General features: G+C 47.0%; 2 long non-coding RNA genes across 5 annotated transcripts; one reads left to right on the forward strand and one right to left on the reverse strand.

Annotated features, from left to right (window-relative positions):
- The first annotated feature begins 16,481 nt into the window (after positions 1 to 16,481).
- On the forward strand, positions 16,482 to 21,808 carry LOC120966283 (uncharacterized). 3 transcript variants are annotated; one of them, XR_012187411.1, is made up of 3 exons: positions 16,497 to 17,534; positions 17,718 to 17,791; positions 17,885 to 19,001. It is a non-coding gene; the product is annotated as an uncharacterized lncRNA (long non-coding RNA). The 3 variants fall into 3 exon arrangements; XR_012187409.1 differs by adding an exon at positions 20,431 to 21,808 and having other exon boundaries at positions 16,740 to 17,534; positions 17,718 to 20,327; XR_012187410.1 differs by lacking the exon at positions 17,718 to 17,791 and having other exon boundaries at positions 16,482 to 17,534; positions 17,845 to 19,001.
- LOC120966911 (uncharacterized) lies at positions 19,509 to 30,401 on the reverse strand. 2 transcript variants are annotated; one of them, XR_012187413.1, is made up of 4 exons: positions 23,617 to 30,401; positions 22,905 to 23,525; positions 22,320 to 22,818; positions 19,509 to 22,240 (listed from the first exon to the last, which is right to left on the reverse strand). It is a non-coding gene; the product is annotated as an uncharacterized lncRNA (long non-coding RNA). The 2 variants fall into 2 exon arrangements; XR_012187412.1 differs by having other exon boundaries at positions 22,905 to 30,398.
- Between the last annotated feature and the right edge of the window lie 41,688 nt (positions 30,402 to 72,089).

Consider the following 72,089-nt stretch of genomic DNA (forward strand, 5'->3'; position numbering starts at 1 on the left):
GCCGGGACTCTGTAGGCCGTAGGGCGTCAACCCGTGTATATAAGGGGACGACCCGGCGGCGGCTTAGGACAAGAGACAACAGATCGAGAGCCAGGCTAAGCGTATTCGCTCCCTGGTCATCGAAACCCTAGCAATACCACCTCAACCTGGATTAGGCCTTTACCTTCACCGCAAGGGGCCGAACCAGTATAAACTCCTCGTGTCCTTTGTCCTGATTAACCCCTTTAAGCTAATCTCGTTGTGATGGCTCCACGACTAAGTCCTCACACTAGGACATCTACCGTGACAATTCCATGACATCTGCCAATGTTAAATAGTATTCATGATGAGCGGTGGCATTAACTGAAGTAAAATGATGAACTTAATTAGCACTAACCTCTAAGGGACAACTGAGAAACCGCCTGCCAATGTCGAATCCCTCCGTGCATACACGTCGAGTGGGAGTGTGCCCGTGCACACAACTCAGCTTTTGGTACTTCTCGGTGGCCCAAAACTCGGAGTCGAACTCGTGTTGCGGGAGTCTGGAGTCATGCTCCGGATCCGGCGGCAGATCGCTTTCCTGGGGGGAGGGGGTGTCATTCAGGACGGATTCAGCAAGGAGCTATACTTTGGACATGCTAAAAAGATCGGGATAGATTGGAACCTGACAGGACGATTCGGATCCGTAGTACACCTACCTTCTCATGACCTTAGGCAAGTGCTCGGCGGCGACCGCCGTCATGGCGGCGATACGAGCAGGAGCAGCCGCACCGAAACCATCAGCACCACTCATCCGCATTCCCCCAATGTCAGCGCCACGCGAGGGAATTTGGAGGCTATGTAGGGATTTGGCGGAAATAGGGAAACTGTGGAGATAAGCTAACGGTCGGGAACTACTTATGGCACTATATGTTGTATATGGCATACTGTTTATACATGTCGTTTGTGTTAGGTATTACAACGTCACACACGATTTCCGCACCAAAACGTGTGAGAAGACAACGTAGGTTAGACACGGTTGTTGTTACATAACCGTATGTGATGTACTACCCTGTCCATATAATTGAGCTACAGTGAGATACCGTGTAAACAGCCGCTCTGCGGATATCCGTAAAAAAATCAGCCGCTCTGCATATAGAGATGGCGGCGGCGGCCTAGCTAGGCAGCGGCTACCGGAGAAGAGTTCAATCCTCGGTCGGTGGGCGGTGACGGTGTCATAGGAGGTCAATCCTCGGTCTGCGGCGAGAGATAGGAGGAGGTCAATCCTCGGTCTGCGGCGGGAGATAGGAGGAGCTCAACCATCGAGGTCGGCGGCGGCGTGATTCGAGCACATCCATCGCGGTCGTTGGCGCGATAGTGGAGGTCGAACTTCAGGTGGCAGCCGCACTAAGCTTTGCTCCTCGACCCTGCTGTCTCGGCGTGCCGCCGCATCGCGCTTCTCTGTCTGCTGGCTGGAGGTCGCCGCGTGGCTAATTAATCAAGGTATTCTTTTCGTGAGTGGCTTAATTAAGGTATTCAATTCCTAAGGGTAGTGTTGTACTAGTACTCTGCGTGTAAATTGACTGGCTATTAATTTTTGTCATTGCACGTCTGGATAACAACATGGAGCGCCCTCAGTAATTATGAAAATAAAACCTTGTGATTTATGCACGCATCTTTGGGCAGCAGTTAATCCGTGTATTAATGTTGTTGTTTTGTTTTTAATTAATTACCATTCGTGTGTTGCAGATGGAACGATCTCGATGGATGAAGAATCGGAAAACCGTGGATTTTATTAGTGGCGTGACAGAGTTCATCAATTTGGTTGATAGTACAAAGAGGAGAATTGGTGATGCGGATTACATCCTGTGTCCATGTACTGATTGTGCCAATACAGAGTCACATGAAGTTGCAGATGTCCATATGCATTTAGTCTTTAGGGGATTCATGGATGGATATACACGTTGGACCAGACACGGTGAAGAGGAGGTCATGGATGAAGATACCCAGGGCAGCGAGATGCCAAACCCTGATCAGTATCACATGGATGTTGAACCTAACATCGGGGCAGAGGCGTCAAGCTACCAATGGAACACCGGAAAGCCGAAACGCCCACTGGAAAACCAAGACGTCGACGCAGATGACGATGATCTTGATATGCCAGATTTTGCTGCTATGATTGTAGATTTCAAGGGCCCGAAAAAGGATATGATTGGGTACAAGGATTTCCCAACCATTGATGCATACTCCAAGAAAGAATTGTATCCAGGTTGCAAAAAGAAATATTCCAAGTTGAGTGTCGGCGTTCTGGGAACGGGGGCCCCAGACTTGCCTGCCTGCGGCCAGCGGCGTGGCTCAAGGGGTGGCCCAGTACAGCCCATCTTCATCAACCCAAGCTCAAGACCCTCGCGAGGGGCCAAGCCTCGCGGGGCGGACGACGCAAGGCTTCCTCAGGAACGGCCTCACTAGGCAGGCTCGCGAGGAGGCGGAGAGATCAAGGCAAGGGTACCTCGCGAGGTGCCCATGACGCAAGCCATGACGATCAAGGCCAGGCGGGCGCCGGCCTGCGCAGTGTCCTTGTTTCCTCTTTGGAGCAAAGGGGGCAAGCACAGGCGCGGAGTACCGAGGCATCAAGCAAAGGTTACCATTCCGGTGCAACGAGACCAAGACCAGTAGAGCGACAGGACGGAGGTCACCGTGGAGCCCAAGACGGCGCCATCACGAGTGCTTTTGGCAGCCGAAGACCACCTTTAGTCAGGATAACTTGTACTAGATGTTCCCCTTCAAAATGGCCGTCGTTGGCGCCCTTCCCGCTTAATATTTGGGAAGAGGACCAGGGCCTCTATAAATAGGACTAGCCACCATAGTAGAAGGGAACGGATTCAGATCATCCTCACCCACACAAGTTCACCAAGCACAAGAACACCTCTCGCGAGGCTGTTCTTCCTCTGTACTGTTCATCATCAGCCCCTGAGGCAATCCACCACACCACACACTGGATTAGGGTATTACACCACAACGGTGGCCCGAACCAGTATAAACCTCGTGTCTCTTGTGTTCTTGATCGTGTAGCTTAGATTCTCAGCGAGGCGTTCGGGCGTGGATCGGTAGGGGGAAGATCTCCGCGCGCACCCCAGAGTTCGAACCTTAAGGGTTTTGCCGGAACACCATATCCGACATTTGGCGCGCCAGGTAGGGGTGCGCCGGAATCTTTCTTCCGCCACCCTGCGTTCGATCGCTCGTCGCATCCATGGCTGACGCTCGCCGAGCTCATGCCGAGCGTCGAGCTGCTCTCGCCGCCCGCGTCGCCCAGACGGCCCCCGTCGGTGGGCCTCCCCGTCGTTCTCCGTCGCCTGCCGTCAACGCTGCCACCGGCCCGGCGGGGAACAAGCAGCAGGCATCATCGCTGCATCCCTCGGTGCGGCGGGAAGGCCGCACCGCCACTCCGTCGCTGACTCCAGTCGGTTCGTCATCCCACGCTCGTCGCGCTCCCACGGACGCACACGCCGCGCTGCTCCTGGCACGTGAGCGCCTGCACTACCACCCCGTCGACGACCTCTACGAGGAGTGGATCGCCCGCATCACCGAGCTCGTCAGCGCCGCAGGGGGCTCTCCTGCGTTGTCCCTCTCGCTGCCTCGCCCTCCATCCTACGCGGGTGATGCAGCTCAGGGGGCGCCTCCGCCACCTCCTCCCCAAGAAGGTGCTCTGGCTCCAAGGCGCGGCCCCTGGACGAGACCCACCATGTCTGGTGCCCGCGCGACAAGAAAGGAGCTGCCAAGAAATCCCTCATCCCCAAGAAGGCGCTCAAGTGCTCCCGGCTACAGAGGGTCAAGACCACATCCCTGCGCCAGCACGTCAAGACCCCGCGCTGCCCCCAGCAGCAGCGCGCGGGAACCACCAAGAGCAAGCCCAACTTCAGCAAGGGGCTCCGGCGACCAAGGCAGGTTGCCACGCCTTCACCACCGAGCTGCGTAACATCGCGTGGCCCGGCAAGTTCAAGCCAGACCTGCCTCCCCGCTACGACGGCACGGCCGACCCCGTGGAGTTCCTGCAGGTCTATGAGCTGGGCATCGAAACAGCCAACGGAGACGAGAAGGTCATGGCGAATTGGTTTCCCATGGCGCTCAAAGATGGTGCCCGCACCTGGCTCCTGAACCTTCCTCCTGGCACGATCTCCTCTTGGGACGAGATGCGCACCCGCTTCATCACCAACTTCCAGGGCACTCGCGGCCGTCCTCCGGCCGTGGGTGACCTGTGTCGCATCAAGCAGCAACCAGGAGAGACTCTGCAAAAGTACATCCAGCGCTTCAACAGCGCTCGCCTCAAGATTCCCAAGGTGACTGAGGAGGCCATTATCTCAGCGTTCTCTGATGGCGTCCGCGACGTCAAGATGAAGGAGGAGCTGGCAATCCATGAAGAACTGTGCACATCTCTGGAGCTGTTCAACCTAGCGACCAAGTGCGCAAGGGCTGAGGAGGGGTGCCTCTCCCTTCTCGAGCTCCCAGCTGCTGACCCCGAAAAGAAGAAAGCCAAGGCCAAAGATGTGAAGCGCAAAGGAGCAGCCGTGCTCGCAGCAGAGCCAGACACGAAGCGCGGCAGGGACCGGCCGGAGTCATCCAAGGGTAGCCGGTACTGCGTGTACCACGACCTCCACACCCACAACACCAGCGAATGCCAAGAGCTCAGGGCCGTGCGAGAAGGACGTGTCGGTCGACGCACTGAGCTCAATGATCGGGGCTACGGCCGAGGAGGAGGAAGAGGTGGAGGACGATGGGACGACCGGGGCCCTCGCCAAGGGTGGCGTGACCAACCACGCGAGGACCGCTGGCAGGACTAGCCTCGCGAGGAGGCTTGGAGGGATCGGCCTCGCGAGGATCGCCCGCAGGGCAACGCAGGCTTTCCTCCTCTGCCGCCGCCACCAAGAAGGAATGACGACCACCACCAGGACGAGGGGGCCGGGGGCTTCCAGGAGCCGCGTGCTATCGCTTGCATCCTGGGCGGTGCCCAGGCCCCAGCCTCTCAGCGCATCTTCAAGCAGTTTGCTCGCGAGGTGAACGCAGCCCTCCCTAGGCTCGAGGCCACGCGCCCTCTCAAGTGGTCCGCGTGCGCCATCACGTTCAGCTCGGCGGATCAGCTCAAGTGTGCGGCTACAGCTGGTGTCCTTCCAATGCTTTGTTCCCAGTCATCAGCAATGTGCAAGTTACCAGGACCCTCATCGATGGCGACGCAGGACTCAACGTCCTGTCCGTCGAGACATTCAACGACCTCCAGGTGCCTCATGATCAGCTTCAGCCAACAAAGCCCTTCTCAGGAGTCACCGATGGCTCCACCACTCCGATAGGGCAGATTCGCCTCCCTGTCACTTTCGGACAGCGCAAGAACTACCGCACCGAGCTCATCGACTTCGACGTTGCCCACATCCGCTTGCCATACAATGCTATCCTTGAATACCCGGCCCTGGCCAAGTTCATGGCAGTGACTCACCATGGTTACAATGTCCTCAAGATGCCAGGAAGCGGAGGAGTCATCACGGTCCCCTACGAAGAGAAGGATGCAGTGTGCTCTCTCCAACGTGCCTTCCAAGCTGCCTCAGTCGAGGACCGAGACGATAAGAGAGGGAACCTTCCCGAGGCAGTCCTCAAGAAGAAGAAGACATCACCCAGCTCAAGGCCTCAGGAGGTTGGCACCTCCGGAGGCGCCGCATCAGGATCTGCGCCCGTGCAAGGGGCGCCTCCCTCCATCACATAGGAAGGCGCGTCCGGTGCCCTCCTCGGGCAAGGCTCGGGGGCTCTCTCCTGGAGGGCCTCTGACTTTGCCAAGCTCACGAGGGAGGCGCTCGGACACCACTTGGAGGCGTGCTTCGCGGCACGTTTCCCTCAGGAAGGCATGAGGCAAGGAGGGCCCAATCCTCGGGAATTCATCACCAAGGTCACTCAGGAGCTGCAGGAATCGAGAGTCATGCGCAGCGGTCGCTGCCTACCTTGCGTAGCTCCCCATCCAGGCGAGGATGGCGGGCTGCGCATCTGCATCGACTACCCAGGGCTCAGCCGAGTCGCATCTCAGGAGCGCTTCTGGCCTTCGTGCGTGGGACGTTGCGAGGGTCCGCCTCACAGCTACGTTCGCATGCCCTTCGGCCTGCCGAACGCGGCTGCAGCTCACCAGCGCCTGATGCGGAGCATTCTGGAAGCTCAGGAGGCCAGGCGTCACGCGGTCCTGGCGGAGATGGAGGCGGTCCTCGGGGAACCGCCTAGGCCCCCAGAGCCTCCCGTGGCTCAGGGCTCCGGTGGCTCGTAAGGGTCAGCTTCTTCACCGCACATCGTCAGCTACTCCAACACCCGCTCTGCAGTGACACCAGGTGACATCTTTCGAGTTTCATTTTAGCTGGGAGCGCCCTCAGGGCTGCATTATTCCCAGGTCGCGTGGGTCCGTCCCTGCGGCGTGTATCCGTTTTGCTTATGTCTTTCGTTCACTTTGCTAGGGGCGCCCCTCGGGCTGCATCATCCCCAAGCCGCTCGGGCCTGACCTAGTGGCATGTATCTTTCCTGCACCTATCTAAGTTGGTCTGCCTTCATGCTTAACCCGCCTGTGATAATCGCCTGCTCGATTGACACCTGTCCCTGGAGCCGCTCGCACTGGCACGGCGCTTGCGCATGGGTCCGTCCCTGCAACACCGACAAACCTGAGTGGTCGAGCTCTGGCCGCGGCAGCTCCGCAAAGCGCTGCCTCACCAGGCCCTCAGTGCCCTCATCACCCTCTTGGAGCATCCCATGGCCGGCCGGCAATCGTAATGGCAACCCTTGCTTCTCTCATGTTGGTCTACAGGGTCCACCTAAGGAATGACGTGGGGGCGTCGTGAGCTCTCTCTCTCCCTCACCCGTATGATCCGCTCGCACGTTAAAAGGGGGCTCCTGAGCATCGCGACTCAGGAGCTCTTACTGGCTCTCCAGCCCTCACCCCCTGGCCTTGTCCATGGCATCGCGACCTGGCATACCAGCGGCGGCTGAGCTCGCTCGAGGGCCGGGACCTGAGGACGTAGAGCACGCAGGAGAGTGCGGGGAAGGGAGGAGAGGCTCACGAAGGCCTGACCCGGCGAAATCCCAGCTGCCGACACGCAGGTCCGGCACCTCGCAGAAGAACGGCTCCAAGCTTTCGAGATAAGTCACGCTCCTGGAACAGCTAACTAACACGACACCGAGCTCTCACTTAATGCGACCCTGTGACGGCGACATGGCCTTCCTTTCTCGCCCTGCAACGGCTGCTTGAGCGCTAAGGGGGACCTCCTGAGCATCGCGCCTCAGGGGCTCTTACTGGACCTCGGGCCGCTCACCTCCTGGCCTTGACCACGGCATCGCGGCCTGGCATACCAGCGACGGCTGAAGCCAGCCTGGGGACCGGGACCTGTCAGCGTAGAGCATCAAGCCATCGCGAGGTTAGAAAGGGGGAACCGAGCCGGGGCAGGACATGCATTCACACCGTTTCATAATAAGGACGATATTAACAAAAGACACAACAGACGCTTTACATGCCCCCGCGGGGTACTTCCTTGATTCCTCGCAGGGAACAAAAGACGCAAATCCTAAGGAGCCCTGACTACGTGTTCCGCCATGGCCGACACCATCATCAATAGTGGGCCACCCAGCGCCGGCGCCAACCCCATCCAGATCAGCCGCGTCGGCGTCTTGACGATGCTGCCCTGCTCCGGGTTCGGCGAGAGCTCGGGGGCTCCTAGCTATCGTCGCTCGTCTCCGGAGTCACGAGAAGCTCGGGAGAGTCGCTGGACTCCCCAGCGTCCTCGCTGCTGCCAGAGGAGCCGCTTAGGAAGCGGAGGGCGGGCTCAACCCTTGCCCCACCGACGACTTGGCCGCCTCCTCTGGGGCAGCACTCCAGCCGGCGTCCTTCCGCGTCGAAGACCTTGAAGAGCATCAGGGAGGCACCGTCATATTCAAGATGAATCACGAGGGCGCCTCGTGTTCGGCAGACCCGGGCGATTTCGCCCCAGCCCCAGGTCATGTAGACCTTGCCCGGAGCAACGACCTCGACCTCAGCACCGGTCGCGGGGGTGCTGCAGCCAGAGCTCAAGAGGCCCCCTCGGCGGCATCTCGAAGGCGAAGAAGGAAGGGAAGCGTATCCAGGAGCTTGGAGGCATGGCGGTGTGGAGTACGAGCTCGCGAGAAGAATCCGCGGCGTGGACTCCAGGGCGATGGCGCGCACCACCGCAACTCGACGACATCGTCGACGGCGCGGACGACGTCGTCGACGGCGCGGGCGACGCCGCTCGGCGTCTCCTTCTCCAGGGCCCTTGGCCCAGGCGTACAGAGGAAGCGGAAACCCAGGGGGTGGCCGCTCGTACCAAGGCCTCGACGTCTTCGGCCAAGCGGCCTCGGCACGGCGGCCGGGGACCGGCCGCTTCTTCGATGGGAGCGGGTCGGGCCCTTCTGGGGGAGCCTTGCCCTTCTCCTCGGCAGAAAACTGGCGGATCGGCGCCATTGGCGTCGAGATGGAGGAAGAAGGAGCGGAGCAAGAAGCGATGGACTACGGGGGCTCACGCCCCTCCGTACTTATAGCCCAGAGGAGGCCAACCGTCGGCCTCCACGATCGCAGGTAATCATGACGCTCTTTGCATGCAGGGACTCGTCAAATCGGACAGTTGCCAAGGCGGTGTGGGGAAGCGGAGACGCCCACATCCAATCAACCGCCACGCGGCGACCAAGGCCGCAGGCTGTTGGGGCCCGCGGCGCTCCGCACTTGCCCTTTCGCTTCCCTGTTGAGCCAAGCCCGAGCGCGCCTTGGGCCCGGGGGCTACTGTCGGCGTTCTGGGAACGGGGGTCCCCAGACATGCCTGCCTGCGGCCAGCGGCGTGGCTCAAGGGGTGGCCCAGTACGGCCCATCTTCATCAACCCAAGCTCAAGACCCTCGCGAGGGGCCAAGCCTCGCGGGGCGGACGACGCAAGGCTTCCTCAGGAACGGCCTCACTAGGCAGGCTCGCAAGGAGGCAAAGAGATCAAGGCAAGGGTACCTCGCGAGGTGCCCGTGACGCAAGCCATGACGATCAAGGCTACGCGGGCGCCAGGCGGGCGCCAGGCAGGCGCCGGCCTGCGCAGTGTCCTTGTTTCCTCTTTGGAGCAAAGGGGGCAAGCATAGGCGCGGAGTACCGAGGCATCAAGCAAAGGTTACCATTCCGGTGCAACGAGACCAAGACCAGCAGAGCGACAGGACGGAGGTCACCGTGGAGCCCAAGACGACGTCATCACCAGTGCTTTTGGCAGCCGAAGACCACCTTTAGTCAGGATAACTTGTACTAGATGTTCCCCTTCAAAATGGCCGTTGTTGGCGCCCTTCCCGCTCAATATTTGGGAAGAGGACCAGGGCCTCTATAAATAGGACTAGCCACCACAGTAGGAGGGAACGGATTTAGATCATCCTCACCCACACAAGTTCACCAAGCACAAGAACACCTCTCGCGAGGCTGTTCTTCTGCTATACTGTTCATCATCAGCCCCTGAAGCAATCCACCACACCACACACTGGATTAGGGTATTACACCACAACGGTGGCCCGAACCAGTATAAACCTCGTGTCTCTTGTGTTCTTGACCGTGTAGCTTAGATTCTCAGCGAGGCGTTCGGGCATGGATCGGTAGGGGGAAGATCTTTGCGCGCACCCCAGAGTTCGAACCTTAAGGGTTTTGTCGGAACCCCATATCCGACATTGAGTGCCACCCTGGTGCTTCTCAGATTTAAAGCAGCAAACGGTCTATCAAACAAGGGCTTCACAGAGATGTTAGGTCTTTCAAAGAAAATCTTCCGGAAGATAATGTGCTCCCTAGAAGCACAAATGAAGCGAAGAAAATTGTTTGCCCATTGGAACTTTAAGTACAGAAGATACACGCTTGTGTGAATGATTGTATATTGTATCGTGGTGAGTACAAAGATTTGCGTGCATGTCCCACATGCAAGCATGCACGATACAAGCGCAGGAGAGCAAAGGACAAGTACAAATTGGACGACAAGATCAATACAGGAATCCCGTTCAAGGTTGTTTGGTACCTGCCTTTAATTCCAAGGTTGAGGCGTTTGTTTGCAAACCCTAGAGAGGCAAAGAGGTTGCAGTGGCATCATGATGAGCGAATTGCGGATAAGTTTATGAGGCACCCGAAAGATGGGGCTCAGTGGGAATTAATCGACAACAAGTTTGAAAATTTTGCCAAGGATCCTAGAAGTATAAGGCTCGGGGAGTGTACTGACAAGCACCAAACACAGCACATGGCCGGTGCTTCTGTGCATATATAACCTAGCTCCTTGGTTGTGTATGGAGAAAAAATACATTATGATGTCAATGATTATCCAAGGCCTGAAGCAACCTGGAAATGACATTGACATTTACTTTCAGCTACTGGTAGAAGAACTGCTGACAGTGTGGATAGATGCGCCGACTGTAAAATGTTATGATCTTTACAAAAAGGAGACTTTCGATCTACATGTGATGCTGGTGCACACCATTCAAGATATGTCGGCATTAGGCAACACATCGGGGCAGAAAACAAAGGGAGATGTAGAGTGTGTCACATGCATGGATAGGACAGCTAGCAGAAGACTTCCCTACTCGCACAAAACCGTGTATTTGCGTCATCGTAGGTTCTTACGGAAAAATCGCCCATACCGAAAGATGAAAGCTAAATTTGATGGTACGGCAGAGGCAAGTGTGGGCCCAAGACCCTATGAAAGGGAGGTTGTCCACAACATCGCTAAAAAAATTAATGTTGTGCTTGGCAAGAACCACCCTTTGACGGTGAAACAAAAACCCAAGGGTCAAGTGTTCAAGAAGAAAACGGTGTTCTGGAAATTACCTTACTGGGAGATTCTACGTGCACGTCATTGCATCGATGTCATGCACGTAGAGAAGAACGTATGTGAAAGCATCCTCGGTACTCTACTCAAGATTAAAGGTAAAAGAAAGGATGGTGACGGTTCACGGCTCGATATGCTTGCTGATCAATCAAAACGCAAGAGTGAAGCGGAAGATGATGACAAATTCATCAAAGCTCGCCAGAGTTACAATTTCAGTACAAAAGAAGCAACACAGTTCTTCACCTATTTGTTGTTAGTTAATACACCCTCTTCCTACTGCGCAAACATCAGAAGTCTCGTGGATGTGAGCTCGAGTAAAATGAAGTTGGGACACATGAAGTCACATGATTGCCACGTAATGTTGACACAAATCCTCCCGGTGGCCATCAGGAATCTGATGGACAAAGATATAAGAAACACACTCATTGACCTCTGTGATTTCTTCAACCAAGTATAGCAGAAAGTTGTAGATCCTGAAGAGTTGGATCATATGCAAGATGATATTGCAAGAATATTGTCCAACCTAGAGATGTTTTTCCCACCGTCATTCTTTGATGTCATGGCCCATCTCACTGTGCACCTTGTCGACGAGATAAAGTATTGTGGTCCTGTGTTTCTTCGCAACATGTATCCCTTCGAGCGGTTCATGGGAATACTGAAGCGCTTTTGTCGGAACCGAAACCATCCAGAGGCAAGCATCCTACAAGGTTATACCGCGGAGGAGGTGGTTGAGTTTTGCACCAAATACATGAAACAAAGACCTATAGGTTTGCCCCTCTCTCGCCACGAGGGAAGGCTGAAAGGTAAGCCGGTCCTTGCTGGCACGCAAATGGCTGCACCCAGAGAATTGGCAGAGAAAGCCCATTTGACGGTACTGCTTAACAGCCCAGTTCTCAGCGCTTATGTCGAAGAACACTTGGCGGAGATATGCCAAAGCTTCTTACCAATGGTGCCTTCATCAGATGTGGAGATGAAGGAGCACACTAAGAACTACGCTGAATGGCTGAAGAATTGTTTGGCACGAAGATCCATCGATGACATTGCTACGTGGTTGACACAAAAGCCATCACCTACGGTGTTGACGTACCAAGCATATGACATAAATGAATACACGTTCTACACTAAGGAACGTGATCAGAAGACCTCATATCAGAACAGCTGTGTTCGAATAGAATGCATGACTGTAAATGAAGCTGATAAAAGGGGTATACTATGGAACCATCAAAGAGATTTGGGAGCTTGACTATGTGAAAGTTAAGGTGGCATTATTCAGGTGCTCATGGATCCCTCTTGGTCAGGTAAGGATTGATGAGTACAGGAAGACCTGTGTTAACAGGACAACGATGGCATATCACGCGGACCCATTCATTCTTGCCAGCGATGCTACCCAGATTTTCTTTGTGGATGACCCCTTGCATAAGAATTGACATTTAGTGATGCATGTGAAGAGAAGGGTACTGGGTGTCGATGATGTTGACGATGAGGACAAGTACGATGAATTTGATGAGTTGCCAGTCAAGGGATCATACATCCGTGTAACAGAGAAGAGTAAAATCATCAGAAAACCCAAGTTCATTCGGGGTCAACGTAATGAGCCCAGTTCCCCCATGTACATGGGAATTAAGCCGTAAGACTAGTCTATATGCCTACCCTACAACTTAATTTGTTTAATTTAGAACTGTCGCGTGTACTGAATTTGTGAGTTGTGCCCGGTTTTCTGTTGATGTAAGAACCGTTAATATGTTGACCTTGATATGTTGTCAGCCCAGGCAATGAATATGAACTGTTTATGTTATTATTATTATTATATCATAGAGGTAGCACACTCAATTTATCTCACTACAGTATGTGTGAACAAAAATATGTAATCTGGTTTGCGAGTAGCACACGGTTTGTTGATGAAAGCCGTGTGCCGACCAAACCCTGCCACCCCGCCCACGATCTGAGTCGTGCTTTCTGATTGGCCAGAACCCAAACCCCACGGATCGTACGTCTGCACCGTTGGATGCTCCCAGATCGAACGGCGATCCTCATCCCTTTCGACAGCACATGCAGTTCCGGTTGTAATTTTATTTTTATGCACAAAATGCACATTAATCTCAAAAAATGTCTTAAATATAGCTAACGATGCCTGAAATGCCCCAGAAAATCAAACCCGTGATATAATGGTGATTGCGTACCGTGAAAAATTTTATGAGGCCAAACGATGAAGTCACCGGCCACAGGAGTTTGAATTGACACATCTTCTTTTGGAAACCATGATCCTTCATGTGAGATGCTCCGATTTGGAAGGAGCGGTCATCAAAACTTGTGCCAAACTTTACCAAAAAAATTCCACGGGGTCGTGAGAGCACGCCACGGGCACACATCGATTTTGATGATGTCCGAACTCCATCTGAATTTCCTATAATTAAAATACCAACTAGGCCTACGCCAGTGGCCGCACCTCGTGGCCGAAATGTTTGAAACTTCTCCCCGCTTCTCAAACAAACGGATGAAACTCACAAAGCGACGCAAAAATGATCTATACACCTTCTTTGCTAGGCTGATAGTAAGGGGGTATCATATCTAGTATCATGCATGCCAACTAGGCAATTTTGATGAGCTGTCATAGAATTAAATGAAGAAATAGAGGGTTAAGTATCATATCATGAAACCGTCTCATAATAAATGCTATGTTACTATGTGTCATGCATGACAATATAAATAAAGTACTACATATGATACTAGTTACTCTATGATACTATGCATTGGACTAGCCACAGTGGGAGTAACTTCAGCAGTAACATCGAGTCCAAGTCAACAAATTTGCTTATGTGACAATGAGTTAATGAGGAGAGAGGTAGTTTGAGTACTTAGCTAGTTACTGTAATTAACATCACATGTCCCAATGCAATATGAGTCTATATATAGCCTAATAAATGAGGCTTTGCATGTTACCATACTTATGTTACTACCCATTATGAAAGTTAGTAATATAGTCTAGGGATATGTGTATGTTACTCTCCATTGTGGCTAGTCTTAGAGCAAGTACAATAGAGTGATTTAAGCAGGCTATAAGGAACAAAATAATATATATGTGCTTAATTATTAGTTGGAGGAAAGAGAACAGGAGAGAGAACAGAAGCGGGCTCTTGGTTAGTAGAGCCACCTGCAACACGAGACCCAAGACACTTTGTGAGGATGTAAGCTGGGCCAACTATTGATAAACTAGTACGCATTTAAAACTTATTATTGTACATGCCCACTAAGAGGTTGTCTATATATGACATGGCAACTTCTTATAGCCGACCGTTGGCTGTATTTAACCATGCTCTTAGTGAGCTAGCTAGTATCATACTTCCTCCTTTCCGGTTTAGGCTGGTTGTAATGGTAGTATCATAAGCGGTATCATGCATGCCAACTAGACTTTCTGGATGATGTGGCACACAATTAAATGAGGAAAGAGAGGTTGTGGTATCATATCATGATACCGTATGATATTAAATGTTGTACTACTTTGTGTGATGCATGACAATTAATAAGGCAACCTAAGATACTAACTTAGAGCATCTCTAACAGCCGCGCCAAACAAGCGTCGCGCCGCAAAATTGCCCATTTTATCTCGCGCGCAACCGGTATAGTGGCTCCAGCGGGCGCGCAAAAACCGCGCGCGCGGCATATCTAGTTTAGCGCGTGGGCCGAAACTCCATCGCGTGCCGCTTATCTGTTGCACCCGCTCCCGCGCGCTCGCTCGCAACTCGACCCCCCTCCAGCCACGGCGCCGCCGCCGCCCGCGCCACCCGGCGACCGTTCCGGCACTTCCCCGGCCTATCCCCGCGCCGCGGCGGCTTCCTCCGCCCCCTCTAGTCACCGCCGCCCCTCGCGCGCATCCGTCCTCCGACGAACAGCGCCCGCAAGGTTTTCGACAAAACGCATACAAGGTATGTATTGCTCAAACTTCATGAATTTGGTGCATGTTGATTGTAGTTTTTATAGCATAGTATTGAACATTGTAGATGAGTTCGTCGTATGATTCTTCCGAAGAAGAATTTGATATGGAAGAGGAGGAGGATCTTGCAATGATCCTAGCTATGCACATCAATAAAAAACCGAAGCACGGTGGTTCGGTTATGGGTCGGCAGAAAATTTGGAGGGATAGGATCGATGCCCACAACAGATTGATCAGGCATTATTTTGCGGAGAATCCCACATACCCCGAGTCGTATTTTCGTCGCCGGTTTAGGATGAGCACCGAGTTGTTCAGACGCATTGCAGAGAAACTAGCGAGCCATGACTGATTTTTTCAACAAAGGAGGAATGTCGCCGGAGAGCTCAGGCATAGCACCTTTCAGAAGGTGACAGCCGCTTTGCGTATGTTGGCATACGGTATCCCAGCTGATTTAGTTGACGATCACTTGGCTATGGGTGAGAGCCAAGCCATCATGTGTGCCAAGCGCTTCGTAGTCGGAATTGTGCAAGTGTTTGGCCAGGAGTATTTGAGATCTCCCAATGCTGAAGACGCCGCAAGGCTATTGGAGATGAACAAAGCTCGCGGCTTTCCTGGTATGCTTGGCTCAATAGATTGCATGCATTGGAGTTGGAAGAATTGTCCAAAGGCATGGCATGGGCAATTCCACGGCCAAAAAAAGGGTTCCACTATAATCCTTGAAGCGGTGGCCGATCAAGAGACTTGGATTTGGCATGCATCCTTTGGAATGCCTAGATCTTTGAATGACATCAATGTTGTCAACCGGTCACCACTGATGAATAAGATTGCAAATGGTGATTTGCCACCGATGCAGTTTGTAGCAAATGGTCGTACATACAACTATGGCTATTATCTAGCGGATGGCATCTATCCAAAGTGGCAAACCTTTGTGAAGCTGTTGAAAAAGCCGAAAGGTAAGAAAAAATCTTGATTTCCACAATGCTCAGGCAGCGGCTAGAAAAGATGTGGAGAGAGCTTTTGGGATTTTGCAAGCCCAATTTGCTATTGTGAGAGGACCGGCTAGATTTGGGATCAAAAAATGCTTTGGTACATCATGCACGCTTGTGTGATTATGCACAACATGATCATCGAGAATAAGCGTGGCCAAAATGTAGACTACTCTCAGTATGAGCTCTTGGGACATCCCGTGCGAGTGCGATGGAGGGCTGAAAGGGTGGCCCATTTTGTTGCCTCCTATCATGCCATTCGACGTCCCGCAGCGCATGATGATCTTCAGAAGGATCTCATTGAGGAGTGGTGGGCATGGAATGGACGACAAAGAGCATCATGATTTGTGCGTTCGATATTATATTGTTGAACTGTTTGTTGTGTTTATTGCACGATTTGTTGTATTGAACGATAAATTGTTTGTTTGAGTTGTAATAATAACGAAATTGAACTATTTATTGTTGATTATTTTGTTTATGTTTGATCTTTTTGCTTCTGTTTTGGAATGCATATGTTATTTGTGCGAGAGTCGCGCGCGCTGCATTTTAGCGCGGCTGCTGCAGCCAGCACTGCCCGCCGCGCCAAACCAGGCAATGGGCGCACGGCAAACTAGTTTTTAGCGTGCGGCGCATTCGGCGGTTGTTGGAGATGCTCTTATGATACTATCATTACGGAAGTAGTATATATATATCATATACTAGTATACTAAGAATACTAGGCCCGTAAGGTTCCATTTTTCTGGGTTTTTTGGAATTTTTTACCTACACTGTTTGAGCGACACGTTACCTCCGTGGGCAGTACATCCTACAGCAACCTTCCTTTGTTTTCTCTTTAATATTTGTTTGACTGCGCGTCGCATGCATGTCTTGGTCCAGTTCACGTGAGCTTTTCTGATGGCCTTCTAGATTTCCTGCGATTGCTGCATGGGCCATGCATGCCGCCACGTCTGCCTCACACGTTGTTGACTGGCAGTTTACTGGTGGACACGTTGCCTTCTAGGCTTTTACCTTCTCTGTTGGGGCGACGCGTGTGCGTGAAAGTTTTCTGGGATGTGTTCGATTCCATTCTTCCTTTGCTTGGACTGGTCAAGCACATTTTGTTTATCGCTACTTCCTCCGTTCGGATTTACTCGGACGTTCTAGATACATCCATTTCTGCGACAAGTAATTCCGAACGGAGGAAGTACATAGGTGTGGTGGGCTCTCCTGAAAGGTTCTTCCTTAAAAATGCCAAAATATTAGGTTGACCGTGCGTGGCTCTTCTAGAGATGTATGGGCTGGTTTTGTTTTTAGTACCGCTGCATGGCTCATGCATGCATGTGGCCACATTGGCCTGTTGTATAGTTGTCTCTCTGTGTTATGGATGGACACGTTGTGTTCTTGGTCTTTCTGGTGGGTTCTTTTTTCATCTCCTTTTGCTTGTCTATAAGTAGCTCCTTGATATGTTGGTCCTTCATTCAGTTTCCACGTCCTTCCCTAGATTGGTCTTCTCAATTCAGTTTCCGCCTCACTGCCGCATCCATTCTCTCCAGGCTCTAGCACCATCTTGCCTCCGGCAGTTGGAGACAAAGCATCTGGTCATGGAAAGCCGCATCAGGTTGTTCGGTGCGGTGGTCATGGCGCACCATGCTGGGTCTACTTCACCATCGTCGTGCTCCGCCGCCGCCTACAGCCGACGCACCCGGTGAGGTCCGCGCATGGAGCACAGTAGCAAGCACAAGTTTGAGGCGAGGTATATCGCATCGGTCTCCTGCTGCTCACAGGCGAGGCCTCGGACGAGCGGCCAAATCCACGTGAGGTGGATGTTGCAGGCACGGCCATCTCCCCTTCCTTCATTCTTTTTCCCTCCAACTACCATGTTATCTTTACCATGTCTTCTTTCCTTGTAATATTGTTTTTTCACCCATGGAGATAGAGATGTTACCTCAGTTCGGCAACGAAGCCAGTGATTCGTATCCAATAATTTTCGTTAATACGGTAACAACTTATTTCAGTCCACCTGACGGAACGAGTTTGCATCTGATGATGTCAGAACTTACGGAAAGTTTCTAAAAGAAATTATGACATGGTATTTTTCTTCACTCTTGATTTGTTCCATTCGTATTATCTGCTCTGCCCTAGGTTCGTCCCCAATTATAAAATTTGGAGCCTCCCGCTGAAGGTCAAGGAGGTGGAAGCATGAACAATGCCCTCATCAAATCAACTTAATTGGATTCGAATCGAAGGATGACTTTCGAGAAAAGGTAGTACGCAACTTCATTTATATTATGCACTTGGCAGGGATATTCTCAAGGAATTGCAAGATGATGGGCTATACACTTCACATAGCCTGAGACCATGGTGAGTACATGGTCTTTTGACTTACTTTCTTTGTAGTTGTTTTACAAATTGAGGAGGGGTAGCAGATGGATGGCATTGCCATGCAGAACTACGGACTCTTCACTGGAATAAAAATAGGTGCGTGAGATGATAGATCGGGACAGACATGCATGCTCCAAGTTGTGAGCAGTTTTGTTTTGCAGAGAGATATTTATCCTGGAATGGAAATTTTTCTTATGAATATTTCTTAATGTGCCAGTTATGTGGTGTTTGGTCGGACGTGCGCATTTGCAGCACCATGGGGTACTCTTTGGCTGAAGTACATATTTTGTATCTTCTTTGGACCTAAATCAGACTGTTCAAGTGGTGTTTGCTCAGAACATGCAGGTGGAGCACCATGGGATGCTCTTTGGCTGAGGTACACATTTTATATCTTCTTTGGTTTGCCCGAAAGCAAGATGTTGGAAGAAAAGAAATATGCATCTTATGAACTAACCGAACAAGGCCTTAGAATTTTAATATCTTAGATATAATATTTGGGAAGGCGGTGTTTTTATTTTATGAAAAGAGTCTCATTACTTCAGGAGACAAATGATAGAATCGGCACTGTCATATATTATGGTGTGCTTTTACTCTACCTGGACTGTTTTTTAAGTGTAACTATGTATAATTTATGGCTAAATCACATCGGCAGGGAAGAACTATCTAGGACCGTTTAGACACTACCTAGAAGAGTGTTCTGTCTACAAAGGTACAGAGTTCAGACACTAGCTAGAAGAGTGTTCTGTCTACAAAGGTATAGAAAGACTAATAGTTCCATTTCTCATGTTGACAGTCAGCTACAAGAGTGTTTTGTCTCATTTCTCATTTGACATAATGAACTGTGAGTTTGCCAGCCAAATGTCATACACAAAGACATACAGTGTTAGTAGTAGCTGACAAAAATATGGATTTCCTTCCTCTGTCATGATGTGTGGTATAGTTTATTGCCGCCTGGTGGTGATAGTCAATTCCCCCTTGACACTATCTTATGTTAACCCTTATTTTCACCATATTTCCTTATGCAGAGCAAAAGAAGGAACAAATAATCAACACAAGCAAAAGAAACAAAATTAGGATTTGAAGGACTTATGAATGATCTGAATTGATGATCATTTTCTTTAAATAAAAAACACTACCAACAATTGAAGGGTTGCTTTAATCAAAATACCCTTATACGGTTAATTTAGTTCTTTCCAACAAATTGTGTTCATAATTACCATACAATTTCTATTGACTTTAAAATATGTGAGTGATTTATGAAGGCATGTTATATTCAACCTTAATATTAGTACTTAAATCTAATTTCTTTTCTTTAGACATTCATTGAAGCTATTATTTCCTTTCCCTTTGGATAAGCCAAGGACGCTTGCTACAACTAGAAGAAAGTTCAATGGATAAAAAATTATTCCCTCGGTAAAGAAATGTAAGAGTGTTTAATCATTAAAGTAGTTACCTAAATGCTCTTATATTTGTTTACGGAGGGAATATATATTGCCCAAGAAAACACATAAAACTCATCACCAGATCAACTTGCATCAGGCACGCACTACTGCCCAGAGTCAAAACTTCCCAAAACTTAGCCTGCACTGAATAGGAATTGAGCTAAGGCAAAAGCTACTCACCGATGCACCTCCTGCGGTCAGGGACAAAGAGCAAAACGAGTCTACAACTCCATGAGGAAGATGTTCAGCCGCCGTGCATCTAGCTACGCAGCAGGAAAGTCGCTGACGCTAGGCACACAGGATCAGACAGTGTCCTCGCACAGTCCACGGCGCTCCATCCCCCATCCACCTCCAGCTCCAAAATCACCTGCTCCCCCACAAGTCCTGCCGCGTCGACTACCACGCGTGGGCACCAGATCCGGCAGAGGTCGCCCTCGTGGGCTTCGGAAATCCCACCACCTCCGCATCAGCTGCGGAGCGGGCGGGCCAGCGCGGGCTCCGTTGCTGCAGCGACGGCCATGGCTGACCGCCTCCTTCCGTACGAGCCAGGATCTCCTCGAGATTGCACGCGAGGCACGCGGTCTTGGCTTCGGTCTCTGGGAGAGCTCAGTCTTTGGCGGTCAAGAGCACGAACGAGAAGCAGGGTGCCGGCCACCGGCGTGACCCGTGACTTCGGCAGATCGGGTCACGGGCGAGTGCAATTTGACAATTTTGACCTCGGGACGAAATCATTTCATAGAATGAACTGGGTGCGAAACTATTTCACTCGACTGACCCTTTTATGTAGCGCCCGCCACGCCGGCGCCACACCCTACAGTGCAGCGCCTAGCGCGGCGGCGTTGCACTCCTGTCCATCGTGGCAGCCCCTGGGCCCGCACCCAGCAGTGCAGCGCCTCCGGGCTAGGCGCCACACATGTAATGTGCAGCGTCTAGCCGCTAGGCGCTACACTGTGACTTATCCAGCCACTTGGCAGGGTCCCCCTCCCCCACCCCGCCCCCCCACACCACACACTCTCTACCCGATCTTTGCCCCCTCTCCCACTCTCTCCCCCTCTCAAATCCTCTCCCAAATCTTGCAAATTTGAAGAATTTGTCTGTGGATTTCGAAGTCAAACCCTCCCTCAAGGTAATAATCTCCGATCCCCTTGTTTTGATCCAAGTAAAGTTCTCCCATTGCTCATTTATTGCTAGTTTGGGGTAACCCTAGTTTTGTTTGGATCTAGAGATTTGCATGGAGATGTGAGATGTTTGTTTGTCAATTTCTATGATTAGGCTTTGTTAGTATGCTAGGGTTATTCTTATGGGTGTTCTTATGTTGGTGCTAGGGTTAGGTTTAGGGCTAGGGTTATGGTTAGGGTTATGGTTAGGGTTAGGGTTGTTGTTCCATATATATATTAGGGTTTGTATTCCGTGTTAATCCATGGATTAGTACTCATGGAAGCAATGTTACCTTTTGTTCTTTGAATGCTTATAGGGATGGAAAGAACATGTGTGTTTATTCATCATGGGGACAAAGACGCCTTTTTGAAAGGCAATAAAGAACCGGACCCGGATGAGCTTGACAAATTCCACTCTAAGTTCAACATTATAAAAAAATGACGATGACTAGTGCTTTTCACGCTTGCTGGCTCCTCCCCCCTCTTGACGCTTATCTTCTTCACCTTCTTAGGAAGAGGAACCCGCTCCGGCTCCGGCTCCGGCTCCGGTTCGTCCACGTCATCTACATAGTCATCCAAATAGTCATCCAAAGCCGCCATCCGCGAGGTGCCGACCGTCCTTTTGCCTCTTTGGGTGAAGTCTTCAGGTGTGTACTTGTTGATTCCCGTCCTAGGCTTCAACTCGTATACAGACCGAGTCTGGTACCTCCCCACGGTCATATCATCAGCAACCTATGCATCAACAGAAGATATGGAAAGACCGTGTGTGAGGATATAGTTAGCAATGCATCAACAAATGGATATATATCGTCGTGACATACCTCTTGGGTGACCACACCCACGTCCTCATCCTCGAAAGGTTCACCATGGCCCTGCCCCGAAGCGGGATCTGATGGTGTCGCCGACCTAGACCGTTCTGGTGATACATACTCGGGGTCACGACAACCGAAAAGGTTTGATAGCCGCCTTAACTTTTGGCCCTGGCGCTGCAACATGTACAATTGAATGAGACATGGAACGTAGCAACAAATGTTAAGTGCTAGTTTGAAGGAGATGTGAACCTTAATGAGTGCTCGAAGTGCACCTTCCCCATCGCTTTTGCCAGCCGGGGTTGTTTTCAGAATAGTCTCGGTCTCATCAGCTGCTTTCTTGATCTGGGCACGCTATGAACAGAAACGGTATCAAAGTGTTAGGCAAGTGAAGATGTGAATAGTGCGAATGGAAAAGCAAAAAGGGCTAGCCACAAAGTTCATCATTGGAGCTGAAGGGATCACTGAGTTGCCTTTCCTGACTAATGCGTTGTACTGGTGCTGGGCTACCTCATCAAAAACGGTGGGTTCTTCCAGAATCTCCTCAGCATACGCCGGCTGGCATACCTCCACGCGGGTACTTGCAAGAAACCATGTGAGATAGTTGTTGAACGCGATCGGGCAGTGCTGACGAAGCTGGGCTCGTTTTCCAGCCCTTGCTTGCTCCACACTAAGAGCGAACTGCACGACATACTTCCTGTGATGCTTGGCCCAATCCTTGATCTTCCGCTGCTTTTTCCTATCCAACCTGCAAGTTAGAAACAGAATATTAGCATCATCGAAACCGTCGAGAAGCTGTTAAGTGCTCAAGGTTAATTATATCTTACGCGTGTAGCAACTTGTCCGTGTCCTCCCACTCCGGCGGGTGTGGCTGGAACAAACCAAACTGGCGGAACACCCGATGTGGCAGGTGAAGCTCAACCGCCCAGTTGCATATCAGTGGGCACCGCATATGCCAGAGATCCCTATCCCTAGTGCACATCGGATTCAGCCTGAAATCTATAGGGTTATCAAAACTCTCTCCTTTTCCATACGGCTCCCATTCCACCTGCAAAATGGGATTGAATGCAAAATTGATATCGAGTTATGATACAAGCATGATAATCACTTATGCAATGTCGGTTCACCGGGATCATCCGTCGTCTCATTTAACACATCCCACTTGTAAGCCCAAGTGGGGAGCCGTAGTGGGTCGTCTTTATCGTCCCAATCCTCGTACTTCACGGTCTTCGGTCGTCCAATTGGCAAACGCTCCCAGCTCCATATGGAAAGTGCGAGCAGACAACCACCAATACCTCCAGTGTGCCTACAACAGGCTTCGTCCAACTGCACATAAAAGAAAACATGGTTAAATTTGCCGCAAGAGCGCATTGATAATGTATCAATGAAGTGAAAAGGAAACAACTTCATACCTGTCGATACAAGTAAGCCAGTGTCGCCGAACCCTAACTCCATTTACTATCGAAGACGGTCAACGCCTTCAGCCACATCCATGGAGCATTCTTGCCTGTGCCATCAGCAAACATTGTCCTGGATATCACGTACCACATGTAGACACGAGCATATGTCTTCACCATGTCCTCATTAGCATCCTCAGGGCAATGACTGAAGTTCGATGATATCCACGTGAAAGTAGCGCCCGCTGCGACTCTTTCCTTCTTCTTATCTTCTGCTTCTGGTTCCCGAGGCTCCGGAGGAACCATACCGATAAGGGCATGCATCTGCGCGCGCCACCCATCAGAATCGGTGTTCATACATAAAGGATTGCCATCGATAGGAAGACCGGTGATCATAGCAATATCCTGCAGCGTCACGGTCATCTTCCCGGTCCGAAGATGGAAAGTGTGTGTCTCCGGCCTTCAATGATCAATAAGCGCGGTGAGTGCTGCAGCATTGTTGGGTGGCGTCGACCGGCGGACCAACTGAATAAAAGGGAGAAGTCATGCCTCCCTTACATACGGTGTGTACCGCTCATCATAGCACATCCATCCAAGGCTGATCCCGTGAGACCGAAGCTTCAGAGGTGCAAGCTCCTACAAACAAACAAATCATAACATTACATATGGGGCATTTGTGTTTGAAAAAAAATACGAAATTCATAACACCGGCCACTTTCAGTATTACCCGCTGCTCCACCGACATAGCGTACGACCGGTGTTGTTTGTCCCAATGATCATTGAGAAGCCAAACCATCCTAACAATTTCAACAAAGCATTCTTGTCAACACGATTATCTTTTCAATTCAAAAAAACTAAAGTAGGCCTACTACATGCAAGATTCAAAGCATATGTATCCAAAGCATTTTTCTCAATACGAGTATAATTTCAGTACAAATAAACTAAATTAGGCCTACTTCATACAAATAACTTTTCCATAGAAATAACATGTCAATCTATGTATCCAAACTATATAAATAACATGTCAACCACATTCTAATCTAACAAGGTTCCCCAAATCTAATATATGCAAGATTCAAACAAAAGTTCCCCAAATCTAATACATGCAAGATTCAAACAAGGGTTCCCCAAATCTTCAAAATATCATATTTTCTATGGATAGAAAGAAGGGGATCGGAGGTTCTACGATGGATTGGTGAAGAAATGCACGGACCAAATCGTCGGATCGGAAGGATTTGGGAGAGGGGATTGAGAGGGGGAGTGGAGAGGGCCGCCGCCCTGTTCTGTTCTGTAACTGGCAATGGGGTGGGTGGGGGAGGAGAGGGCTGGCGCGGTTGCATCTAAGTCAATGTGCAACGCCCGAGGGCTAGGCGCTGCACATTACAGTGTGGCGCCTAGCTCAGAGGCGCTGCACTGCGGGATGCGGGGTCCAGGGCTGTCACGGTGGACAGATGTGCAACACCCCAGAGCTAGGCGCTGCGCCGTAGGGTGTGGCGCCGGCGTGGCGGGCGCTACACAAAAGGGTCGGGGGTGTGAAATAGTTTTACGGGCAGTTCAGTCTGTGAATTGATTTTGTCAAGAGGTCAAAATTGTCAAATTTGCCCGGGCGAGCGGATGCAGCGGCGAGCACTAGCACGCAAGAGAGAGGACAGGGGAGTCGTGACCGGTCAATTCACTAGAGGAAATGATTTGGGGAAGATGTTCTGGATCCATCTCGTCCCCCCTCTCGCTCTCTCTCTCTCTCTTATATTGCGATGCGCTCAGCCTCAGAGTACAGCGGGCGCAACTAGCATACGATCATCACTTCGGGTGCAATCGTGCGTTCCAACTATGTGGACCCTTGGAGGAGAAATGATCTGTCCATATTTAGCAGCTTGGCTTAGATATGTTCTCTCAAAGGAATTTGCGTACATGACATCCAGTGAAATATTGTTTAATTTACATGTGTTCGTCAATGTAGCAACTCTTATTTCTGATGAATCTGATCTAGCAAAGGTTTTTCTTTGTACATTTCTGCTTCAGGATTTGCAGCATAATCCGTTTTAACTACCATAATGTGAAATCACTATCGAGAACACGATAAATACACACATATGCAAAACGTACAACAATTCTGAAGAAGTCCATAAAAGCAAATTTCAAACAAATCAATGGAGCGCGGCGGCACGCCGCGCACTACTCGCTAGTATATCATATGCATGATACTTGTATATGATGCTTCCCATTACAACCAGCCTTATAGGGCTCAATTCAAAAATCACCAACTAAGGTAGATGGTGAGTGGTGGAATACTTTTTGTAGTTTGCAAAAACACCCAATTAATGCTTTTATTTTTCTCAAAAAATGTTTTCCAATATATTAATTGCAATATATGCATGCATATATAAAGTACATGCATTTATCAACTTTCTCTTAATACTTGCATGCAATGATTTAATGCACCTTGGAATCGGAACATGTGATGAGGAACAACCAAATTGAGGCTTATAAAATGGAAAAACTAAAATTTTGAGATAAGCCTATAAACCGGAAAGGAGGGAGTATATATGCATGATACTAGTATATGATCGGTAATACCTCCGTAATGCACGCATGCATAGTATTATAAGTTAGTATCTTAGGTTGCCTTATTAATTCTCATGCATGACACAAAGTAGTAGAATATTTAATATGATACGGTATCATGATATAATACCACACCCTCTCTTTCCTCATTTAACTGTGTGCCACATCATCCAAAAAGTCTAGTTGGCATGCATGATACTTATGATACTACCATTACAACCAGCCTAAACCGGAAAGGAGGGAGTATGATACTAGCTAGTCTATGATATACTAGCTACCTCACTAAGAGCATAGTTAATAATACAGCCAAGGGGGCGCCGGACATCGCCCGGGTTGGACCAACACTCAAAGGAGCACTGGACCGGGTTGTTGATTAAGAGTCCTCGGGTGCTAGCCGGTCCCTATGCAAGTTTTAGTTGTTATTAGGCAAATGGTAAAACCAAAGTTGGGCCTTGCTCGAAGAGTTTTATTCAAAGCGAACTGTCAAGGGGGGCCCATAAACCCCGACCGTGTTAGGAACGCAAAATCAAGGAACATAACACCGCTATGACGGAAACTATGGCGGCAAAAGTGGAACAAAACACCAGGCAAAAGGCCGAGCCTTTCACCCTTTATCAAGTATATATATGTGCACTAATTAAATAAGAGATATTGTGATATCCCATGATATCCATGTTCCAACATGGAACAACCTGCAACTTCACCTGCAACTAACAACGCTATAAGAGGGGCTGAGCAAAGCGGTAACATAGCCAAACAACGGTTTGCTGGGATGGTGAAAAGGTTAGAGGCTGTTTCACGGCATATTGGGAGGCTTGATAAACAAGTGGTGGGTAGCGCGACATAGCGATAGCATCGAGACAACTAGCAAAGCAAAGATAGTAGTGGTATTTAGGATAACGGTCATCTTGCCTGAAATCCCGATAGGAAGAAGACCGAATCCATGAAGTAGACGAACCAACGTAGTCGAACAGATCCTCACAAACGCGGCATTACCGACAACTATCAAGAAGAGGAACAACCGGAAAGAAGCAAACAACATAGTGAACAACCATCACATAAACATGGCATGATGCACAATCAAGTATGATGCATGTCCGGTTTAATGAGGCATGGCATGGCAAAGTGCAACAAAGGATATTACAAATTAAGTGAAGCTCGAGTTGCATATTGGCGAAACACCACATTCAAGTATTTAGTTCGCTCTCATTTATGCTACTCATCAATATTAAATGTTGGTTAACATGGCAAGAAGGTGAGACATAAATAAACTACCTATCTAGGCAAGCTTAAATGAGGCTGGAAACAAGAAACAACAATTCCGGTAATCCCCACATGTCATTTAGCAATTTAATGCAAACACAATTTTAAAATTTTTAAATGTTGTTATTATGATGCGGATGACATATACAAGTTTTATGCAATTTTATGAAAATGTTGACATGAGCATGTTATGAAGCATTTGGTCACCATGGCGGAACGAAAGGGTGCCACAGCGACGAATCCGAAAATGATGCCATGGCAACATATCCGTTCCGGCAGCTCATGGAGATACCGGTGCAAAAGGACGGGAGCATGTCATGCAAGGATGGTAGGGTGATCCCGAATACCGGGTTCCCACGTGACAATGTCAAGGGAGACGAGGGATGCGCAAGCGACAATTCGGACACGATGCAAACACGGGCAACTCATACAACTCATGCATTCACTCACGGGCGTCGTCTCAGGGTTATACCTTCGAAGCGTGCATTTACGAAACGGATCAAGTTTGTGGTGGTACACGTCTCGAAGAGGGACTTAGACGCATCCAAGGTTTTCGGGGGCGACGGGAGTGGAACTTGGCGAATCCGAGTTCTTCGGAGGTCGTCAAGGTCGTCATCGAACTTGGTCAAATACATGGCGTGGGTAGTCGTTCACTCGACGGCCTTTGGCAACGGTTGTCGCACACGTTTCATAGACGTTCGAGTCATCTGTAAAAGAACTTGGCGGTACATGTAGTCGAACTTGGCGCATCCGAAGGGTGCTTGGTGAATCCCCGTAGTCGTAGACGGGTCGTAGGGGAACTTGGTGTCCCGGGTCAAGGGTAGTGGTTCCCTTGGCGCTGTAGTCGTACATGGTGATGAACGTCGGGGTACTTGATGGTCTCGGTCTCCAAAGTGGTACAGGGAGAGATGCACGGCCGTGGTCATCTTCGGACCTGGGGCTCCATGATGGCGCCGTGGTGGTCTTGCAGCAACAGCAGCAGCAAGGGCGTCGGGCCGGGGATGGTCGCGGCAGAGGACGAAGCAGAGGAGCAGCAGCGTGAGGTCGGGCTTGCGGGAGGGCGGAGCGACGGGAACAGCGGCGGACGAGCTCCTCTTGGTCGCGGTGGTCCCCACGTCCGGCGGTCGGAAGCGGCGAGTCGCGAGGATGAGGTGGAGGCGCTCGGTCCTCGGGCACGAGCGGGAGACGGGTAGCTGCGGATGAAGACAGCTGCTGGAAGTCAAGGTCGTCGGCGGACTGGGTCGCCAGACGCGGGGACGCGGGGAGGAGGTTCGGCGACGACCAGTGCTGGGGCTCCGGCGAGCTCCGGCCAAAACGAAGGGGACGAGCAGTGCGGGGCTTCTGCTGGACGCGGAGGACGACGGTTGCGGGCGCAGGTGCTCGAGGAGCTCCTCTCCTCGGGCGCTCGGGCGACGGGGATTTGGCAAGGAGGGCGGTCGCGGCCTGGTGCTGCAGAGGGAGGCGCGCGGGTGGCTGAAAGGGGGTCGGGCGCGAGGTAGCGGCGCTGCGGGATCAAGAGGGAGAGAGTGAGAAGATGCTTGGATCCAAGGGACTTATTTTAGTCTGACTAAAAATAGTCTCTTTAAGAGGCTAAAGTTTCAAGCACCCCTGACTAAAGAGGGGCTAAACCTAGTCTTGAGACTAAATTTTTTTAGTCAGGGGTACCCCTACTAAAATGTGGATTAGTCCTCTCTTTCATCATTTAACTCCTCTCCTTTAACACATGCGAGTTATGGATTGGATGGTTTGGAGGATAATAAATGCTCATTAACTTGATTTTAGTTTCTTTAGTATTTGGATCCAAGCATGGGTGAGGCTAGCAAGTTTTAGTCCCACTACTTTTAGTCATGAGAGTAAAACGTATCCAAGCACCCTCTGAGATGGGGATCGGGACAAGCGAGGGAGATGGCGGCGCTGGAGGAAGGGGTCGAGGGAAAGAGAGGTGGGTCGATCGGCCTAGGGTTAAGGGCACCGACTGGGCCTTGGCCAAATTGGTCTGGTCGTGACTGTTGGGCCTCCTTCCTTCTCTTCTTTTGTTCCCCAAAACAGAAAATATCAAAGAAGAAAAGGAGAAGAAAGGAAGTGTTAGGGGTAGTGTTTGGGTACGGGGTTAATTTTCCCGGACTCATAAAAATGAGCTGGACCCAAGAAAGAATAGAAGTGAGCATGACTGAAAGGTTGCATTCAAACTCAATTGACTTAAATTCAAATGGTTTGAATAGGAAGTGGTTGTTTGGAAAGGTCCAAAAATGTTGAGAAATTAGGAAAAGCCTCGATAAATGGGAAAAGATTTGTTCGCAAAGTTTGGAGGTGAAACTGAAGCAAAAAAGGTACGGAATTATTTTGCAAGTGTGTATATGGGTGATTCCAAAAAGTGGAATATTTATTAGCTCCCTAAATATCGAGAGGATATGTTATAAAGAGAAATCTCCATGTGAATTCCCTCGATTTAAATGGATCAAGGATCCATGCAATTTATTTGAGTTGCAAAGAGTTAGTGACATGATGCAATGCAAAATGATGCCATGATGAATGCGGCAAACAAATAAAAACACTCGACGATAAGGAAAATTATTGAGGGCGTCTCGAGCGTCGGTCCCGGGCTGTTACAGGAACCATCCCAGAATCGTGTTATTCTGGGTTTTTTTCTTCTACTCGTTTTAGGGGTTTTTCCGAGTGATTTCTGTTCTTTGTTTATTTTATCATTTTTCTTCTTAACCTTTATTTTTCTTTTTAAGCTTATTCAAAATTTTCAAATATTTATTCGGAATTTCAAAAAAATATCTTGTTTTCGAACATTGTCCACATTATTCAAACAATGTTCATAGTATCAAAATTTTGTTCACATATTCAACAATATACTTGATTTAAACTTTCCTTCACAATTCAAAAAGAATTGGTATTCCAATACTTGTTGAAATTTTCAAAATCTGTTGCAATTTCCAAAACTGTTCAGAATTTCAAAATTTGTGCATGTTTTCAAAAAATGTTTGGAGTTTCCCAATTTTTGTTCAAGTTTTCAAAAAGTGTTTGCAATTTCACAAAACCGTTCGGAATAAGAAAAATAGTTGGTGTTTTTCAAAAAAAGTTTAGAGCTTCAAATTTTTTCGGGTTTCTAAAAATTGTTCATTTTTGCGAAAAATGGAATTTCTAAATATGTTTGTGTTCTCAAAAGTTATTCAAATTCGTGATTCTCGAAAATGTTCAAAATTTTAAAAGATGTTCCCATTTGCAATATTTATGCACAAATTGTTCATAAATTCAAAAATGTTCCTTTTTTGAAAAAAAATTCACATTCAAAACTTGTTCGTGTTTGTAAAAAATTATTCCCATTTTTCAAAAAAAAATCAGAAATTCAAAAACGAATGTTTATGTTTTGTTTTTCTTTCACAAATTCAAAAATTGTTTACATTTTTTAAAAACGTATTCATCTTTATCAAAATTGGTCTGGAGTTTATAATATGTTCATGCTTTTCAAAATTTGTCCACAACTTCAAAATATATTCCTATTTTTAAAATTTGGTTACAAAACCAAAAATTTCTTCACATTTTTTGAAAACTCGTGTGTGTGTTTTCAAATATGTTCGGAGTGTTTTTGAAAAATATTCAGAATTTTCAAAAATGATTAAAAAGAAAAAATAATCCAATCTGCCGAAGTGGCTGGTTCTAAGGAATTTGCTTGTCTTTCCACAACGAACATGAATCACGTGCAGTGGTTAGCTTCCTTTGTCTACCAGAGCGCGATCGCGAGCTCGGATCCTAGCTGACGCGTTGTGTTTTTCTCAGATTTGTTACACCTCACGGCATGCATGGGCCGGCCCAGTCGGGGGAGTGCCCTGTGCGAAGCCTCGACATTCTGTCGCAGAATGCGGCAGATAGGAGGTCCCCATCGATTCTTCTTCCGCGGCACATAGGAGGTCCCCCTCGATTCTTCTTTTATTTTCAGGAGATCACTTTGTTGGGGATTCCTATACGGCGCGTTGGTTACCCCCAAGCGTCCTGACAACCTAGAATTTTTCCTTTTATCGTAGATCCGTTTATTCAAAATAGTTTATCTTTTAAACCGTGCGTCTAAATCTCAAACCGTTTGAAGGAAATATGCCCTAGAGGCAATAATAAAGTTGTTCTTTATATTTCCTTATATCATGATAGATATCTATTATTCATGCTAGAATTGTATTAACCGGAAACTTGATACATGTGTGGATACAATGATACATAGACAATACACAGTGTCCCTAGTAAGCCTCCACTAGACTAGCTCGTTAATCAAAGATGGTTAAGTTTCCTAACCATAGACATGTGTTGTCATTTGATGGACAGGATCACATCATTCTCCTTAGGAGAATGATGTGATCGACAAGACCCATTCGTTAGCTTAGCATAATGATCATTAAGTATTGCTACTGTTTTCTTCATGACTTATACATATTCCTTTGACTATGAGATTATGCAACTCTCGGATACTGGAGGAATACCTTGTGTGCTATCAAACGTCACAACGTAACTGGGTGATTATAAAGATGCTCTAAAGGTATCTCCGAAGGTGTTTTGTTGGGTTGGCATAGATCGAGATTAGGATTTGTCACTCCGAGTATCGGAGAGGTATCTCTGGGCCCTCTCGGTAATGCACATCATAATAAGCCTTGCAAGCAGTGTGACTAATGAGTTAGTTGCGGATGATGCATTATGAAACGAGTAAAGAGACTTGCCGGTAATAGATTGAACTAGGTATGAAGATACCGACGATCGAATCTTGGGCAAGTAACATACCGATGACAAAGGGAATAACGTATGTTGTCATAACGGTTCGACCGATAAAGATCTTCGTAGAATATGTGGGAACCAATATGAGCATCCAGGTTCCGCTATTGGTTATTGACCGGAGAGGTGTCTCGGTCATGTCTACATAGTTCTCGAACCCGTAGGGTCCGCACGCTTAACGTTCGATGACGATTTGTATTATGAGTTATGTGATTTGGTGACCGAATGTTGTTCGGAGTACCGGATGAGATCACGGACATGACGAGGAGTCTCGAAATGGTCGAGAGGTAAAGATTGATATATTGGATGATAGTATTCGGAGACCAGAATGTTCTGGAATGTATCGGGTACATATCAAAGTACCGGGAAGGTTACCGGAACACCTCGGGGGAAGATATGGGCCATATGGGCCATAGGAGGGAGGCAAACCAGCCCACATAGGGGTAGCGCCCCCTCCCCCCCCCCCTCCCGTCCCAAGGGAGGAGTCCGAATTGGACCAGGGGAGGGGCGGCGCCCCCCTTTCCTTCTCCCTCTCCCTCTCCTTCCCCCTTTCCCTCTACGACGAAAGGAAGGGGGAGTCGAATCCTACTAGGAGCCCAAGTGGGACTCCTCCCACTTGGGGCGCGCCTAGGGCCGGCCTCCTCCCCTCTCCCTCCTTTATATACGGGGGTGAGGGCGCCTCTAAGACACACAATTGTTCCAAGACGTGTGCGGCGCCCCTCTCCACAGTTTACGCCTCTATTCATATTCACATAGTGCTGAGGTGAAGCCCTGCGCGAATAACTTCACCATCACCGTCACCACGCCGTTGTGCTGACGGTACTCTCCCTCGACACTTTGCTGGATCAAGAGTTCGAGGGACATCATTGAGCTGAACGTGTGCAGAACTCGGAGGTGCCGTACGTTCGGTGCTTCATCGGTTGGATCGAGAAGACATTCGACTACATCAACCGCATTAAGCTAACGCTTCCGCTTTCGGTCTACGAGGGTACGTGGACACACTCTCCCCTTCTCGTTGCTATGCATCTCCTAGATAGATCTTGCGTGAGCGTAGGATTTTTTTTGAAATTGCATGATTCGTTCCTTAACAGTGGCGTCCAAGCTAGGTCTATGCGTAGATGATATGCACGAGTAGAACACAAAGAGTTATGGGCGGTGATAGTCATACTGCTTACCACCAATGTCTTATTTTGATTCGGCGGTATTGTTGGATGAAGCGGCCCGGACCAACCTTACATGACCACGTTCATGAGACCGGTTCCACCGACAGACATGCAACTAATTTTGCATAAAGGTGGCTGGCGGGTGTCTGTTTCTCCAACTTTAGTTGAATCGAATTTGACTACGGCCGATCCTTGTTGAAGGTTAAAACAACAAACTTGACGAAACACCGTTGTGGTTTTGATGCGTAGGTAAGAACGGTTCTTACTAGAAGCCCGTAGCAGCTGAAGGAAATATGCCGTAGAGGCAATAATAAAGTTGTTATTTATATTTCCTTGTATCATGATAAATGTTTATTATTCATGCTAGAATTGTCTTAACCGGAAACTTAGTACATGTGTGAATACATAGACAAAACAGAGTGTCCCTAGTATGCCTCTACTTGACTAGCTTGTTTATCAAAGATGGTCATGTTTCCTGACCACAGACATGTGTTGTCATTTGATGAACGGGATCACATCATTAGAAGAATGATGTGATGGACAAGACCCATCCGTTAGCTTGGCATAATGATCGTTTAGTTTTATTGGTATTGCTTTCTTCATGACTTATACATGTTCCTCTGACTATGAGATTATGCAACTCCCGAATACCGGAGGAACACCTTGTGTGCTATCAAACATCACAACGTAACTGGATGATTATAAAGATGCTCTACAGGTGTCACCGAAGGTGTTTGTTGGGTTGGCATAGATCAAGATTAGGATTTGTCACTCCGTGTATCAGAGAGGTATCTCTGGGCCCTCTCGGTAATGCACATCACTATAAGCCTTGCAAGCAATGTGACTAATGAGTTAGTTGCGGGATGATGCATTACGGAACGAGTAAAGAGACTTGTCGGTAACGAGATTGAACTACGTATTGAGATACCGACGATCGAATCTCGGGCAAGTAACATACCGATGACAAAGGGAACAACGTATGTTGTTATGCGGTTTGACTGATAAAGATCTTCGTAGAATATGTGGGAGCCAATATGAGCATCCAGGTTCCGTTATTGGTTATTTACCGGAGATGAGTCTCGGTCATGTCTACATAGTTCTCGAACCCGTAGGGTCCGCACGCTTAACGTTCGATGACGATCGGTATTATGAGTTTATGTGTTTTGATGTACCGAAGGTTGTTCGGAGTCCCGGATGTGATCACTGACATGACGAGGAGTCTCGAAATGGTCGAGACATAAAGATTGATATATTGGACGATGTTATTCGGACACCGGATGAGTTCCGGGGGTCACCGGATAAATATCGAAGTGCCGCAAGGTTGCCGAAAACCCCGGGGGAACTAATGGGCCAACATGGGCCTTGTGAGAGAGAGGAGGGGGCCCTAGGGCTGGCCGTGCCCCCCTGAGGAGTCCGAATTGGACTAGGAGGGGGCGGCACCCCCTCTTTCCCTCTCCCTCTCTCCCTCTCCTTCCTTCCCCCTCTCTTCCCTTGTTGGAAACCTACTAGGAATAGGATTCCTAGTAGGAATCCGACTTGGGGCGCGCCCTATGAGGGCCGGCCGGCCTCCCCCTTGCTCCTTTATATACGGGGGCAGGGGACACCCTAGGACACACAAGTCAACAGTTGTTTTAGCCGTGTGCGGTGCCCCCCTCCACAGATTTCCACCTCGGTCATATCGTTGTAGTGTTAAGCGAAGCCCTGCGTCGGTAACTTCATCATCACCGTCATCACGCCGTCGTGCTAACGAAACTCTCCCTCGGCCTCAGCTGGATCAAGAGTTCGTGGGACGTCACCGAGCTGAACGTGTGCAGATCGCGGAGGTGTCATGCGTTCGGTACTTGATCGGTTGGATTGTGAAGACGTTCAACTACATAAACTGCGTTACTTAATGCTTCCGCTTCCGCTCTACGAGGGTACGTGGACACACTCTCCCCGCTCGTTGCTATGCATCTCCTAGATAGATCTTGCGTGATCGTAGGAAATTTTTTGAAATATTGTGTTCCCCAACAGTGGCATCCGAGCCAGGTCTATGCGTAGATGTTATATGCATGAGTAGAACACAAAGAGTTGTGGGCGATAATAGTCATACTGCTTACCAGCATGTCATACTTTGATTCGGCGGTATTGTTGGATGAAGCAGCTCAGACCGACATTACGCGTACGCTTACGCGAGACTGGTTATACCGACATGCTTCGCACATGGGTGGCTAGTGGGTGTGTGTTTCTCCAACTTTAGTTGAATCGAGTGTGACTACGCCCGGTCCTTGTTGAAGGTTAAAACAACACACTTGACGAAAAATCGTTGTGGTTTGATGCGTATGTAAGAGCGGTTCCTTCTAAGCCCGTAGCAGCCACGTAAAACTTGCAACAACAAAGTAGAGGACGTCTAACTTGTTTTTGCAGGGCATGTTGTGATGTGATATGGTCAAGACGTGATGATATAAATTGTTGTATGATATGATCATGTTTTAAAATAGAGTTATCGGCAACTGGCAGGAGCCATATGGTTGTCGCTTTATTGTATGCAATGCAATCGCCATGTAATTGCTTTACTTTATCACTAAGCGGTAGCGATAGTCATGATAGCAATAGTTGACGAGACGACAATGATGCTTCGATGGAGATCAAGGTGTCAAGCCGGTGACGATGGTGATCATGACGGTGCTTTGGAGATGGAGATCAAAGGCACAAGATGATGATGGCCATATCATATCACTTATATTGATTGTATGTGATGTTTATCCTTGATGCATCTTATTTTGCTTAGTTCGGCGGTAGCATTATAAGATGATCTCTCACTAAATTTCAAGGTATAAGTGTTCTCCCTGAGTATGCACCGTTGCGACAGTTCGTTATGCCGAGACACCACGTGATGATCGGATGTGATAAGCTCTACGTTCACATAAAACGGGTGCAAGCCAGTTTTGCACACGCAGAATACTCGGGTTAAACTTGACGAGGCTAGCATATGCAGATATGGCCTCGGAACACTGAGACCGAAAGGTCGAGCGTGAATCATATAGTAGATATGATCAACATAGTGATGTTCACCATTGAAAACTACTCCATCTCACGTGATGATCGGACATGGTTTAGTTGATTTGGATCACGTAATCACTTAGATGATTAGAGGCATGTCTATCTAAGTGGGAGTTCTTAAGTAATATGATTAATTGAACTTTAATTTATCATGAACTTAGTCCTGATAGTATTTGCATAACTATGTTGTAATAGCTCGCGATGTAGCTCCCAGTTTATTTTTGATATGTTCCTAGAGAAAAATAAGTTGAAAGATGATAGTAGCAATGATGCAGATTTGGTCCGTGATCTGAGGATTATCCTCATTGCTGCATGATACGTCCATTTTGCATCATGCTTTTATATCGATATTTATTGCATTATGGTCTGTTATTACACATTATGTCACAGTACTTATGCCTATTCTCTCTTATTTTACAAGGTTTACACGAAGAGGGAGAATGCCGGCAGCTGGAATTCTGGGCTGGAAAAGGAGCAAATATTAGAGACCTATTCTGCACAACTTCAGAAGTCCTGAAACTCCAAGAAAGTCAGTTTTGGAATATATTAAAAATATTGGGCGAAGAAAGCACCAGAGGGGGGCCACACCTTGTCCACGAGGGTGGGGGGCGCGCCCCCTGCCTCGTGGGCCCCCTGGCAGGCCTCCGGTGCCCATCTTTTGCTATATGAAGTCTTTTGCCCTGGAAAAAATCAGAAGGAAGCTTTCGGGATGAAGCGACGCCGTCTCGAGGCGGAACCTGGCGAAACCAATCTAGGGCTCCGGCGGAGCTGTTCTGCCAGGGAAACATCCCTCCGGGAGGGGGAAATCATCACCACCATCATCACCATCGATCCTCTCATTGGGAGGGGGTCAATCTCCATCAACATCTTCACCAGCACCATCTCCTCTCAAACCCTAGTTCATCTCTTGTATCCAATATTTGTCCCAAAACCTCAGATTGGTACCTGTGGGTTGCTAGTAGTGTTGATTACTCCTTATAGTTGATGCTAGTTGGTTTATTTGGTGGAAGATCATATGTTCAGATCCTTTATGCATATTAATACCCCTCTAATTATGAACGTGAATATGATTTGTGAGTAGTTACGTTTGTTCCTGAGGACATGGGAGAAGTCTTGCTATAAGTAGTTTTGTGAGTAGTAACGAACACGAATCATATGAGCGTGATGAAAACTAGCATGACGATAATTCCCATGTGTCCTCGGGAGCGCTTTTCTCTATATAAGAGTTCGTCCAGGCTTGTCCTTTGCTATAAAAAGGATTGGGCCACCTTGCCGCACCTTGTTTACTTTTGTTACTTGTTACCCGTTGCAAATTACCTTATCACAAAACTAGCTGTTACCGATAATTTCAGTGCTTGCAGAGAATACCTTACTGAAAACCGCTTGTCATTTCCTTTTGCTCCTCGTTGGGTTCGACACTCTTACTTATCGAAAGGACTACGATAGATCCCCTATACTTGTGGGTCATCACTGCACAGAAGAATTATGTCCTTGATGCACCACTAGGTGACAGACCTATTGCAGGAGCAGATGCAGACATTATGAACGTTTGACAAAGCTCGGTATGATGACTACTTGATAGTTTAGTGCACCATGCTTTACGGCTTAGAACCGGGACTTCAAAAATGTTTTAAACGACATGGAGCATATAAGATGTTCCAAGAGTTGAAATTGGTATTTCAGACTCATTGATACGTCTTCGTCGTATCTATAATTTTTGATTGTTCCATGCCAATATTATTCAACTTTCATATACTTTTGGCAATTTTTTATACTATTTTTTGGGACTAACATATTGATCCAGTGCCCAGTGCCAGTTACTGTTTGTTGCATGTTTTATGTTTCGCAGAAACCCAATATCAAACGGAGTCCAAACGGGATAAAAATGGACGGAGAATTATTTTGGAATATTTGTGATTTTTGGGAAGTAAAATCAACGCGAGACGATGCCCGAGGGTGCCACAAGGCAGGGGGCGCGCCCCAGGGAGGCAGGCGCTCCCTGGACCCTCGTGGGCAGCCCGTAAGGCGGTTGACGCTCTTCTTTTGCCGCAAGAAAGCTAATTTTATGAGAAAAATGTGGGCGAAAGATTCACCCCAATCGGAGTTACGGATCTCCGGATATAAAAGAAACGGTGAAGGGGCAGAATCTGAGAACGCAGAAACAAAGAGAGACAGATCCAATCTCGGAGGGTCTCTCGCCCCTCCCACGCCATGGGAGCCAAGGACCAGAGGGGAAACCCTTCTCCCATCTAGGGAGAAGGTCAAGGAAGAAGAAGAAGAAGGGGGGCTCTCTCCCCCTTGCTTCCGGTGGCGCAGGAACGCCGCTGGAGGCCATCATCATCACCGCGATCTACACCAACACCACCGCCATCTTCACCAACATCTCCATCACCTTCCCCCCTCTATCTACAGCGGTCCACTCTCCCGCAACCCGCTGTACCCTCTACTTGAACATGGTGCTTTATGCTTCATATTATTATCCAATGATGTGTTGCCATCCTATGATGTCTGAGTAGATTTTCATTGTCCTATTGGTGGTTGATGAATTGGTATGATTGATTTAATTTGCTTTTGGTTATGTTGTTGTCCTTTGGTGCCCATCATATGAGCACGCGCGTGGATCACACCATAGGGTTAGTTGTATGTTGATAGGACTATGTATTGGAGGGCAAGAGTGACAGAAGCTTCTACCTAGCATAGAAATTGATGCATACGGGATTGAAGGGGGACCAATATATATTAATGCTATGGTTGGGTTTTACCTTAATGAATGTTAGTATTTGCGGATGCTTGCTAATAGTTCCAATCATAAGTGCATAGAATTCCAAGTCAGGGATGACATGCTAGCAGTGGCCTCCCCCACATAAAACTTGCTATCGGTCTAGTAAAGTAGTCAATTGCTTAGGGACAATTCCACAACTCCTACCACCACTTTTCCACACTCGCTAGATTTAATTTATTGCTTCTTTATCTAAACAGCCCCTAGTTTATATTTACGCATTCTTTATTATCTTGCAAACCTATCCAACAACACCTACAAAGTACTTCTAGTTTCATACTTGTTCTAGGTAAAGCGAACACTAAGCGTGCGTAGAGTCGTATCAATGGCAGATAGGACTTGAGAGAATATTTGTTCTACCTTTAGCTCCTCATTGGGTTCGACACTCTTACTTATCGAAAGAGGCTACAATTGATCCCGTATACTTGCGGGTTATCAAGACCTTTTTCTGGCGCCGTTGCCGGGGAGTCATAGCGTGGGGTGAATATTCTCGTGTGTGCTTGTTTGCTTTATCACTAAGTAATTTTTATTTGCTAATCTAAGTTGTTTTCTATCTTTAGTTATGGATATGGAACACGAAATATCAAAAAAAATTAGTGGTACTTGCTACTCATGGAGATGGGGAACCTCCTAAAACCCTCGATGCTTATTATGTGAAAGATGTTATGTACTACTATGATAATCCTGAGAAAACCCCATTCAACTTTATAATGGGAGACACATTGGATCAACGTGAATACTTTAGGGATTATCGCTTGACACAAAAAGGGAAACTATTATGGGATCAAATTAATATGTTGCGTTGGTATGCTCGGGATCTATGCTTGAGATATGATTATAATTGTTGCTCTAGGATGAAGGCTCCACACCTTCCCTTTTCATGCAAATTTAATGATAATGAAACCTTAGCTTCTTATGCTAATAGTATATATGATTACTATGATGTTGAACGAATTGAAGAATTTGTTGCTTTTAAGGCTGCTTATGAAATTGAATCTTTGTTTGAAAAGTACGAAGCTTTTGATGATGATGTTTATAGGCCTGAAAATTTTGCTATATTGAAATATTGCTATGACAATTATGAATACAATTCCGATATTGATGCATTTATTGAGAAAGTCTCCGCTGTACAAGAAGAGACTAATATTTTGCAGGAAGCTATGGAAGAAGAAATTGATGAAACTTTGAGCTCATTAGATGAAAAAGATGATGAGGAGAGCGAAGAACAAAAGGAGGAAGAGCGGATTAGCTACCGTGCCCACCTTCTAATGAGAGTAACTCTTCAACTCATACATTGTTTAATTCCCTTTCGTGCTTACTGAAGGATGATTGCTATGATGATTGTTATGATCCCGTTGATTCTCTTGAAATATCCCTTTTTGATGATGTTTGTGGCCAAGATGCCAATATGAGTTATGCTTATGGAGATTAACTTGCTATAGTTCCTTATGTTAAACATGAAATTGTTGCTATTGCACCCACGCATGATAGTCCTATTATCTTTTTGAATTCTCCAAACTACACTATATCGGAGAAGTTTGTGCTTATTAAGGATTATATTGATGGGTTGCCTTTTACTACTACACATGATGATTTTGATATATATAATATGCATGTGCTTGCTGCTCCTACTTGCAATTATTATGAGAGAGGAACTATATCTCCACCTCTCTATGTTTCCAACACGATAGAATTGCAAGAAACTGCCTATACTATGCATTGGCCTTTACTTGGTGTGCATGAATTGTTCTTTTATGACATGCCGATGCATAGGAAGAGAGTTAGACTTCGTTGTTGCATGATATATGTTACTTTGTGCTCACTACTAAATTACAAATCATTGTTAATTAAAATTGGCTTTGATATACCTTGGGATCCGGGTGGATCCATTACTTGAGCACTATATGCCTAGCTTAATGGCTTTAAAGAAAGCGCTGCCAGGGAGACAACCCGGAAGTTTTAGAGAGTCATTTATTTCTGTTGTGCGCTTTTATAAAGTTTAAAAATAAAAATAATGTGCTAAGGTTTGCCTTTAGGATGTTTACAATGCTTGTTGGTTTGTACGGTGCAGGACAGAAACTTTGGCCGTAGTGCGCGATTTTTAATTTTTACCGGAACGTCAAATGGTTCTGATTCTTTTTTCACTGTATTTATTTACAAATTTTTTATTTTTCCTAATTTTGGTAGAATTTTTGGGGTACCATAAGTATGTGAATGTTCAGATTGCTACAGACTGTTCTGTTTTTGACAGATCCTGTTTTTGATGCATAGTTTGCTTGTTTTGATGAAACTATCAATTTATATTAGTGGATTAAGCCATGGAAAAGCTATATTAAAGTAGACACAATGCAAAAACAAAATATGAATTGGTTTGCAACAGTACTTAGAGTAGTTATTTGCTTTATTATACTAACGGATCTTACCGAGTTTTCTGTTGAAGTTTTGTGTGGATGAAGTGTTTGATCTAGGAGGTCTCGATATGAGAAGAAGGAAGAGAGGCAAAAGCCCAAGCTTGGGGATGCCCAAGGCACCCCAAGTAAATATTCAAGGAGACTCAAGCGTCTAAGCTTGGGGATGCCCTGGAAGGCATCCCCTTTTTCTTCATCAAGTATCAGTATGTTTTCGGATTCGTTTCGTTCATGCGATATGTGCAATCTTGGAGCGTCTTTTGCACTTACTTTTCATTTTTATTTTATGCATCATGCTGGTATGAGATAGTCCTTGGTTGATTTATAGAATGCCCATTGCACTTCACTTAAATCTTTTGAGTATGGCTTTATATAATGCTTCATGTGCTTCACTTATATCATTTGAAGTTTGGATTGCCTGTTTCTCTTCACATAGAAAACCTCCATTTGTAGAATGCTCTTTTGCTTCACTTATAATTGTTAGAGCATGGACATATCTTTTGTAGAAAGAATTAAACTCTCTTGCTTCACTTATATCTATTTAGAGAGATGACAGGAATTGGTCATTCACATGGTTAGTCATAAAATCCTACATAAACTTGTAGATTGCTGAATATGATATGTTTGATTCCTTGCAATAGTAGTTGTGGATTGTAGAAACACTTGTGTTGAGGTTTGCAAGTCCCGTAGCATGCACGTATGGTAACCGTTGTGTGACAAATTTGAAGCATGGGATGTTTCTTTGATTGTCTTCCTTATGAGTGGCGGTCGGGAACGAGCGATGGTCTTTTCCTACCAATCTATCCCCCTAGGAGCATGCGTGTAGTACTTTGTTTCGATGACTAACAGATTTTTGCAATAAGTATGTGAGTTCTTTATGACTAATGTTGAGTCCATGGATTATACGCACTCTCACCCTTCCATCATTGCTAGCCTCTTCGGTACGGTGCATTGCCCTTTCTCACCTCGAGAGTTGGTGCAAACTTCGCCGGTGCATCCAAACCCCGTGATACGATACGCTCTATCACACGTAAGCCTCCTTATATCTTCCTCAAAACAGCCACCATACCTACCTATCATGGAATTTCCATAGCCATTCCGAGATATATTGCCATGCAACTTTCATCATCATCATATACATGACTTGAGCATTCATTGTCATATTGCTTTGCATGATCGTAAGATAGCTAGCATGATGTTTTCATGGCTTGTCCGTTTTTTGATGTCATTGCTATGCTAGATCATTGCACATCCCGGTACACCGCCGGAGGCATTCATATAGAGTCATATCTTTGTTCTAGTATCGAGTTGTAATATTGAGTTGTAAGTAAATAGAAGTGTGATGATCATCATTAATAGAGCATTGTCCCAAAAAAAAGAGGCCAAAGAAGCCTAAATAAAAAAGGGGCCAAAGAAGCCCGCAGAAAAATATAAAAATAAAATAATAAAATATAAAAAGGGACAATGCTACTATCCTTTTACCACACTTGTGCTTCAAAGTAGCACCATGTTCTACATAGAGAGAGTCTCCTATGCTATCACTTTCATATACTAGTGAGAATTTTCATTATAGAACTTGGCTTGTATATTCCGATGATGGGCTTCCTCAAATGCCCTTGGTCTTCATGAGCAAGCAAGTTGGATGCACACCCACTTAGTTTCAGTTTGAGCTTTCATACACTTATAGCTCTTAGTGCATCCGTTGCATGGCAATCCCTACTCCTCGCATTGACATCAATTGATGGGCATCTCCATAGCCCGTTGATTAGCCGCGTCGACGTGAGACTTTCTCCTTTTTTGTCTTCTCCACATAAACCCCATCATCATATTCTATTCCACCTATAGTGCTATGTCCATGTCTCACGCTCATGTATTGCGTGAAATTTGAAAAAGTTTGAGAACGTCAAAAGTATGAAACAATTGCTTGGCTTGTCATCGGGGTTGTGCATTATGGGAGCATTTTGCGTGACGAAAATGAAGCATGGCCAAACTATATGATTTTGTAGGGATAAGCTTGCTTTGGCCATGTTGTTTTGAAAAGACATGATTGCTTTATTGGTACGCTCAAAGTATTATTGTTCTTATGTCAAATGATAGACTATTGTTTTGAATCACTCGTGTCTTAATATTCATGCCATGATTAGATACATGATCAAGATTATGCTAGGTAGCATTCCACATCAAAAGTTATCTTTTTTATCATTTACCTACTCGAGGACGAGCAGGAATTAAGCTTGGTGACGCCGATACGTCTCCGTCGTATCTATAAGTTTTGATTGTTCCATGCCAATATTATTCAACTTTCATATACTTTTGGCAACTTTTTATACTATTTTTTGGGACTAACATATTGATCCAGTGCCCAGTGCCAGTTCCTGTTTGTTGCATGTTTTATGTTTCGCAGAAACCCAATATCAAACGGAGTCCAAACGGGGTAAAAATGGACGGAGAATTATTTTGGAATATTTGTGATTTTTGGGAAGTAAAATCAACGCGAGACGGTGCCCGAGGGGGGCATGAGGCAGGAGGGCGCGCCCTGGACCCTCGTGGGCACCCCGTAAAGCGGTTGACGCTCTTCTTTTGCCGCAAGAAAGCTAATTTTATGAGAAAAATCTGGGCGAAAGATTCACCCCAATCGGAGTTACGGATCTCCGGATATAAAAGAAACGGTGAAGGGGCAGAATCTGAGAACGCAGAAACAAAGAGAGACAGATCCAATCTCGGAGGGGCTCTCGCCCCTCCCACGCCATGGGAGCCAAGGACCAGAGGGGAAACCCTTCTCCCATCTAGGGAGAAGGTCAAGGAAGAAGAAGAAGAAGGGGGCTCTCTCCCCCTTGCTTCCGGTGGCGCAGGAACGCCGCCGGAGGCCATCATCATCACCGCGATCTACACCAACACCTCCGCCATCTTCACCAACATATCCATCACCTTCCCCCCTCTATCTACAGCGGTCCACTCTCCCGCAACCCGCTGTACCCTCTACTTGAACATGGTGCTTTATGCTTCATATTATTATCCAATGATGTGTTGCCATCCTATGATGTCTGAGTAGATTTTCGTTGTCCTATTGGTGGTTGATGAATTGGTATGATTGATTTAATTTGCTTGTGGTTATGTTGCTGTCCTTTGGTGCCCATCATATGAGTGCGCGCGTGGATCACACCATAGGGTTAGTTTTATGTTGATAGGACTATGTATTGGAGGGCAAGAGTGACAGAAGCTTCTACCTAGCATAGAAATTGATGCATACGGGATTGAAGGGGGACCAATATATATTAATGCTATGGTTGGGTTTTACCTTAATGAATGTTAGTATTTGCGGATGCTTGCTAATAGTTCCAATCATAAGTGCATAGAATTCCAAGTCAGGGATGACATGCTAGCAGTGGCCTCTCCCACATAAAACTTGCTATCGGTCTAGTAAAGTAGTCAATTGCTTAGGGACAATTCCACAACTCCTACCACCACTTTTCCACACTCGCTAGATTTACTTTATTGCTTCTTTATCTAAACAGCCCCTAGTTTATATTTACGCATTCTTTATTATCTTGCAAACCTATCCAACAACATCTACAAAGTACTTCTAGTTTCATACTTGTTCTAGGTAAAGCGAACACTAAGCGTGCATAGAGTCGTATCAATGGCAGATAGGACTTGAGAGAATATTTGTTCTACCTTTAGCTCCTCGTTGGGTTCGACACTCTTACTTATCAAAAGAGGCTACAATTGATCCCGTATACTTGCGGGTTATCACTCATGCCCATGTTAAGAGGTATGAGACCTCTGACAAAGTACTTTGCCTACAAGATGGAGGAGAATAGCTCAGCTAGTGAGCATATGCTCAGAGTGTCTGAGTATTACAATCGCTTGAAACAAGTGGGAGTTAATCTTCCAGATAAGATAGTGATTGACAGATTTCTCTAGTCACTATCACCAAGTTACTAGAACTTCGTGATGAACTAAAATATGCAAGGGATGACGAAAATAATTCCCAAGCTCTTCGCGATGCTGAAATCGGCGAAGGTAGAAATCAAGAAAGAGCATCAAGTGTTGATGGTTAACAAGATCACTAGTTTCAAGAAAAGGGCAAAGGGATAGAAAGGGAACTTCGAGAAGAATGACAAGCAAGATGTCACTACCATGAAGAAGCCCAAAGCTAGACCTAAACCTAAAACTGAGTGCTTCTACTGCAAAGGAATGGTCACTGGAAACGGAACTACCCCAAACATATGGCGGATAAGAAGGATGGCAAAGTGAACAAAGGTATATTTGATATACATGTTATTGATGTGTACTTTACTAGTGTTTATAGCAACCCCTCGGTATTTGATACTGGTTCAGCTTCTAAAGAGTAGTAACTCGAAACGGGAGTTGCAAAGTGAACAGAGACTAGTTGAGGGCGAAGTGACGTTGTGTGTTGGAAGTGATTCCAAGGTTGATAAGATCACCATCGCACACTCCCTCTACCTTCGGGATTAGTGTTGGACCTAAATAAATGTTATTTGTGTTGGAAGTGATTCCAAGGTTGATACGGTTATTCATTTAAGTCAAAGAATAATTGTTGTTCTGTTTACATGAATAAAACCTTCTATGGTCATACATCCAATGTAAATGGTTTATTGAATCTCGATCGTAATGATACACATATTCATAATATTGATGCCAAAAGATGCAAAGTTGATAATGATAGTGCAACATATTTGTGGCACTGCAGTTTAGGTCATAAAGCGCTTGAAGAAACTCCATGTAGATGGACTTTTGGAATCACTTGATTATGAATCATTTGATACTTGCGAATCATGCCTCATGGGCAAGATGACTAAAACTCTGTTCTTCGGAACAATGGAATGAGTTACAGACTTATTGAAAATAATACATACCGATGTATGCGGTCCGATGAGTGTTGAGGCTCACGGCAGTTATTATTATTTTCTAACCTTCAAAGATGATTTGAGCGGATATGGGTATATCTACTTAATGAAACACAAGTCTGAAACATTTTGAAAAGTTCAAAAATATTCAGAGTGAAGTGAAGAATCATCGTAACAAGAAAATAAAGTTTCTACGATCTGATCGCAGAGAAAAATATTTGAGTTATGAGTTTGGCCTTCATTTAAAACAATGTGAAATAGTTTCAAAACTCATGCCACCTGGAACACCACAGCGTAATGGTGTGTCCGAACGTCATAACGGTACTTTATTAGATATAGTGCGATTTATGATGTCTCTTACCGATTTACCACTATCATTTTGGGGATATGCATTAGAGACAACTGCTTTCGCGTTAAATAGGGCACCATCTAAATCCGTTGAGACGACACCTTATGAACTGTGGTTTGGCAAGAAACCCAAGTTGTCATTTCTTAAAATTTGGGGTTGCGATGCTTATGTGAAAAAGCTTCAACCTGATAAGCTCGAACCCAAATCGGAGAAATGTGTCTTCATAGGATACCCAAAAGAGACTCTTGGTTACACCTTCTATCACAGATCTGAAGGCAAGATATTCGTTGCTAAGAATGGATCCTTTCCAGAGAAGGAGTTTCTCTCGAAGGAAGTGAGTGGGAGGAAAGTAGAACTTGATGAGGTAACTGTACCTGCTCCCTTATTGGAAAGTAGTTCATCACAAAAATCAGTTCCTGTGATTCCTACACCAATTAGTGAAGAAGCTAATGATGATGATCATGTAACTTCAGATCAAGTTACTACCGAACCTCGTTGGTCAACCAGAGTAAGATCTGCACCAGACTGGTACGGTAATCCTCTTCTGGAGGTCATGTTACTTGACCATGACGAACCTACGAACTATGAGGAAGCGATGATGAGCCCAGATTCCGCAAAATGGCTTGAGGCCATGAAATCTGAGATGGGATCCATGTATGAGAACAAAGTGTGGACTTTGGTTGACTTGCGCGATGATCGGCAAGCCATAGAGAATAAATGGATCTTCAAGAAGAAGACTGACGCTGCCGGTAATATTACTGTCTACAAAGCTCGACTTGTTGCGAAAGGTTTTCGACAAGTTCAAGGTGTTGACTACGATGAGATTTTCTCACTCGTATCGATGCTTAAGTTTGTCTGAATCATGTTAGCAATTGCCGCATTTTATGAAATCCGGCAAATGGATATCAAAACTACATTCCTTAATGGATTTATTAAAGAAGAGTTGTATATGATGCAACCAGAAGGTTTTGTTAATCCTAAAGGTGCTAACGAAATGTGCAAGCTCCAGCAATCCATCTATGGACTAGTGCAAGCATCTCGGAGTTGGAATATACGCTTTGATGAGTTGATCAAAGTATATTGTTTTATACAAACTTGCGGTGAAGCCTGTATTTACAAAAAAGTGAGTGGGAGCACTACAGCCTTTCTGAAAAGTACATGTGAATGACATATTGTTGATCGGAAATGATGTAGAATTTTTTGGAAAGCATAAAGGAGTGTTTGAAAGGAGTTTTTCAAAGAAAGACCTCGGTGAAGCTGCTTACATATTGGGAATCAAGATCTATAGAGATAGATCAAGACGCTTGATAAGATTTTTCAATGAGTACATACCTTGACAAGATTTTGAAGTAGTTCAAAATGGAACAGTCAAAGAAGGAGTTCTTGTCTGTATTGCAAGGTGTAAAGTTGAGTAAGACTCAAAACCCGACCACAGCAGAAAATAGAAAGAGAATGAAAGTCTTTCACTATGCCTCAACCATAGGTTCTATAAATTATGCCATGCTGTATACCAGACCTATTGTATACCCTGCCCTAAGTTTGGCAAGGGAGTACAATAGTGATCTAGGAGTAGATCACTGGACATTGGTCAAAATTATCCTTAGAGGACTAAGGAAATATTTTTCGGTTATGGAGGTGATAAAGAGTTTGTCGTAAAGAGTTACGTCGATGCAAGCTTTGATACCGATCTGGATGACTCTGAGTCTCGATCTGGATACATATTGAAAGTGGGAGCGTTTATCTAGAGTAGCTCCGTGCAGAGCATTGTAGACATACAAATTTGCAAAATACATACGGATCTGAATGTGGCAAACCCATTGACTAAACCTCTCTCACAAGCAAAACATGATCACACCTTAGTACTCTTTGGGTGTTAATCACATGGCGATGTGAACTAGATTATTGACTCTAGTAAACACTTTGGGTATTGGTCACATGGCGATGTGAACTATAGAGTGTTAAATCACATGACGATGTGAACTATTGGTGTTAAATCACATGGCGATGTGAACTAGATTACTGACTCTAGTGCAAGTGGGAGACTGAAGGAAATATGCCCTAGAGGCAATAATAAAGTTGTTATTTATATTTCCTTATATCATGATAAATGTTTATTATTCATGCTAGAATTGTATTAACCGGAAACTTAGTACATGTGTGAATACATAGACAAAATAGAGTGTCCCTAGTATGCCTCTACTTGACTAGTTTGTTTATCAAAGATGGTCATGTTTCCTAACCATAGACATGTGTTGTCATTTGATGAACGTGATCACATCATTAGAAGAATGATGTGATGGACAAGACCCATTCGTTAGCTTGGCATAATGATCGTTTAGTTTTATTGCTATTGCTTTCTTCATGACTTATACATGTTCCTCTGACTATGAGATTATGCAACTCCCGAATACCGGACGAACACCTTGTGTGCTATCAAACGTCACAACGTAACTGGGTGATTATAAAGATGCTCTGCAGGTGTCTCCGAAGGTGTTTGTTGGGTTGGCATAGATCAAGATTAGGATTTGTCACTCTGTGTATCGGAGAGGTATATCTGGGCCCTCTTGGTAATGATCATCACTATAAGCCTTGCAAGCAATGTGACTAATGAGTTAGTTGCGGGATGATGCATTACGGAACGACTAAAGAGACTTTCCGGTAACGAGATTGAACTAGGTATTGAGATACCGACGATCGAATCTCGGGCAAGTAACATACCGATGACAAAGGGAACAACGTATGTTGTTATGCGGTTTGACCGATAAAGATCTTCATAGAATATGTCGAAGAAAATATGAGCATCCAGGTTCCGCTATTGGTTATTGACCAGAGATGAGTCTCGGTCATGTCTACATAGTTCTCGAACCCGTAGGGTCCGCACGCTTAACGTTCGATGACGATCGGTATTATGAGTTTATGTGTTTTGATGTGCCGAAGGTTGTTCAGAGTCCCGGATGTGATCACGGACATGACTAGGAGTCTCGAAATGGTCGAGACATAAAGATTGATATATTGGGCGATGTTATTCGGACACCGGATGAGTTCCGGGGGTCACCGGATAAATATCAGAGTGCCGGAAGGTTATCGGAAACCCTGGGGGAACTAATGGGCCAACATGGGCCTTGTGAGAGAGAGGAGGGGCCCCTAGGGCTGGCCGCCCCTTGAGGAGTCCGAATTAGACTAGGAGGGGCGGCGCCCCCCTCTTTCCCTCTCCCTCTCTCCCTCTCCTTCCTTCCCCCTCTCTTCCCTTGTTGAAAACCTACTGAGGGAGTCCTGGACTAAGGGGTCCACGGGCGTCCGGCCTGTTAGCCATGAGCCGGACTGATGGGCTGTGAATATGTGAAGACCGAATACCGCACAAGTGTCCGGACAGGACTCTCCTTGGCGTGGAAGGCAAGCTTGGTGAACAATCGTGTAGATTCCTTTGTATGTAACCGACTCCATGTAACCCTAGATCTCTCCGGTGTCTATATAAACCGGAGGGCGTAGTCCGGATGGGGGGAGACTCATTATTATAGTCAGACAGGCTAGGCCTCTAGGGTTTAGCCATTACGATCTCGTGGTAGATCAACTCTTGTAACACTCATATTCATCAAGATCAATCAAGCAGAAAGTAGGATATTACCTCCATAGAGAGGGCCCGAACCTGGGTAAACATCGTGTCCCCTGTCTCCTGTTACCATCGACCTTAGACGCACAGTTCAGGACCCCCTACCCGAGATCCGCCGGTTTTGACACCGACACCTACTAGGAATAGGATTCCTAGTAGGAATCCTACTTGGGGCGCGCCCTATGAGGGTCGGCTAGCCCCCCCCCCCTTGCTCCTTTATATACGGGGGCAGGGGGCACCCTAGGACACACAAGTCAACAGTTGTTTTAGCCGTGTGCGGTGCCCCCCTCCATAGATTTCCACCTCGGTCATATCATTGTAGTGCTTAGGCGAAGCCCTGCGTCGGTAACTTCATCATCACCGTCATCATGCCATCGTGCTGACGAAACTCTCCCTCGGCCTCAGTTGAATCAAGAGTTCGAGGGACGTCACCGAGCTGAACATGTGCAGATCACGGAGATGTCGTGCCTTCGGTACTTGATCGGTTGGATCGCGAAGATGTTCGACTACATCAACCGCGTTACTTAGCGCTTCCGCTTTCGGTCTACGAGGGTACGTGGACACACTCTCCCCGCTCGTTGCTATGCATCTCCTAGATAGATCTTGCATGATCGTAGGATTTTTTTGAAATACTGTGTTCCCCAACAGCAGCCACGTAAAACTTGCAACAACAAAGTAGAGGACGTCTAACTTGTTTTTGCATGGCATGTTGTGATGGGATATGGTCAAGACATGATGTGATATACGTTGTTGTATGAGATGATCATGTTTTGTAAAAGTTGTCGGCAACTGGCAAGAGCCTTATGGTTGTCGCTTTATTGTATGAGATGAACACGCCATGTAATTGCTTGACTTTATCACAATGCGTTAGCGATAGTTGTAGAAGCAATAGTTGGCGAGACGACCATGACGCTACGATGGAGATCAAGGTGTCAAGCCGGTGACGATGGAGATCATGAAGGTGCTTTGGAGATGGAGATCAAAAGCACAAGATGATGATGGCCATATCATGTCACATATTTTGATTGCATGCGATGTTTATCTTTTATGCATCTTATTTTGCTTAGTACGGCGGTAGCATTATAAGATGATTCCTTACTAAAATTTCAAGGTATAATGTTCTCCCTGAGTATGCACCATTGCGACAGTTCGTCGTGCCGAGACACCACGTGATGATCGGGTGTGATAAGCTCTACGTTCACATACAACGGGTGCAAGACAGTTTTGCTCGTGCGGAATACTCGGGTTAAACTTGACGAGCCTAGCATGTACAGACATGGCCTTGGAACACTGGAGAACGAAAGGTCGAGCGTGAATCATATAGTAGATATGATCAACATAGAGATGTTCACCATTGAAAACTACTCCATCCCACGTGATGATCGGACATGGTTTAGTTGATTTGGATCGCGTGATCATTTAGATGACTCGAGGGATGTCTATCTAAGTGGGAGTTCTTAAGTAATATGATTAATTGAACTTAATTTATCATGAACTTAGTCCCGATAGTTTTTGCATATCTATGTTGTAGATCAATGGCCAGTGCTACCGTTCCCTTGAATTTTCATGCGTTCCTAGAGAAACCTAAGTTGAAAGATGATGGCAGCAACTACACGGACAAGGTCTGTAACTTGAGGATTATCCTCATTGCTGCACAGAAGAATGATGTCCTTGATGCACCGCTAGGTGAAAGGCCTGCTACAGGAGCAGATGCTGATGTTATGAACGTTTGGCAAGCTTGACCTGATGACTACTCGATAGTTCAGTGTGCCATGCTCTACGGCTTAGAATTGGGACTTCAAAGACGTTTTGAACGTCATGGGGCATGTGAGATGTTCCAGGAGTTGAAGTTAATATTTCAAGCAAATGCCCGAGTTGAGAGATATGAAGTCTCCAACAAGTTCTATAGCTGCAAAATAGAGGAGAACAGTTCTGTCAGTGAACACATACTCAGAATGTCTGGGTATCATAACCACTTGACTCAGCTGGGAGTTAATCTTCCAGATGATAGTGTTATTGACAGAGTTCTTCAATCACTGCCTCCAAGCTATAAAGGCTTCGTGATGAACTATAATATGCAAGGGATGGAGAAGACTATTCCCGAGCTCTTCGGAATGCTCAAAGCTGCGGAGGTAGAAATCAAGAAGGAGCATCAAGTGTTGATGGTTAACAAGACCACTAGTTTCAAGAAAAAGGGCAAAGGAAAGAAGGGGAACTTCAAGAAGAATGTCAAGCAATTTGCCACTCCCGGGAAGAAGCCCAAGTCTGGACCTAAGCCTGAAACTGAGTGCTTCTACTTCAAAGGGATTGGTCATTGGAAGCGGAACTGCCCCAAGTATTTGGCGGATAAGAAGGATGGCAAAGTGAACAAAGGTATATTTGATATACATGTTATTGATGTGTACCTTACTAATGCTCATAGTAGTGCCTGGGTATTTGATACCGGTTCGGTTGCTCATATTTGTAACTCGAAAGAGGGACTACAGATTAAACGAAGATTGGCTAAGGACGAGGTGACGATGCGCGTCGGGAATGGTTCCAAGGTCGATGTGACCGCCGTCGGCACGCTACTGCTACCTCTTGAGCACTGCGTTGGTTTTTCCCTTGAAGAGGAAAGGGTGATGCAGCAAAGTAGCGTAAGTATTTCCCTCAGTTTTGAGAACCAAGGTATCAATCCAGTAGGAGACCACGCTCAAGTCCCTCGTACCTACACAAACAAATAAGAACCTTGCAACAAACCCGATAAAGGGGTTGTCAATCCCTTCACGGCCACTTGCAAAAGTGAGATCTGATAGAGATGATAAGATAATATTTTTGGTATTTTTATGATAAAGACTAAAAGTAAAGAAAGCAAAATAAACGGTAATAGAAATAACTAGTTGACGGGAGATTAACACGAAGGACCTCCTTTTCCGATCATATATGTAACGCATCACATCGGAATAAGTCGTATAGATACCAGGGGCTATGTCGTAGCCCCAACTATAAAACTCCTATGGCTAAGTGAAAGTGTTAACGCCCTATAGTCTGATTGCCTGGTTCGCCGCATTGTCACCTCCTTTATGGATCAAGACGTTGGATCAAGAGTGATTACATGCTTTTCCCGAACACCCCCATACTTCCTACGAGGGGGCTGAAGTCGACGACTGGAAAACTTTTAGATTATATTAAAACGGCCGCACAGGAGGAGCACAAGCTTTTGAGCAAAATATGAAAATAAATTAATTATAAAGTTGTCTTTTACAACTCTAATACACCTCACTTGAACATTACGTTCTTCGAGCATTGACCCTCTATCAGGCGGGCGGCCTCCAGGACGTCTTCAAAATAATGCTCCGGCTCATCAAGGTCCTTGCCCTTGGGCGGACACTTTGCCGCAACATCGATGGCCTTCATCTTCCCCCAGAATGTCTTGACTCGGGCAAAAGCCATCCATGCACCTTCAATGCATGCCGACCGCTTCACAACGTCGATACGCGGCACCGCGTCAACAAGACGCTGCACCAAGCCAAAGTAACTCTTCGGAATAGGCTCGTTTGGCCACAACCGGATTATGACGTTCTTCATGGCGTCGCCGGATATCCTGTGAAGTTCGGCCCATTGGGACATCTGTTCATTCAGCAACAGAGGGCGCTTTGATGCGCCAAATTGTGACCAGAAAAGCTTCTCCGTTGCATACCCCTCTTGTGCTTGGTAAAACTGCGCCGCATCGGAAGAACTCTTCGGCAAGTCCAAAAACTCAGCTGGAGAACTCCAGACTTGGTTCAGCTCAGCATAGTCCAGATTGCCAAACCTAGTCTGAAGCAAAAAGGGCTTACCGGCTGCTATCTCCTTAGCCTGCCGAATCTCTTCACGATTTGCCCTAGATTTAGACCGAGCTTCACTCGCCTCTTGTAAGGCCTTATCAAGTTCAGCCGTTTTGGCTTTACTCTCCTTCTCAAGATACTCACAGTGGCTGGCAGAATTCTTCAATTCAAGCGCCAGTGCGGATATTTTCCCCTCATTTTGGCGCCGAGTTGCTTGTTCGGCTCTAAGATCAGCCTATGCCTTTTCGGCAGCCGCATTACTACACCGGGCCTGCTCCTTGGCCCGGGCTAGCTCCGCCCGAAGAGCATCAACGGCGGCAGCACCATCTGCATTCATGCACAGTTCATATAAAACTCTCTTCCGCGTCAGGCCTCAATTACAACCACATTGGTGTAAGGAATGCTCGAAATATATACCTTGCGAGTCGTCAAGATGCCTGTTGATCAATGCAATGTCATCCCCCGCAATATCCAGCTTTCGCTGCAGTTCGGCCACTTCGGTATGTCGAGTAGCTGCCTGGGGGGAGGCAGCCTGTATTCAAAATTAAAACCAAGGTTAGTACCTGAGCATATCTTTTTGATCCTCCGATCGCCTCCTTCGGTAGGCAATCCGAGTCTCAGGGGCTACTGCATATACAACAGGTGCATTCTGTCAATAAAGTTCAATTGGCAAAATTACATCACAAACCTCAAAACCTCTTAGAAGGCTCGTGAAGGCCTCGTTCAATCCGCTCTTCACGGATAGAACCTTTTCGACCACCGTAACCATCAAGGCACGGTGCTCCTTTGAAACAGACGCTTGTCGCAGCATGTCCGTCAGCATTTCCGGCGCTCCGGGGTCTTCGGAAACCGCCGCCGGAGTACGGCATTCCTTTGAAGGAATCCGCTTACTCGCCTCCAGAATTGTTTCCGGCTGTAAACCGGATAGTTCAGGGCCGTCACTTTTGACCTCTGAACCCTGAGTAACAGAGGCACCGCCTTCGGGTAACGCCTTCTTCATTCCCTGCACTGCTTGTCGATCGGAAGGAGCCCTCCGGGACGATACCTCAGAATCATCCGCCTTGTTGGGCGAGGAAGCCGGAGAAGGCGTACCACTCTCCATCATCTCCAGAAGAAGGTCTCCCGAGGAGGAGGACGGTTGAGAAACACCGGGCGTTAACCTGCGAGGATGTACATATATCAGATGATCACTTCACTAATAGGAAAAGAATGAGGTATGTTTAAAGTGCCCTGCTTCACTTACAGTTTGGCCAAAGGTTTGTCCTCATCATAAAACTCTACGGCAACATCGCTTGCCCGGCCCGAGCCGCCCGACGATGGCATTTTTCCTCTCTTGGAAGGTTTCCCCTCCTGATCTTCGGAAGCGGCCCTCTTCTTGCCATGGAGGGCTTCCTCTGCACCTTCGCCCTTAGGTAAAAGGGTTTCGGTTTCCCCGAACACAGCGTCTAATTTATCCTCAGGGCCGAGATCACCTCTGGTCTCCCTGTTCTCGCCCTCCTCTGCAGACACCTGGTATGTGTCAGAGTCAGCATTCTCATCAGCAGTGCGGTCGCAGAGTCTTCGGGAAGGGGTGCCGGACACCAGATTAATACCAGCTTCTTTATCCAGTCCTGTATAGGAACGGGTTGTTCAATATCTTGTCAAGAGATGCTTGAATGGAAAGTGTGCGGAGAGTGAATACTTACCGCAGTGTCCGGATGATTGCAGTCAAGGCCAACATCTTCGGTTGTGTCCGGCCATTGCTCTCGTTCCCCGAAATATACTTTCCACATTCCTTCGTGCGTGGTGCCAAAGAAGTGCTGAAGAGTCTGCCGCCCTTCTAGATTAAACTCCCACATACGGAGAGGCCGCCGCTGGCATGGCAAGGTCCGGCGGACTAGCATTACTTGAACGACGTTCACAAGATCGATGCCCTTCTCGGTAAGGCTTCAGATGTGATTCTGTAGAGTCTGCACTTCATTGACGGATCCCCAGTCCAATCCCTTATTGATCCATGAAGCAAGCTGGATTGGAGGGCCGGGTCGGAACGCGGGCGTAGCCGCCCACCTGGAGCCACGTGGCTTGGTGATATAAAACCGCCCCTGCTGCCATAGGTCGGAAGACTCGGCGAAAGATCCTTCAAACCAAACCGCGCTGGCAAGCTTGCCTATTATGGCGCTGCCGCATTCTGCCTGCTCCTCCTCTGTCACCTGCGACCTCACGTCAAAGGTCTTGAGCCACAAACCAAAGTGCGGAGGAGTCCGGAGGAAGGCTTCACACGTAACGATAAATGTCGAGATGAGAAGAATAGAGTCCGGGGCCAGATCGTGAAAATCTAGCCCATAGTAAAACATGAGCCCCCGGACGAAGGGGTTAAGCGCAAACCCTAGCCCGTGGAGGAAGTGGGCCACAAATACCACCCTACTGCGGGGAGCCGATGAAGGATTTCTGAGGTCAGATACCTCGTCGCGCGAAGCTTCGCAATATCCTCCTCTGTGACAGAAGAAGCCACCCACCGGCCTGGGCGGCTGGACATGATTGGGGATGGTGATGATTGGAACCCGAGGGATAGAACTCGAGGTGGCTGGGGTTGAGGAAGAAGCAAGCGCAAAGGAAAAAGACGAGTTTGGGTCCCTATATAAAGACCCCGAATACTGAGCGTCTCCTCCTGGGTCTCGAGACTTACCTATCTCCAAAGAGTTGTACCCAGCGGACGGTTGGGTTACCCACGCTCGCATGGATGAAAATCCCGTGAATAAGGGGACACGATCTCTGCTTTGACAAGACATGCCAGTAAAACCGCGTCCCGAGACGTGGGACGGCGGGCTAGCAAACGGTTCAGAATAATAACCGGGCGGGCGTGACGTAATGTCACAAACCATTGTCAGCGGATTGGGATCGTGAAATATTGTATTCTCTGCAATTGCATACACAGGTCCGGATATACTTACTACATCCGAAGACTATTCTGGAGTTCGGAAGAAGGGAACCCGCCTTGCAATGCCGAAGACAAATCTGCGCACCGGACTCCTTGTCATTGAAGCCAGGTTCAGGGGCTACTGAGGGAGTCCTGGACTAAGGGGTCCTCGGGCATCCGGCCTGTTAGCCATGGGCCGGACTGATGGGCCGTGAAGATGTGAAGACCGAAGACCGCACTCGTGTCTCGACAGGACTCTCCTTGGCGTGGAAGGAAAGCTTGGCGAACAATCGTGTAGATTCCTTTGTATGTAACCGACTCCATGTAACCCTAGATCTCTCCGATGTCTATATAAACCGGAGGGCGTAGTCCGGATGGGGGGAGACTCATTATTATAGTCATACAGGCTAGGCCTCTAGGGTTTAGCCATTACGATCTTGTGGTAGATCAACTCTTGTAACACTCATATTCATCAAGATCAATCAAGCAGGAAGTAGGGTATTACCTCCATAGAGAGGGCCCGAACCTGGGTAAACATCGTGTCCCCTGTCTCCTGTTACCATCGACCTTAGACACATAGTTCGGGACCCCCTACCCGAGATCCGCCGGTTTTGACACCGACACCTACTAGGAATAGGATTCCTAGTAGGAATCCTACTTGGGGCGCGCCCTATGAGGGTCGGCCGGCCTCCCCCTTGCTCCTTTATATACGGGGGCAGGGGGCACCCTAGGACACACAAGTCAAAAGTTGTTTTAGCCGTGTGCGGTGCCCCCCTCCATAGATTTCCACCTCAGTCATATCATTGTAGTACTTAGGCGAAGCCCTGCATCAGTAACTTCATCATCACCATCATCATGCCGTCGTGCTGACGAAACTCTCCCTCGGCGTCAGCTGGATCAAGAGTTCGAGGGACGTCACCGAGCTGACCGTGTGCAGATCACGGAGGTGTCGTGCCTTCGGTACTTGATCAGTTGGATCACGAAGATGTTCGACTACATCAACCGCGTTACTTAATGCTTCCGCTTTCGGTCTACGAGGGTACGTGGACACACTCTCCCTGCTCGTTGCTATGCATCTCCTAGATAGATCTTGCATGATCGTAGGAATTTTTTTGAAATACTGCGTTCCCCAACAGCAGCCACGTAAAACATGCAACAACAAAGTAGAGGACATCTAACTTGTTTTTGCATGGCATGTTGTGATGTGATATGGTCAAGACATGATGTGATATACGTTGTTGTATGAGATGATCATGTTTTGTAAAAGTTATCGGCAAATGGCAGGAGCCTTATGGTTGTCGCTTTACTGTATCAGATGCACACGCCATGTAATTGCTTGACTTTATCACTATGCGTTAGCGATAGTTGTAGAAGCAATAGTTGGCGAGACGACCACGACGCTACGATGGAGATCAAGGTGTCAAGCCGGTGACGATGGAGATCATGACGGTGCTTTGGAGATGGAGATCAAAAGCACAAGATGATGATAGCCATATCATGTCACATATTTTGATTGCATGCGATGTTTATCTTTTATGCATCTTATTTTGCTTAGTACGGCGGTAGCATTATAAGATGATCCCTTACTAAAATTTCAAGGTATAAGTGTTCTCCCTGAGTATGCACCGTTGCGACAGTTCGTCGTGCCGAGACACCACGTGATGATCGGGTGTGATAAGCTCTACGTTCACATACAATGGGTGCAAGGCAGTTTTGCTCGTGCGGAATGCTCGGGTTAAACTTGACGAGCCTAGCATGTACAGACATGGCCTTGGAACACTGGAGAACGAAAGGTCGAGCGTGAATCATATAGTAGATATGATCAACATAGAGATGTTCACCATTGAAAACTACTCCATCCCACGTGATGATCGGACATGGTTTAGTTGATTTGGATCACGTGATCATTTAGATGACTCGAGGGATGTCTATCTAAGTGGGAGTTCTTAAGTAATATGATTAATTGAACTTAATTTATCATGAACTTAGTCCCGATAGTTTTTGCATATCTATGTTGTAGATCAATGGCCAGTGCTACCGTTCCCTTGAATTTTCATGCGTTCCTAGAGAAACCTAAGTTGAAAGATGATGGCAGCAACTACACGGACAAGGTCTGTAACTTGAGGATTATCCTCATTGCTGCACAGAAGAATGATGTCCTTGATGCACCGCTAGGTGAAAGGCCTGCTACAGGAGCAGATGCTGATGTTATGAACGTTTGGCAAGCTTGACCTGATGACTACTCGATAGTTCAGTGTGCCATGCTCTACGGCTTAGAATTTGGACTTCAAAGACGTTTTGAATGTCATGGGGCATATGAGATGTTCCAGGAGTTGAAGTTAATATTTCTAGCAAATGCCCGAGTTGAGAGATATGAAGTCTCCAACAAGTTCTATAGCTGCAAAATAGAGGAGAACAGTTCTGTCAGTGAACACATACTCAGAATTTCTGGGTATCATAACCACTTGACTCAGCTGGGAGTTAATCTTCCAGATGATAGTGTTATTGACAGAGTTCTTCAATCACTGCCACCAAGCTATAAAGGCTTCGTGATGAACTATAATATGCAAGGGATGGAGAAAACTATTCCCGAGCTCTTTGGAATGCTCAAAGCTGCGGAGGTAGAAATCAAGAAGGAGCATCAAGTGTTGATGGTTAACAAGACCAATAGTTTCAAGAAAAAGGGCAAAGGAAAGAGGGGGAACTTCAAGAAGAATGGCAAGGAAGTTGCCACTCCCGGGAACAAGCCCAAGTCTGGACCTAAGCCTGAAACTAAGTGCTTCTACTGCAAAGGGATTGGTCACTGGAAGCGGAACTGCCCCAAGTATTTGGCGGATAAGAAGGATGGCAAAGTGAACAAAGGTATATTTGATATACATGTTATTGATGTGTACCTTACTAATGCTCGTAGTAGTGCCTGGGTATTTGATACCGGTTCGGTTGCTCGTATTTGTAACTCGAAACAGGGACTATAGATTAAACGAAGATTGGCTAAGGACGAGGTGACGATGCGCGTCGGGAATGGTTCCAAGGTCGATGTGACCACCGTCGGCACGCTACTGCTACCTCTTGAGCACTGCGTTGGTTTTTCCCTTGAAGAGGAAAGGGTGATGCAGCAAAGTAGCGTAATTATTTCCCTCAGTTTTGAGAACCAAGGTATCAATCCAGTAGGAGACCACGCTCAAGTCCCTCGTGTTGGGGATCATAGCAGAAATTTAAAAAATTTCTACGCATCACCAAGATCAATCTATGGATTCATCTAGCAACGAGAGAGAGGAGTGCATCTACATACCCTTGTAGATCGCGAGCGGAAGCGTTCAAGTGAACGGGGTTGATGGAGTCGTACTCGTCGTGATCCAAATCACCGATGTCCGAGCGCCGAACGGACGGCACCTCCGCGTTCAACACACGTACGGTTGGGGAAGACGTCTCCTCCTTCTTGATCCAGCAAGGGGAAAGGAGAGGTTGATGGAGATCCAGCAGCATGACGGCGTGGTGGTGGAAGTAGCGGGGATCTCGGCAGGGCTTCGCCAAGCTCAGCGAGAGGGAGAGGTGTCACGGGAGGGAGAGGGAGGCGCCAGGGGCTGTGGTGCGCCTGCCCTCCCTCCCCTCCACTATATATAGGGGCCCTGGGGGGCGCCGGCCCCTGGGAGATCCAATCTCCAGGGGGGGCGGCGGCCAAGGGGGAAGGGGGTGGCTTCCCCCCAAGTCAAGTGGGGCGCCCCCTTTGTCACTCTGTGTGACGGAGAGGTATCTCTGGGCCCACTCGGTAGTGCATCATCATAATGAGCTCAATGTGACTAAGGAGTTAGTCACGGGATCATGCATTACGGTACGAGTAAAGAGACTTGCCGGTAACGAGATTGAACAAGGTATTGGGATACCGACGATCGAATCTCGGGCAAGTAACATACCGATTGACAAAGGGAATTGTATACGGGATTGATTGAATCCTCGACATCGTGGTTCATCCGATGAGATCATCGTGGAACATGTGGGAGCCAACATGGGTATCCAGATCCCGCTGTTGGTTATTGACCGGAGAGGCGTCTCGGTCATGTCTGCATGTCTCCCGAACCCGTAGGGTCTACACACTTAAGGTTCAGTGACGCTAGGGTTGTAGAGATATGAGTATGCGGAAACCCGAAAGTTGTTCGGAGTCCCGGATGAGATCCCGGACGTCACGAGGAGTTCCGGAATGGTCCGGAGGTGAAGAATTATATATAGGAAGTCCAGTTTCGGCCACCGGGAAAGTTTCGGGGGTTATCGGTATTGTACTGGGACCACCGGAAGGGTCCCGGGGGTCCACCGGGTGGGGCCACCTATCCCGGAGGGCCCCATGGGCTGAAAGGGGAAGGGAACCAGCCCTTAGTGGGCTGGGGTGCCCCCCTTGGGCCTCCCCCTGCGCCTAGGGTTGGAAACCCTGGGGGTGGGGGGCGCCCCACTTGACTTGGGGGGGAAGCCACCCCCCTTCCCCCTTGGCCGCCGCCCCCCCTTGGAGATCCCATCTCCCAGGGCCGGCGCCCCCCCAGGGGTCCTATAAATAGTGGGGGGGAGGGAGGGCAGCAACCACAGCCCCTGGCGCCTCCCTCTCCCCCTGCAACACCTCTCCCTCTCGCAGAAGCTTGGCGAAGCCCTGCCGAGATCCCGCTACATCCACCACCACGCCGTCGTGCTGCTGGATCTCCATCAACCTCTCCTTCCCCCTTGCTGGATCAAGAAGGAGGAGACGTCGCTGCTCCGTACGTGTGTTGAACGCGGAGGTGCCGTCCGTTCGGCACTCGGTCATCAGTGATTTGGATCACGGCGAGTACGACTCCATCAACCTCGTTCATTGGAACGCTTCCGCTCGCGATCTACAAGGGTATGTAGATGCACTCCTTTCCCCTCGTTGCTAGTATACTCCATAGATGGATCTTGGTGATGCGTAGGAAATTTTAAAATTATGCTACGATCCCCAATAGTGGCATCATGAGCCAGGTCTATGCGTAGTTACTATGCACGAGTAGAACACAAAGAAGTTGTGGGCGTAGATGTTGCCAATTCTTCTTGCCGCTACTAGTCTTATCTTGTTTTGGCGGTATTGTGGGATGAAGCGGCCCGGACCGACCTTACACGTACGCTTACGTGAGACAGGTTCCACCGACTGACATGCACTAGTTGCATAAGGTGGCTAGCGGGTGTCTGTCTCTCCCACTTTAGTCGGAACGGATTCGATGAAAAGGGTCCTTATGAAGGGTAAATAGAAATTGGCATATCACGTTGTGGTTCTACGTAGGTAAGAAACGTTCTTGCTAGAAACCTATACAAGCCACGTAAAAACTTGCAACAACAATTAGAGGACGTCTAACTTGTTTTTGCAGCATGTGCTATGTGATGTGATATGGCCAGAAGATGCGATGAATGATATATGTGATGTATGAGATTGATCATATTCTTGTAATAGGAATCACGACTTGCATGTCGATGAGTATGACAACCGGCAGGAGCCATATGAGTTGTATTTATTATTTTGCATGACCTGCGTGTCATTGAATAATGCCATGTAAATTACTTTACTTTGTTGTTAAACGCGTTAGCCATAGAAGTAGAAGTAATCGTTGGCGTGAAAACTTCATGAAGACACAATGATGGAGATCATGATGATGGAGATCATGGTGTCATGCCGGTGACGAAGATGATCATGGTGCCCCGAAGATGGAGATCAAAGGAGCAAAATGATATTGGCCATATCATGTCACTGTTTGATTGCATGTGATATTTATCATGTTTTGCATCTTATTTGCTTAGAACGACGATAGTAAGTAAGATGATCCCTTATAATAATTTCAAGAAAGTGTCCCCCCTAACTGTGCACCGTTGCGAAGGTTCGTTGTTTCGAAGCACCACGTGATGATCGGGTGTGATACATTCTAACGTTCGCATACAACGGGTGTTGACGAGCCTAGCATGTACAGACATGGCCTCGGAACACACGCAATACACTTAGGTTGACTTGACGAGCCTAGCATGTACAAACATGGCCTCGGAACACGGAAGACCGAAAGGTCGAGCATGAGTCGTATAGAAGATACGATCAACATGGAGATGTTCACCGATCTTGACTAGTCCGTCTCACGTGATGATCGGACACGGCCTAGTTAACTCGGATCATGTTTCACTTAGATGACTAGAGGGATGTCTATCTGAGTGGGAGTTCATTGAATAATTTGATTAGATGAACTTAATTATCATGAACTTAGTCTAAAATCTTTACAATATGTCTTGTAGATCAAATGGCCCACGTTGTCCTCAACTTCAACGCGTTCCTAGAGAAAACCAAGCTGAAGGATGATGGCAGCAACTATACGGACTGGGTCCGGAACCTAAGGATCATCCTCATAGCTGCCAAGAAAGATTATGTCCTAGAAGCACCGCTAGGTGAAGCACCCATCCCAGAGAACCAAGACGTTATGAACGCTTGGCAATCACGTGTTGATGATTACTCCCTCGTTCAATGCGGCATGCTTTACAGCTTAGAACCGAGGCTCCAAAAGCATTTTGAGAAACATGGAGCATATGAGATGTTCGAAGAGCTAAAAATGGTTTTCCAAGCTCATGCCCGGGTCGAGAGATATGAAGTCTCCGACAAGTTCTTCAGCTGTAAAATGGAGGAAAATAGTTCTGTTAGTGAGCACATACTCAGAATGTCTGGGTTACACAACCGCTTGTCTCAGCTGGGAGTTAATCTCCCGGATGACGCGGTCATTGACAGAATCCTTCAGTCGCTTCCACCGAGCTACAAGAGCTTTGTGATGAACTTCAATATGCAAGGGATGGAAAAGACCATTCCTGAGGTATATTCAATGCTGAAATCAGCGGAGGTGGAGATCAGAAAGGAACATCAAGTGTTGATGGTGAATAAAACCACTAAGTTCAAGAAGGGCAAGGGTAAGAAGAACTTCAAGAAGGACGGCAAGGGAGTTGCCGCGCCCAGTAAGCCAGTTGCCGGGAAGAAGTCAAAGAATGGACCCAAGCCTGAGACTGAGTGCTTTTATTGCAAGGGAAGTGGTCACTGGAAGCGGAACTGCCCCAAATACTTAGCGGACAAGAAGGCCGGCAACACCAAAGGTATATGTGATATACATGTAATTGATGTGTACCTTACCAGTACTCGTAGTAGCTCCTGGGTATTTGATACCGGTGCGGTTGCTCATATTTGTAACTCAAAACAGGAGCTGCGGAATAAGCGGAGACTGGCGAAGGACGAGGTGACGATGCGCGTCGGGAATGGTTCCAAGGTCGATGTGATCGCCGTCGGCACGCTGCCTCTACATTTACCTACGGGATTAGTATTAAACCTCAATAATTGTTATTTAGTGCCAGCTTTGAGCATGAACATTGTATCTGGATCTCGTTTAATTCGAGATGGCTACTCATTTAAATCCGAGAATAATGGTTGTTCTATTTATATGAGAGATATGTTTTATGGTCATGCCCCGCTGGTCAATGGTTTATTCTTGATGAATCTCGAACGTGATGTTACACATATTCATAGTGTGAATACCAAAAGATGTAAAGTTGATAACGATAGTCCCACACACTTGTGGCACTGCCGCCTTGGTCACATTGGTGTCAAGCGCATGAAGAAGCTCCATGCAGATGGACTTTTGGAGTCTCTTGATTACGAATCATTTGACACGTGCGAACCATGCCTCATGGGTAAGATGACCAAGACTCCGTTCTCCGGAACAATGGAGCAAGCAACCAACTTATTGAAAATCATACATACCGATGTGTGCGGTCCAATGAGTGTTGAGGCTCGCGGAGGATATCGTTATGTTCTCACTCTCACTGATGACTTAAGTAGATATGGGTATGTCTACCTAATGAAACACAAGTCTGAAACCTTTGAAAAGTTCAAGGAATTTCAGAGTGAGGTTGAGAATCAACGTGACAGGAAAATAAAGTTCTTACGATCAGATCGTGGAGGAGAATATTTAAGTCACGAATTTGGTACACACTTAAGGAAATGTGGAATCGTTTCACAACTCACGCCGCCTGGAACACCTCAGCGAAATGGTGTGTCCGAACGTCGTAATCGCACTCTATTGGATATGGTGCGGTCTATGATGTCTCTTACCGATCTACCGCTCTCATTTTGGGGCTATGCTTTAGAGACTGCCGCATTCACTTTAAATAGGGCTCCGTCGAAATCCGTTGAGACGACACCGTATGAATTATGGTTTGGGAAGAAACCTAAGTTGTTGTTTCTAAAAGTTTGGGGATGCGATGCTTATGTCAATAAACTTCAACCTGAAAAGCTCGAACCCAAGTCAGAGAAATGCGTCTTCATAGGATACCCTAAGGAAACTATTGGGTATACCTTCTACCTCAGATCCGAAGGCAAGATCTTCGTTGCTAAGAACGGGTCCTTTCTGGAGAAAGAGTTTCTCTCGAAAGAATTGAGTGGGAGGAAAGTGGAACTTGATGAGGTGATAGTCACCCCTTCCGAACCGGAAAGTAGCGCAGCGCGGGAAGATGTTCCTATGGTGCCTACACCGACTGGGGAGGAAGTTAATGATGATGATCATGAAGCTTCGGATCAAGTTACTGCTGAACTTCGAAGGTCCACAAGGACACGTTCCGCACCAGAGTGGTACGGTAACCCTGTCCTGGAAATCATGTTGTTGGACAACGGTGAACCTTCGAACTATGAAGAAGCGATGGCGGGCCCGGATTCCGACAAATGGCTAGAAGCCATGAAATCCGAGATAGGATCCATGTATGAAAACGAAGTATGGACTTTGACTGACTTGCCCGATGATCGGCGAGCCATAGAAAATAAATGGATCTTTAAGAAGAAGACAGACGCGGATGGTAATGTGACCATCTATAAGGCTCGACTTGTCGCTAAAGGTTATCGACAAGTTCAAGGGGTTGACTACGATGAGACTTTCTCACCCGTAGCGAAGCTGAAGTCCGTCCGAATCATGTTAGCAATTGCCGCATTCTATGATTATGAGATATGGCAAATGGACGTCAAAACGGCATTCCTTAACGGCTTCCTTAAGGAAGAATTGTATATGATGCAGCCGGAAGGTTTTGTCGATCCTAAGAATGCTAACAAGGTATGCAAGCTCCAGCGCTCCATCTATGGGCTGGTGCAAGCATCTCGGAGTTGGAACATTCGTTTTGATGAGATGATCAAAGCGTTTGGGTTTACACAGACTTATGGAGAAGCCTGTGTTTTCAAGAAAGTGAGTGGGAGCTCTGTAGCATTTCTCATATTATATGTGGATGACATACTATTGATGGGAAATGATATAGAATTCTTGGAAAGTATAAAGGCCTATTTGAATAAGTGTTTTTCAATGAAGGACCTTGGAGAAGCTGCTTATATATTAGGCATCAAGATCTATAGAGATAGATCAAGACGCCTCATTGGTCTTTCACAGAGTACGTACCTTGACAAGATATTGAAGAAGTTCAATATGGATCAGTCCAAGAAGGGGTTCTTGCCTGTATTGCAAGGTGTGCAATTGAGCACGGCTCAATGCCCGACCACGGCAGAAGATATAGAAAAGATGAGTGTCATCCCCTATGCCTCGGCCATAGGGTCTATTATGTATGCCATGCTGTGTACCAGACCTGATGTAAACCTTGTCGTGAGTTTGGTAGGAAGGTACCAAAGTAATCCCGGCATGGAACACTGGACAGCGGTCAAGAATATCCTGAAGTACCTGAAGAGGACTAAGGATATGTTTCTCGTTTATGGAGGTGACGAAGAGCTCGTCGTAAAGGGTTACGTCGACGCTAGCTTCGACACAGATCTGGATGACTCGAAGTCACAAACCGGATACGTGTATATTTTGAATGGAGGAGCAGTAAGCTGGTGCAGTTGCAAGCAAAGCGTCGTGGCGGGATCTACATGTGAAGCGGAGTACATGGCGGCCTCAAAGGCAGCACAGGAAGCAGTCTGGATAAAGGAGTTCATTACCGACCTAGGGGTGATTCCCAATGCGTCGGGCCCGATGACTCTCTTCTGTGACAACACTGGAGCTATTGCCCTTGCCAAGGAGCCCAGGTTTCACAGGAAGACCAGGCATATCAAGCGTCGCTTCAACTCCATTCGTGAAAGTGTTCAAAGTGGAGACATAGATATTTGTAAAGTACATACGGATCTGAATGTAGCAGATCCGTTGACTAAACCTCTCCCTAGAGCAAAACATGATCAACACCAGGACGCTATGGGTGTTCGATTCATCACAATGTAACTAGATTATTGACTCTAGTGCAAGTGGGAGACTGTTGGAAATATGCCCTAGAGGCAATAATAAAAATGGTTATTATTATATTTCTTTGTTCATGATAATTGTCTATTGTTCATGCTATAATTGTGTTATCCGGAAATCGTAATACATGTGTGAATACATAGACCACAACGTGTCCCTAGTAAGCCTCTAGTTGACTAGCTCGTTGATGAACAGATAGTCATGGTTTCCTGACTATGGACATTGGATGTCATTGATAACGGGATCACATCATTAGGAGAATGATTTGATGGACAAGACCCAATCCTAAGCATAGCACAAAAGATCGTGTAGTTCGTTTGCTAGAGCTTTTTCCAATGTCAAGTATCTTTTCCTTAGACCATGAGATCGTGCAACTCCCGGATACCGTAGGAGTGCTTTGGGTGTGCCAAACGTCACAACGTAACTGGGTGACTATAAAGGTACACTACGGGTATCTCCGAAAGTGTCTGTTGGGTTGGCACGGATCGAGACTGGGATTTGTCACTCCGTGTGACGGAGAGGTATCTCTGGGCCCACTCGGTAGTGCATCATCATAATGAGCTCAATGTGACTAAGGAGTTAGTCACGGGATCATGCATTACGGTACGAGTAAAGAGACTTGCCGGTAACGAGATTGAACAAGGTATTGGGATACCGACGATCGAATCTCGGGCAAGTAACATACCGATTGACAAAGGGAATTGTATACGGGATTGATTGAATCCTCGACATCGTGGTTCATCCGATGAGATCATCGTGGAACATGTGGGAGCCAACATGGGTATCCAGATCCCGCTGTTGGTTATTGACCGGAGAGGCGTCTCGGTCATGTCTGCATGTCTCCCGAACCCGTAGGGTCTACACACTTAAGGTTCGGTGACGCTAGGGTTGTAGAGATATGAGTATGCGGAAACCCAAAAGTTGTTCGGAGTCCCGGATGAGATCCCGGACGTCACGAGGAGTTCCGGAATGGTCCGGAGGTGAAGAATTATATATAGGAAGTCCAGTTTCGGCCACCGGGAAAGTTTCGGGGGTTATCGGTATTTTACGGGGACCACCGGAAGGGTCCCGGGGGTCCACCGGCTGGGGCCACCTATCCCGGAGGGCCCCATGGGCTGAAAGGGGAAGGGAACCAGCCCTTAGTGGGCTGGGGCGCCCCCCTTGGGCCTCCCCCTGCGCCTAGGGTTGGAAACCCTGGGGGTGGGGGGCGCCCCACTTGACTTGGGGGGGAAGCCACCCCCCCTCCCCCCTTGGCCGCCGCCCCCCTTGGAGATCCCATCTCTCAGGGCCGGCGCCCCCCCAGGGGTCCTATAAATAGTGGGGGGAGGGAGGGCAGCAACACCACAGCCCCTGGCGCCTCCCTCCCCCCCTGCAACACCTCTCCCTCTCGCAGAAGCTTGGCGAAGCCCTACCGAGATCCCGCTACATCCACCACCATGCCGTCGTGCTGCTGGATCTCCATCAACCTCTCCTTCCCCCTTGCTGGATCAAGAAGGAGGAGACGTCTCTACTCCGTACGTGTGTTGAACGCGGAGGTGTCGTCCATTCGGCACTCGGTCATCGGTGATTTGGATCACGGCGAGTACGACTCCATCAACCTCGTTCATTGGAACGCTTCCGCTCGCGATCTACAAGGGTATGTAGATGCACTCCTTTCCCCTCGTTGCTAGTATACTTCATAGATGGATCTTGGTGATGCGTAGGAAATTTTAAAATTATGCTACGATCCCCAACAGATGGGTTGTTACGGTTCTGTCCGTTGCTTCCTCCATTCCCATTACCATTTTTGGGTCCACTATGGTTGTGCGAACCTCCTCCGTGGGTATGCTGAAAAGGTCCTCCCGAATTCGGGGTAAAACGTGGCTTCTGATGAGCTCCAGAATTGTACTTCCCTTGTCCATACTTCTTCTTGCGACTTTCAATCTGCTGCTGCTTCCCTTCAATCATGAGAGCTCTATCTACCAACTCCTGGTAGTTGTTGAAAGTTGCTACCATCAACTGCATGCTCAGCTCATCATTCAGTCCTTCCAGAAACTTCTCCTGCTTGGCTGCATCTGTAGCGACGTCATCTGGGGCATAACGTGCTAACTTACTAAAGTCCTCCACATACTGGCCTACGGTGCGTCCTCCTTGGCGTAGGTTGCGAAACTCGCGCTTCTTCATAGCCATAGCTCCTGCTGAAACATGGGCAGTACGGAAAGCTTGCTGAAACTGGTCCCATGTGACAGTGTCAATAGGGTGTGTGGCTGTGTAATTCTCCCACCATGATGCTGCGGGTCCATCAAGCTGATGTGTGGCAAAACGCACTCTCTCCGCATCTGTGCATCCTGCAGTGGTCAGCTCCCTCCCAACCTTGCGGAGCTAATCATCTGCAACAATCGGCTCGGTGCTACTGGAAAACACCGGCGGATTTAGCCTCAAGAAACGGGCCAAATGGTCAATAGGTGGTGGTGGTGGGTTGTTGTTGTTGTTGTTGTTGCCTTGGTTCTCTACTAACACTTGCATCAGGGCATTCTGCTGCTGAATCAACTGAGTGATCTCCGATGGGAAAACAAATCCGGTGTCGCGTCTCGGAGGCATATGATGGGTTTAGAAAAGATGAGAATATAGAATAGAATGAGATCTAGAGGGAAAACACTACCCATATGCACATGAGACAAACACAATCAATATCACTCAAATCAATTCAAACAAGGCATACAATCGATCTAACTATCGTTACAAAGTGCTCGGACTATACTATATACATGGGGGAAATACTACTACTGATATGGTGGTCTACTAGAAATTTTGATCGGTCGAAGACTCCATGATATCCGCTCCAGCTTCATCAACAAAGTCATATTCACTGGGGTCCGAGTTGGTGTCGTCGATGATGATGTAGTTCTCCGGGCAAGTAGAATCGTCATCTTCTCCTCCTGGAGCTGGGTCTCCCATGAATACTCCGATCTTCTTTTCCAGGTCGTCATTTTTCTCCAATAATGTTGCGACTTCCTCCTCATATCCATCGCGTGTAGACTTGAGTTCTTCCTCCAGCTCTGTGATCTTGGTCAATGCCTTCTTTAGATCTATCATGCCTGCGCACATTTGGTTCTCCTGGCGACGAATGTGCTAGTTTAACTCCTAGATGAAAGTTGCAATTGATCTATCCTTCTTGGTGCTGATCATCTCCCATTGCTCATCTCGGCGCCCACAAATCTGGTAGATAGTATCCTTAAGCTCCTTGTGGTACACTTCTCCAATGCGTCCCATGGTGATGTGGGCTGCCATGCTCTTTCCTAGACTCCAGGTTGGTGCATCAAAGGAAAACTCTATAGCCTCAGTGACGGGCATGAACGTCCTTCCTGGAACTTGAAATTGAATCATCCAGCGCTCTTCTTCTGGTAGTGTGGCGTTGTAGGTTCCGGTGAAGCTTGGAATTCCGATGTTCAGGTATCTAGTGACTTCAAGTGGCGTCCAAAGGGTGTATCTTCATCTGGTTGCATGAACTTGTTCCTTGCATCCCCCATCCTAAAAGAGTAGAAAATGGAGAGGAGTCAGAAATGAGAAGAGAGTAGTGTTCTAGGGTTTAAGCTTAGTGGTCGTGTCCTATAGTCAGCGTGTGCTCTGATACCACCTTGTAGCGACCAGACCTCAAACAGTCTGATCTCTGTGCACCAGTGTCATCCCTGGATCAGTAATGCTGACACGCACAGAACTTGGAGGATTTATAACAGAGTAGCAATCACACACTTATTACAATGAATATGGCTTAAGGCCATCTAAATACGATAACAGCGGAAGGCTTGGAAGATAAGTGAGTCCATCAACTCCAATGGCATCACTGAGTATAAGACCATGACCTACGGCACCTTACTCATCGTCTGAAAAGTCTGCAACATGAACGTTGCAGCCCAAAAACGGGTCAACACATGGAATATGCTGGCAATGTAACACATAGAGAGTAATGAACAGAATAATGCTATCACTACATGCATATTTGGCTGGTGGAAAGCTCTATGGTTACAGTTTTTGCGAAAAGCCAATTTTTCCCTACTGCAAAGGAATACATTTTATTTAACTATCATGGTGGTTGTTAAACATTGAGAAGGTTCACCCAACTCAATCCCAATTAAGTATCATCATTAACCCAGCAAGATTAATTAAAGTAACATGATGAGATTCACATGAAAATCCGAATACTAGATACTCAAGATGTCCATAACCGGGGACACGGCTAACCATGATTAGATTGTACACTCTGCAGAGGTTTGTGCACTTTTCCCCACAAGACTCGATCTCCTCCGTTGAATTACTCGCACTACATGGTGTTTGAGTAACGGATGACCGAGACATAGTCTTTCAGAAGCGTTTGCACCTTACGATCGGGTAGACAGTTACACCTACTTTCCCCTACATCTGCTAGTCTACCACTGTAAGAGTTCACACAACTTAATCAGCTATGCTAGAGCCCATAATAGCTTGCGGCTGCACACAGAAGTTTCTAGCATGAATAATCTCATGATCCCTTTGAGCCTGGGTGGCGGTCCATAAAGAAAACATGCAATCACTGGAATACCCAGGTGCCTCAATCCACCCAGATGTGTGTTTAAGTTGCCACCTTAAGTAAACCATTAATTAACAATCTCACATCTGTCATGGATACACTCACCCAATCCACGTCTACTGGCATAGCATAGCAATATGAGCAAACGTAGAAGTAACTCCCAAAGGTTTGATAATAAAACAGGTAATAGGTACTACCTCATCTACTTCCCGATACCCATAATTTAATCAGATCCTAATCATGCAATGTTTGAGGATTTATCTAATGCAATAAAACTGGGTAGTAACAAGGTATGATCAAAGTGTTACTTGCCTTGCTGATGATCCGTGAAACCTAGAGATTCGAAGTAGCAAGCGGCGCACTCCGGGTACTCTATCGCAAACAAACAAGCATACAATAAGCACTCATCTAATGCACAAGTAAAACTCAAATAAAAGGTCTAACCAGAAAGTTCAACTTAAGAACTCCGGTTTGCAAAAAGAATCAAATCAAACGAAGCAACGAAACTCAAACGGCGAAAGAAACAAGCTTCGTTTACTAATCTGGATCTAAGTCAAATTTTTACAGTAGCAAAAACTTGTTTGAGTTGCTTAAACGGAAAGAGAATTTCGAAACGAAACTCTAGGCGCATGAATCGCCTGATTCTGATAAACGAGCGAAAAGTTATACTAGAACGAAAATCGGATCAGAAATCGCGATCTGGAATAATCGTGGAAAATCCGAGAAAAAGTAAAACTGACGAACAGGCTAAGGAACGAACGTTCGCTGTCAGCGGCTAAACGACGAAAACCGTTTGTTAAAATGAACGTACGGACGAACGTCCGCTAAATAAACTAAACCGAAAATAAACCGAACCGATCTATA

The sequence above is a fragment of the Aegilops tauschii genome, chromosome 6, assembly GCF_002575655.3.
Source record: "Aegilops tauschii subsp. strangulata cultivar AL8/78 chromosome 6, Aet v6.0, whole genome shotgun sequence".
In the NCBI taxonomy this organism is placed as follows: Eukaryota; Viridiplantae; Streptophyta; class Magnoliopsida; order Poales; family Poaceae; genus Aegilops; species Aegilops tauschii.